This window comes from Procambarus clarkii, chromosome 81, assembly GCF_040958095.1.
Source record: "Procambarus clarkii isolate CNS0578487 chromosome 81, FALCON_Pclarkii_2.0, whole genome shotgun sequence".
Classification (NCBI taxonomy): Eukaryota; Metazoa; Arthropoda; class Malacostraca; order Decapoda; family Cambaridae; genus Procambarus; species Procambarus clarkii.
This window is the reverse complement of record NC_091230.1, coordinates 5,641,555-5,713,643: the sequence shown is the minus strand read 5'-3', so window position 1 is coordinate 5,713,643 and position 72,089 is coordinate 5,641,555.

Here is a 72,089-nt window from a genome sequence, read left to right as displayed (position 1 = left end):
TGAACTCGAGGAGGGATACCGAAACCAAAAGGTTAGCATACCGAAAGGGAAACTATGAGGGGATAAGAGCATTCCTAACAGATATAGCATGGGAAACAGAGCTCAGGGGAAAGACGGCTCAAGATATGATGGATTGTAACGGGGGGTGGGGAAAATAGCTCTATCTTGTCCATTATTCCACCCCCCAGTTAACTAACGAGGCCGGGGGAAACAGCTCTCTCTAGTCCGTTATCCCGTCCCCAGTTAGCTAACTATTCTAGAGCACCTCCAGAGTTCCTAAGGCAACCTCTCTCGTTCAACACCTTGTAACCTAGGTATTCGACTACCAAGGTGCTAAGACCACAAGGCGCCGTAACTGGATCAGTTACCCGAAACTCTAGAGAGAACTCTAGAATACAGAATCATTGCCACAAACGTATAAGAGAAAACGAAAGGAAAGAAATGAATAGTAAAGTAATTAGTGAGGGTTCGGGGTGAGAGGTAGGGAGGTGGGAGGAGCGAGGAGGGTCATTAGTTGGAAGTGAGAGTTTAGAGAGGGGTGGAGGGAGAGGTGTAGATAGGTAGAAGGAGAAGAGTAGATAGTAGAAGTAGAAGAGTAGATAGTAGAAGACGAAATGCTGCCACCATCCATTCTAAACCATTACATACAAGACAAGGAATGGAACTTGTCTGTATCACAAAATTCTCAAAGGATGTTATCATGAGTTCATTATTAGTATGTTCCCTCTGTACCAAGTATCAACTCCAAACAAGTACTCATTAATATCTTGAATCTAGTAACCACCGAGGCTTTTTCACCTCAACTCAAAGCTCTAGGGAACAAAGACGATTTAAATAATAAGTTCATGTATTTCACATACTAAGTATCATAATATAAGCAATCCAATTAAAATGTTAAAGAGAGTCATCATCCAAGAATTCGAGAACCCTACAACTTGACTGCCCCTGATCATCACACAACATATGTAAACACGACCAAGTCACCTTAATGTTCACTCACCGAGGACTGAGTCTAAGTTGAATAGAGAGGGGGGGGGGTCTGTAGCTTGACAGAGACTGTCTCGCCCCCTGCCGGCCGACAGCCTCCCTGCTAGGGACGTCTTCTCTGCTCTGCTGGCTCGTCTGCTCTGTTGTCTTAATGCCTCAATGCTCTATGCTCCCTCAGTATATATTGGGGACCCTAGTACTTACTCCGCCCACAAGTAGATAGCCTCCGGCACTACCAAGCCACTCCTTAAACGTTGGCAAGTTTGAAGGCTACCAGGCTCCAACTAAGAGATTATCAGAAGCAAGGTGAAATTCGCATGATCTGACCTCAGGTCACTTGGGGTCATTAACGCTTTGAGGTGTGAGATCTCAAGCAGACAACTGGCGCCTCTCAGATCCTTGTCTGTGACTCATGTACTCTATGTATGTATTAAACTAAACCAAACACTTTTACAGTGTTACATCTCCCCTTCTCCCCGAAATAAAGTTTTTGCAACACTGCTAAAGCAAGCTAGCTGTGTGCAACAACTTTATTAACGAAAAAAAAAAATACATCCTAGCTAAACAAATATACATCATCCTACTCTAAAAAATGAAATATATAGACAGACGTCCATTGTCTCTGGCTGGGCGACGTCACTGCTTGGTCTTGTAGATAATCCTGTACCACATTTCTTCAACGCAACTGCCTCCGTCGCTTCTCCGTCGTTAACGCACAACAACCCTTGGTCAACCCGAAAGCCGTTACTACTTGAACTGCGCACAGGACCGTGGAATTCGGTTGTCCCAGCTGATCTGTAATTGGCCCTACGTCAGTCACCATGAGAGACGTATATTGGGGTTCTTCACAGCTATAGGGACTACAAGTTTCGAGACCTTCATATAGTTGCCAACAGTAGAAATCCCATCCTACTCTTCTTCCTCCCTGTTGCTCCAGCACGCCTCCTTCAGAGAGCTACTTCTGACAGCCACATCAAGTCCGCATGACACAGGAAGAATCACTCAACAGAGCTACCTGCTTGCAGGAGGGGCGGCCAGTTAAGGCAAACGATCCTGTCTTGCAATTACGCTCCCTGCAATGATGCTGACACCAGCAAGGGACACGAGGCATCGTGTCTCACTCAGCTTGTCTTATCTTCTTCTTCTTTCTTCTTTCTTCTTTCTTCTCTCTTCCTTCTTCTCTCTTCTTTCTTCTCTCTTCTTTCTTCTCTCTTCTTTCTTCTCTCTTCCTCCTCTCAAGGGTCTTTGACAAGCGACCTGGGGTCCATTGGGGTCCGTCCGTCCTGGGGTCCATCCTGGATAGACCGATGTTGGTGGGACAGACTGGAGTCGTTGTTGCTCCTCTTCCATCTTTACTGGGTCGTCTGCAGAACGACCTGGGGTCCACTGGGGGTCCGTCCGTCTTGGGGTCCGCTGGGGTCCGTCCGTCCTGGGGTCCACTGGGTAGACCAATGTTGACTGACCGAGAGGGCTGCATCTTGGGGTCCCCTGGGGTGGTGATGGTGGTGGAGCCATGACCTCCAGGTAGTGGGCTGGTCGTGGTGGTGGTGATAAACGCCCGTGAGTATGGTACACAGCAGCCGTCTCCCTCTTTTGTATGTGCGTCTCTCCTCTCTTCTGGCTCCCACCTGTGGGTGAACAGAAAGGCGACAATACCCGTGTTCCATCTTGTTGTGTGACCCTGTAGTTTGTATAGGGTTCACACAGTCCAATTATAAGCTCTCCTCCTGGCAACAACTACACTTAAATTTTAATAATCCAATTAACTCTGAACGATATTGACTTGGTGGAACATAAAACAGTAACAGAGTAAAGTTAGAGAAGAGAGAATAAGGTCATCACTACTTTTAACTTGACACACAAAAAAAAAAAATCAACACTAATAGACAAAAAGCTAGCCTAACTTAACTGTACCATTCCTAATCTCAAGTACTTAATTAACCGTTACTCCCACCCTTAACCTACAGCCACCTACGTGACCCAGAGTGTTTCCCTAGCGTCTCCGCCGGTCAACAACTCCAAACTGTTGTCACCCCTGTGACCAGACTATCTAACGTCGAGCGTCCCCAACGTGAAGTCTACTGACATACTAAGCCTCCCCCTAGTATGCTGTACAATACCAGTACACCTCGGGTTATTGCGTTCAAATGGAGTAAAACAGTCGATCGCAATAATCTGAGCAGAACCACACTTAAACTACTTAAGAACTACACCTGCCACTCCCCACTGACCTGGAGACCAGCGGTGGCTGGGTGTCCCCCTGGGACTTTTGAGGTCACCTGTCACACTCAGGTGAGCTCCACTACCAACACCGCTAAGTTCCCAAATCACCAAATCTTATCACTAACATTAATCACTACCCACGCAAGTTCTGGTGAACATTCCCTGAACACCACAAAACTCACAAAATCACTAAACCACAACACTAGAGAATCACTATCTCCTAGCCTGAAAAAAACTCGCTAAATCGCGAAAGTAAAACACCTGTCAAGATCTCCCTGATAGCGCCTGAGCGGCAAAAAGACACGTGGGACTGAACAATGTTAAAAGAACACCAACTACCTACAACATTGTTCAACACCGCTGCCAACATTGTAACGGGGGGTGGGGGAAATAGCTCTATCTTGTCCATTATTCCACCCCCAGTTAACTAACGAGGCCGGGGGAAACAGCTCTCTCTAGTCCGTTATCCCGTCCCCAGTTAGCTAACTATTCTAGAGTACTCCCAGAGTTCCTACGGCAACCTCTCTCGTTCAACACCTTGTAACCTAGGTATTTGACTACCTAGGTGCTAAGACTACAAGGCGCCGTCACTTGATCAGTTACCCGAAACTCCAGAGAGAACTCTAGCATACAGAATCATTGCCACAAACGTATAAGAGAAAACGAAAGGAAAGAAATGAATAGTGAAGTAATTAGTGAGGGTTCGGGGTGAGAGGTAGGGAGGTGGGAGGAGCGAGGAGGGTCATTAGTTGGAAGTGAGAGTTTAGAGAGGGGTGGAGGGAGAGGTGTAGATAGGTAGAAGGAGAAGAGTAGATAGTAGAAGTAGAAGAGTAGATAGTAGAAGACGAAATGCTGCCACCATCCATTCTAAACCATTACATACAAGACAAGGAATGGAACTTGTCTGTATCACAAAATTCTCAAAGGATGTTATCATGAGTTCATTATTAGTATGTTCCCTCTGTACCATGTATCAACTCCAAACAAGTACTCATTAATATCTTGAATCTAGTAACCACCGAGGCTTTCTCACCTCAACTCAAAGCTCTAGGGAACAAAGACGATTTAAATAATAAGTTCATGTATTTCACATACTAAGTATCATAATATAAGCAATCCAATTAAAATGTTAAAGAGAGTCATCATCCAAGAATTCGAGAACCCTACAACTTGACTGCCCCTGATCATCACACAACATATGTAAACACGACCAAGTCACCTTAATGTTCACTCACCGAGGACTGAGTCTAAGTTGAATAGAGAGGGGGGGGGGGTCTGTAGCTTGACAGAGACTGTCTCGCCCCCTGCCGGCCGACAGCCTCCCTGCTAGGGACGTCTTCTCTGCTCTGCTGGCTCGTCTGCTCTGTTGTCTTAATGCCTCAATGCTCTATGCTCCCTCAGTATATATTGGGGACCCTAGCACTAACTCCGCCCACAAGTAGATAGCCTCCGGCACTACCAAGCCACTCCTTAAACGTCGGCAAGTTTGAAGGCTACCAGGCTCCAACTAAGAGATTATCAGAAGCAAGGTGAAATTTGCATGATCTGACCTCAGGTCACTTGGGGTCATTAACGCTTTGAGGTGTGAGATCTCAAGCAGACAACTGGCGCCTCTCAGATCCTTGTCTGTGACTCATGTACTCTATGTATGTATTAAACTAAACCAAACACTTAAGCCCTCCCTTCCCCCCCTCCCTCCTAAGCCCCCCACTCTCCCCCACCCCACCTAAGTCTTCCCCTCTCCCCTAAACCCTCCCCTCTTCCTCACCCACCTCAGCCCTCCCTTTTCCCCCATTCCCCCCAAGCCCTCCACCCTTTTCTTCCCCCACATCTCCCCTATCCCCCAAAGCCCCTCCTCCCTCCATGCTTCCCCAACCCTCCCTCTCTCACCCCCACCAACCCACCCGTCTCACTCTCCCCCCCCCCCCAACCCTCTCCCTCTCCCCCCTTACCGTCCCCCTCTTACCCACCCCCTGTACCCTCCTCCTCTTACCCACCCCCTGTACCCTCCCCTCTCCCCCACCACCCCAAGCCCTCCCTCCTCAACCAATCTCCCCGTGCCAGGTCCCCCCAGCTCCCACTCACACCAGATCCCAAAGGTCCCCCCCAGAGAAGAAGCAGAAGAGAGTCAGTTTCATGGTGATGTACTCGAACATAGATGGGATCACAAGCAAGACAAGTGAACTAAGGGAAAGAGCACAAGAAGTTAACCCAGTTATAATCGGACTCACTGAAACAAAACTCTCTGGAATCATAACGAATGCCGTGTTTCCCCAGGAGTACACAGTAATAAGGAAAGAGAGGGAAGGTAGGGGAAGAGGTGGAGTGGCCCTACTCATGAGAAAGGAATGGAGTTTTAAGGAGATGGCCATCCCGGGCTGTGAGGAGTTCAGAGACTACATAGCAGGCACCATAACAATGGGAAGACCAAGAATAGTAGTAGCAGTAATATACAACCCTCCACCAAATGACAGAAGACCCAGTCAAGAGTATGAAAACAACAACATGGCAGTTAACACTATAATTGAGAGGGCAGCCTCTGCTGACTGTAGGAATAGATCCCACCTGCTCATCATGGCGACTTCAATCACGAAAAGATTGACTGGGAGAACAAGGAACCGCATGGAGGCAAGGATACGTGGAGATCCAAACTATTGGAGGTGGTGACAAGCAACTTTTTTAACCCAGCATGTCGGAGAACCCACAAGGATGAGAGGCAATGACGAACCAGCGAGATTCGACCTAGTCTTTACTCTGAACGACTCCGACATAAGAGAAATCGGTTTTGAGGACCCAGTAGGAATGACCGACCACAGTGTACTGGTGTTTGAGTACTTGATTGAAGAGGGGTTATTGAACTCGAGGAGGGATACCGAAACCAAAAGGTTAGCATACCGAAAGGGAAACTATGAGGGGATAAGAACATTCCTAACAGATATAGCATGGGAAACAGAGCTCAGGGGAAAGACGGCTCAAGATATGATGGATTACATCACGCAGAAGTGCAAGGACGCAGCAAACAAGTTTGTCCCAGTCCAAAAGGAAAATATAGAAATGAAAATGAGAAACCCATGGTTTAATCAGAGATGTAGGCTAGCTAAGCAGCAAAGTAAAAGGGCATGGAGAAACTATAGGAATAACAGGACTCTGGAGAGCAGAGAAAGATACCAGAATGCCAGGAGTGAATATGTCAGGATGAGAAGAGAGGCAGAAAGACAATACGAAAATGACATCGCAAGCAAGGCAAAGACTCAGCCTAAATTGTTGCATAGCCACATTAGGAGAAAAACAACAGTAAAGGAACAGGTTATGAAATTAAGGATAGGGGCAGAAGGATTCACTACAAATGACAAGGAAGTGTGTGAGGAATTGAATAAGAAATTCCAGGAGGTCTTCACTATAGAGCAAGGAGAAATTCCAGAGGTAAGTGAGGGAATAGCTAACCAGGAACCACTGGAAGAGTTTGATATTACCAGTGGGGAAGTAAGGAAGTGTTTACTAGAGTTGGATGTGACGAAGGCTATAGGCCCAGATGGAATCTTCCCTTGGGTTCTAAAGGAAGGAGCAAGAGAACTGTGCCTACCACTCTCCATAGTGTATAACAAATCACTGGCAACAGGGGAACTGCCAGATATTTGGAAAGCAGCTAACGTAGTCCCGATATACAAGAAAGGGGATAGACAGGAGGCACTGAACTACAGGCCAGTGTCCCTAACCTGCATACCATGCAAGCTGATGGAGAATATTGTGTGAAAAAAACTAGTGGAGCATCTGGAGCGTAGGAACTTTGTAACACAGCATCAACATGGGTTCAGGGATGGCAGGTCCTGCCTCACAGGGTTACTTGAATTCTACGACCAGGCAACAAAAATAAGGCAAGAAAGAGAAGGGTGGGCAGACTGCATATTTTTGGATTGTCAGAAAGCCTTTGATACAGTACCACACATGAGGCTAATGCGAAAGTTGGAGATGCAGGCTGGAGTGAAAGGGAAGGTACTCCGGTGGATAGGGGAGTACCTAAGCAACAGGAGACAACGAGTCTGTGTGAGGGGTGAGGTCTCAGATTGGCGAGACGTCACAAGTGGAGTCCCGCAGGGGTCAGTCCTTGGACCTATACTGTTTCTGGTATATGTAAATGATCTCCCAGAGGGTATAGATTCGTTCCTCTCAATGTTTGACGACGATGCAAAAATTATGAAGAGGATTGAAACAGAGGATGATAGTAGCAGGCTACAAGATGACCTGGATAGACTGAGTGAATGGTCCAACAAATGGCTGTTGAAGTTCAACCCGAGTAAATGCAAAGTAATGAAACTAGGCAGTGGAAACAGGAGGCCAGGCACAGGATACAGAATAGGAGATGAAGTACTTAATGAAACAGACAGAGAGAAAGATCTAGGAGTTGATATCACACCAAACCTGTCTCCTGAAGCCCACATAAAGAGAATAACGTCTGCGGCATGTGCGAGGCTGGCTAACATCAGAACGGCGTTCAGGAACCTGTGTAAGGAATCATTCAGAATCTTGAACACTACATATGTAAGACCAATCCTGGAGTATGCGGCCCCAGCATGGAGCCCGTACCTGGTCAAGCACAAGACGAAGCTGGAAAAAGTCCAAAGGTATGCTACTAGACTAGTCCCAGAACTAAGAGGCATGAGTTATGAGGAAAGGCTGCGGGAAATGCACCTTACGACACTGGAAGACAGAAGAGTAAGGGGAGACATGATCACAACCTACAAAATCCTCAGGGAAATCGACCGGGTAAACAAGGATGAACTATTCAACACTGGTGGGGCGCGAACAAGGGGACACAGGTGGAAGCTGAGTACCCATATGAGCTACTGAGACGTTAGAAAGAACTTTTTCAGTGTCAGAGTAGTTAGTAAATGGAATGCATTAGGCAGTGATGTGGTGGAGGCTGACTCCATACACAGTTTCAAATGTAGATATGATAGAGCCCAGTAGGCTCAGGAATCTGTACACCAGTTGATTGACGGTTGAGATGCGGGACCAAAGAGCCAAAGCTAAACCCCCGCAAGCACATTTAGGTGAGTACAATTAGGTGAGTATACACACACACACACACACACACACATATAAGGGAAGTTAAGATGGAAGCGCCCTTGGGAATGAGTGACCACAGTGTATTGAACTTTGAGTACCTGGTAGAGCTAGGACTTATCTCCCCCCAAAAAGAACTAGGAATCAAAAGGCTGGCATACCGAAAGGGGAATTATGAACAGATGAGAAGTTTCCTAAGTGAAATACCTTGGGACACAGACCTCAGAGACAAGTCTGTACAGGGTATGATGGACTATGTTACCCAAAAGTGTCAGGAGGCAGTAAACAGGTTCATCCCGGCCCAAAGGGAAAAATCCGAGAAGCAACAAAAGAATCCATGGTATAATAGGGCTTGTATGGAAGCGAAGAAACTGAACAAGAAGGCGTGGAGGAACTTCCGGAATAACAGAACACCAGAAAGCAGGGAGAGATACCAGAGAACCAGGAATGAGTACGTCAGGGTGAGAAGAGAAGCAGAGAAAATTTTTGAAAATGATATAGCAAACAAAGCCAAGACCGAACCAAAGCTACTCCACAGTCACATCAGAAGGAAAACAACAGTGAAAGAACAGGTATTGAAACTTAGAACAGGCGAGGACAGGTATACAGAGAATGACAGAGAGGTGTGTGAGGAACTCAACAAGAGGTTCCAGGAGGTCTTCACAATAGAACAGGGTGAGGTCACTGTGCTAGGAGAAAGGGAGGTAAACCAGGCGGCCTTGGAGGAGTTCGAAATTACGAGAGAGGAGGTCAAGAGACACCTGCTGGATCTGGATGTTAGAAAGGCGGTTGGTCCAGATGGGATCTCACCATGGGTACTGAAAGAGTGTGCAGAGGCACTTTGCTTGCCACTCTCCATAGTGTATAGTAAATCACTAGAGACGGGAGACCTACCAGAAATATGGAAGACGGCGAATGTGGTCCCAATATACAAAAAGGGCGACAGACAAGAGGCACTGAACTACAGGCCAGGGTCCTTGACTTGTATACCATGCAAGGTGATGGAGAAGATCGTGAGAAAAAACCTGGTAACACATCTGGAGAGAAGGGACTTCGTGACAAATCGCCAACATGGATTCAGGGAGGGTAAATCTTGCCTTACAGGCTTGATAGAATTCTACGATCAGGTGACACAGATTAAGCAAGAAAGAGAGGGCTGGGCGGACTGCATTTTCTTGGATTGTCGGAAAGCCTTTGACACAGTACCGCATAAGAGGCTGGTACATAAGCTGGAGAGACAGGCAGGTGTAGCTGGTAAGGTGCTCCAGTGGATAAGGGAGTATCTAAGCAATAGGAAGCAGAGAGTTACGGTGAGGGGTGAGACCTCCGATTGGCGTGAAGTCACCAGTGGAGTCCCACAGGGCTCTGTACTCGGTCCTATCTTGTTTCTGATATATGTAAATGATCTCCCGGAGGGTATCGATTCATTTCTCTCAATGTTTGCGGACGATGCTAAAATTATGAGAAGGATTAAAACAGAAGAGGACTGTTTGAGGCTTCAAGAAGACCTAGACAAGCTGAAGGAATGGTCGAACAAATGGTTGTTAGAGTTTAACCCAACCAAATGTAATGTAATGAAGATAGGTGTAGGGAGCAGGAGGCCAGATACAAGGTATCATCTGGGAGAGGAAATTCTTCAGGAGTCAGAGAAGGAAAAAGACTTGGGGGTTGATATCACGCCAGACCTGTCTCCTGCAGCACATATCAAGCGGATAACATCAGCGGCATATGCCAGGCTGGCCAACATACGAACGGCATTCAGAAACTTGTGTAAAGAATCATTCAGAACTTTGTATACCACATATGTCAGGCCAATCCTGGAGTATGCAGCCCCAGCATGGAGTCCATATCTAGTCAAGGATAAGACTAAACTGGAAAAGGTTCAAAGGTTTGCCACCAGACTAGTACCCGAGCTGAGAGGTATGAGCTACGAGGAGAGACTACGGGAATTAAACCTCACTTCGCTGGAAGACAGAAGAGTTAGGGGGGACATGATCACCACATTCAAGATTCTGAAGGGGATTGATAGGGTAGATAAAGACAGTCTATTTAACACAAGGGGAACACGCACAAGGGGACACAGGTGGAAACTGAGTGCCCAAATGAGCCACAGAGATATTAGAAAGAACTTTTTTAGTGTCAGAGTGGTTGACAAATGGAATGCATTAGGAAGTGATGTGGTGGAGGCTGACTCCATACACAGTTTCAAGTGTAGATATGACAGAGCCCGATAGGCTCATGAATCTGTACACCTGTTGATTGACGGTTGAGAGGCGGGACCAAAGAGCCAGAGCTCAACCCCCGCAAACACAACTAGGTGACAACTAGGTGAGTACACAGGAGTCTTCAGAGATTCTGATTCAGAAATTCTTCAGGAGTCAGAGAAAGAAAAAGACTTGGGAGTTGATATCACGCCAGACCTGTCTCCTGCAGCGCATATCAAGAGGATAACATCAGCGGCATATGCCAGGCTGGCTAACATACGAACGGCATGCAGAAATTTGTGTAAAGAATCATTCAGAACTTTGTATACCACATATGTCAGGCCAATCCTGGAGTATGCAGCCCCCAGCATGGAGTCCGTATTTAGTCAAGGATAAGACTAAACTGGAAAAGGTTCAAAGATTTGCCACCAGACTAGTACCCGAGCTGAGAGGTATGAGCTACGAGGAGAGACTACGGGAAATAAACCTCACTTCGCTGGAAGACAGAAGAGTTAGGGGGGACATGATCTCCACATTCAAGATTCTCAAGGGAATTGATAGGGTAGATAAAGACAGGTTATTTAACACAAGGGGCACACGCACAAGGGGACACAGGTGGAAACTGAGCGCCCAAATGAGTCACAGAGATATTAGAAAGAACTTTTTTAGTGTCAGAGTGGTTGACAAATGGAATGCATTAGGAAGTGATGTGGTGGAGGCTGACTCCATACACAGTTTCAAGTGTAGATATGATAGAGCCCAATAGGCTCAGGAATCTGTACACCTGTTGATTGACGGTTGAGAGGCAGGACCAAAGAGCCAGAGCTCAACCCCCGCAAGCACAACTAGGTAAGTACTAGTTTGTCTCACTTCGCTGGAAGACAAAAGAGTTAAGGGGGAACATGATCACCACATTGAAGATTCTCAAGGGAATTGATAGGGTAGATAAAGACAGGCTATTTAACACACGGGGCACACGTACCAGGTGACACAGGTAGAAACTGAGTGCCCAAATGAGCTACAGAGATATAAGAAAGAACTTTTTTAGTGTCAGAGTGGTTGACAAATGGAATGCATTAGGCAGTGATGTGGTGGAGGTTGACTCCATACACCGTTTCAAGTGTAGAGCCCAATAGGCTCAGAAACCTGTACACCTGTTGATTGATGGTTGAGAGGCAGGACCAAAGAGCTAGAGCTCAACCTCTGCAAGCACAATTAAGTGAGTACAAATAGGTCAAATACACATTGTTTGTTTGAATATCTGGTCGAAGAAGGGTTAATGTTCTCATGGATTGAACCAGAAAGCAAGAGGTCGGCATTCTGGAAGGGAAACTATGAGGAGATGAGAAAATTCCTAACTGAAATAGCTTGGGAAACAGAGCTCAGAGGAAAGACGGTTCAAGGTATGATGGACTACATCACACAGAAGTGTAAGGAGGCAGCAGACATGTTCGTCCCAATCCAAAAAGAAAAAAATTAAATGGAGATGAGAAACCTTCGGTTTAATCAGAGTTGCAAGCTAGCAAAGCAGCTAAGTAAAAGGGCGTGGAGAAACTATAGAAACAACAGAACACTAGAGAGCAGAGAAAATTGGAAAATTCTCCTTGGATAGGAGAAAAACAACAGTGAAGGAATTGGAATGAAACTGAGGATAGGGGCAAAAAGATTCACTACAATCGACAAGGAAATGTGTGAGGAACTCAATAAGAAATTCCAGGAAGTCTTCACACCATAGCAAGGAGAAGTTCCAGAGATAAGGGAGGGAACATCAACCCAGAGACCACTAGAGGAGTTTGTGATTACCAGTGGGGAGGTGAGGAAGCATCTGCTAGATTTGGATGTGACAAAGGCTATATAGGTTCGGATGGAATCTCGCCATGGATTCTAAACGAAGGAGTAGAAGCTCTGTGCCTACCACTCTCCATGGTGTGCAACAAGTCACTGGTAACAGGTGAACTGCCAAAAATTTGAAAGACGGCCAATGTAGTCCCAATATACAGGAAGGGAAATAGGCAGGAGGCACTGAACTACAGGCCAGTGTCCCTAACCTGCATTCCATGCAAGATGATGGAAAAGATTGTGCGAAAAAAGCTAGTGGAACATCTGGAGCGGAAAAACTTTGTAACACAACATCAGCATGGGATCAGGGATGGCAAATCATGCCTAATAGTATTGAGTTCTATGACCAGGCAACAAAAGTCAGGCAAGAGAGAGAGGGCTGGGCAGACTGTATATTTCTGGACTGCTAGAAAGCTTTTGACACAGTACCACATAAGAGATTAGTGCACAAACTGGAGATGCAGGCAGGAGTGAAAGGGAAGGTACTCAACTAGATAAGAGAGTCCATAAGCAAGAGGACACAGCGAGTCACCGTGAGGGTTGAGGTCTCGGAGTGGCGGGAGTCACCAGTGGAGTCCCACAGGGATCAGTCCTTGGACCTATACTGTTTCTGATATACGTAAATGATCTCCCAGAAGAAATTGACTCGTTCCTCTCGATGTTTGCTTATGATGCAAAAATAATGAGGAGGATCAGGACAGAGCGGGACAGTATGAGGCTACAAGATGACATAGACAAACTGAAGGAATGGTCCGACAAATGCTACTAAAGTTCAACCCAAGTAAATGTAAGATAATGAAACTAGGAGGAGGAACTAGGAGGCCAGTCACTGGATACCGAATGGGAGATGAAGTCCTTGGAGACACGGACAAAGAGAAAGATCTGGGAGTTGATATCACGCCAAAACTGTCTCACGAAGCCCACATCAAATGAATAACATCAGCGACCTATGTGAGGCTGGGTAACATCAGAATTGCTTTCAGAAACCTGTGAAAGGAATCCTTCAGAACCTTGTATACTATATATAGTATTCAGGCCAATCCTGGAGTATGCAGCCCCAGAATGGAGCCCGTATCTAGTCAAGCACAAGACGAAGCTGGAAAAAGTTCAGAGGTATGCCACTAGGCTAGTCCCAGAACTTAGAGGCATTAGTTATGACGAGAGACTACGAGAACTGCACCTCACGTCACTGGAAGACAGAAGGGCTATGGGAGACATGATCACCACATGCAAAATTCTCATGGGAATTGACAGGGTGGACAAGGATGGAGTATTTAACACGGGTGGCACACGCACATGGGGACACTGGTGGAAGCTGAGTACCCAAATGAACCATAGAGACATTAGAAAGAACTTTTTCAGTGTCTGAGTAGTTAGTAAATGGAATGCACTTGGAAGTGATGTGGTGGAGGCTGACTCCATACACAGTTTCAAATGTAGATATGACAGAGCCCAGTAGGCTCAGGAATCTGTACATCAGTTGATTGACGGTTGAGAGGCGGGACCAAAAAGCCAGAGCTCAACCCCCGCAAGCACAATTAGGTGAGTACGCACACACACACACACACACACAGTTCTAGGCTGGGAGACGGTAGGAGACACACACGATTAGTGAGGTCCCCACACTCAGTAGGCAGGGAGACGGTAGGAGACACACACGATTAGTGAGGTCCGCGGAAATTCGTCAATTTCTCGGGACATTGAAGGAGTATAGAGGCTAGATCATAGTATTTGGCCTCTCGCAGTGTGTAGCTAGCAGGGTGTAACATAGCATAGTCATATCGCTAGGGATAGTGCGAAGATTTGGCGAAGAAACCAAAGTGGAGCTAGTGGCATCACCGGTGCATGTAAGTGTGCGACCTGACTGGGTGGGACGCCCCGCCGTGGAACTACCTGATTGTGTTGTTGAGTGGTGACTGTGATCAGTGGTACAGTGAATTAGTGAACTGTCACACAACGATACAGTGACTGACTCCAGAGCTTTGTGTAGACAGAGAAGAACCGACCTCATCAATCTACTAGCACTTAGTGAATCACCTAGTGGGAGACAACGACGGATAACCATCGTCATCATACATCGTCCTTACTCATCTGGTTGTGTGAGCGGGAGGAGACTGGTATGTACCCCCTCTCTGGTCAATTAATCAGGTGTACAGATTGAGGTAAAATATTTCAAATTCTTCTTCAGGATATCATATATATTTAAAAATCTCAGGGTAACTCATTTAGGCAGAAGTAATGCATAAGGGATATCTTGACACATACAAGCACGCCCGCCCACGTACGTATACACGCACACAAGTGTCCACGTGCTAAAACAGACAAACACACACGCATACACACACAGACACATACAATCGTTCAGTCAGGGGAAAAGGCATTAATACCTGGGATCAGGACCTTACTATCCCCCCCCCTCTTGACCCCCCCATCTGACCTGACCTGGTTGCCATCTCCACCCCCCCCCACCCCCAGTCCCCCGCATCGCCCATACACACACTCTTCCCCTCCCCACTCTCTCCCTCTCCCACTCCCTCTCTCCCACTCTCTCTCTCTCCCACTCTCTCCTGCTCTCTCTCTCTCTCTCTCTCTCTCTCTCTCTCTCTCTCTCTCTCTCTCTCTCTCTCTCTCTCTCTCTCTCTCCCTCTCTCTCTCCCTCTCCCTCCCTCTCTTTCCTTCCCCCTCCCTCTCTGCCCACACACACACACACACATACACACACACACACACACACACACACACACACGTACACACACACACCTCCTCCCCCCTCTCTCTCCCTCACCCGCTGTCTCCCTCACCCGCTCTCTCCCTCTCTCTCTCCCTCTCCTCTGTCTCCCTCTCTCCCTCCCGCCTCTCTCTCCATCTCCTCCCCCCCTCCCCTTCTACTTTCTTCTCACTTCAGTGGAAGGGTCGGATCCCCCCCACCCAGCCATTTATCTCTCCCTTTAACACTCCCTTTCTCTCTCTCTCTTTCTCTCTCTCTTCCTCTCTCTCTCTCTCTCCCTCCCCCATCCCGCTCTGCCCTCCTGACAAATCCTATCACGGCACAACTATAGGAACAGGGGCAAGCATGGCAGCCAGAGGTACCAGGGGAACAGGGAAGAGCCAAGGTGACGAAATGAAGGAAATGTTCGCCCAGTTTCTGTAGGACATCAAGAGTGAGATGCAAGAAATGATGCAGGAAATGAAGAACGAAATAAGCAACCTGAAAAGAGAGCTGACAGCAGCAAAGGAGGAGATTAGAGCCCTCAAAGAGAATGGTATCGAGGCTGAGAATCAGAAAACCATCCAGGGAGAAGGTGGTAATAGTTTTTTGGATGAGAATGCCACAATAAAAGCAACATTTGCGTAAATACTAAAAAAAAATTAACTCTGAAGTGATGGAGGTGGCCATGAAAGCAGCCACCTCACAGGAGGCGGCCGACTCCACTAGCCAACTGCTGGAAAGGAACAGATCAGTGGTTGCTGTGGGTATTAAAGAGCAGGAAGGATCTAATAGGACAGAATGGAATGACAAGGACAAAGCAGCAGTGAATGAAGTACTAAAGGCACTAGACATGGAAGGGGCTGAGCATAGCATTCAGAAGATTTTCAGGCTAGGTTGGTACAACAAAGACCGAGACCGAATGATAAAGGTTGTGTTTGCAAACTAGAGCACAAAGGAGAAGATCCTATCAAGGAAGAGCTCCCTGAAAAACGTGGGAAAATTAAAAAATGTATTCCTCCAGAGAGACATGACAAGGGACGAGAGAGCCGTGGCGGCAGAAGCAAGGAAGAGGCGCATGGCGAGAGGGGAAAACCAGGAAGTCACAGCTCCCAACACAACACCCCCAGAGGCGAGGGGGGAACCCACAACCAGCTACCCAGTAACACCAGAAGGGAGAACAACCCCGCCTCCCTCCTCTGCATAGAAAACCCCCTACCCCAAACCCTCCCTGCCCCCACTCAAATGTTCAGCCAAATCTCCCTCGCCCCACACCCAATCCCCACCCTTCTACCCCTCCCCTCCTCCCGAGTCCTCCCTCCCCTCCCTTTCCTTCCCGTCCTCCCTCCCCTTTCACCCCATACCCTCCCGAGTCCTCCCTCCCCCCCTTTCCTTCCCGTCCTCCCTCCCTGTCCCTCCCTCTTCACTGGATCCCCCGCCCCTCATCCCAGTATCCTCTGAGACCCTGTTATCCACCTCACAGGTCCTCACACCCATGGAACAGCCTCCCCCACCAGCAGAACACTCACCAAGGAGGCGATTTGAGAAGGGATAGAAGAAAGTGAGCCTCAAAGCGATGTACACTAACATAGAAGGAATTACAAGTAAAGCAAATGAGCTTGGAGAACTGGTACTAGAGGAAAACCCAGACATAATAGCCCTCACAGAAACAAAGATCACGAAAACGATTACAAACGCAGTGTTCCCACAGGACTATTATGTTATGAGGAAAGAGAGGGAAGGAAGAGGTGGGGGTGGTGTAGCTCTGCTGGTAAGAAAAGGCTGGGATTTTGAGGAGATGGATATTCAGGGCTGTGAAGGTTTCAGTGACTACATAGCAGGTACTGTAACAAATGGAGGGAAAAAAATTATAGTCGTAGTCATATATAATCCACCACCAAATGACAGAAGACCTAGACAGGAATATGATAGAAACAACATGGCCACCATTAACATAATAGAAAGAGCACCTTCTGTTGCTAGCAGGAATGGATCTGGACTACTAATTATGGGAGACTTCAACCATGGGAAGATAGATTGGAAGAACAGAGACCCGCATGGAGGACCAGAAACATGGAGAGCTAAGCTGCTGGACGTGGCAACAAGAAACTTTCTAAGCCAGCACATCAAAGAACCAACAAGAATGAGAGGAGAAGATGAACCAGCAATGCTTGATTTGATATTTACCTTAAATGAGTGGGATATAAGGGAAGTTAAGATGGAAGCGCCCTAGGGAATGAGTGACCACAGTGTATTGAACTTTGAGTACCTGGTAGAGCTAGGACTTATCTCCCCCAAAAAAGAACTAGGAATCAAAAGGCTGGCATACCGAAAGGGGAATTATGAACAGATGAGAAGTTTCCTAAGTGAAATACCTTGGGACACAGACCTCAGAGATAAGTCTGTACAGGGTATGATGGACTATGTTACCCAAAAGTGTCAGGAGGCAGTAAAAAGGTTAATCCCGGCCCAAAGGGAATAATCCGAGAAGCAACAGAAGAATCCATGGTATAATAGGGCATGTATGGAAGCGAAGAAACTGAACAAAAGGGCGTGGAGGAACTTCCGGAATAACAGAACACCAGAAAGCAGAGAGAGAGATACCAAAGAACCAGGAATGAGTATGACAGGGTGAGAAGAGAAGCAGAGAAAAGTTTTGAAAATGATATAGCAAACAAAGCCAAGACCGAACCAAAGCTACTCCACAGTCACATCAGAAGGAAAACAACAGTGAAAGAACAGGTATTGAAACTTCGAACAGGCGAGGGCGAAAGAGTGTGCAGAGGCACTTTGCTGGCCACTCTCCATAGTGTATAGTAAGTCACTAGAGACGGGAGACCTACCAGAAATATGGAAGATGGCGAATGTGGTCCCAATATACAAAAAGAGCGACAGGCAAGAGGCACTGAACTACAGGCCAGTGTCCTTGACTTGTATACCATGCAAGGTGATGGAGAAGATCGTGAGAAAAAACCTAGTAACACATCTGGAGAGAAGGGACTTCGTGACAAATCGCCAACATGGGTTAAGGGAAGGTAAATCTTGAATTACAGGCTTGATAGAATTCTACGATCAGGTGACAAAGATTAAGCAAGAAAGAGAGGGCTGGGTGGACTGCATTTTCTTGGATTGTCGGAAAGCCTTTGACACAGTACCGCATAAGAGGCTGGTACATAAGCTGGAGAGACAGGCAGGTGTAGCTGGTAAGGTGCTCCAGTGGAAAAGGGAGTATCTAAGCAATAGGAAGCAGAGAGTTACAGTGAGAAGTGAGATCTCCGATTGGCGTGAAGTCACCAGTGGAGTCCCACAGGGCTCTGTACTTGGTCCTATCTTGTTTCTGATATATGTAAATGATCTCCCGGAGGGTATCGATTCATTTCTCTCAATGTTTGCGGACGATGCTAAAATTATGAGAAGGATTAAAACAGAAGTGGATTGTTTCAGGCTTCAAGAAGACCTAGACAAGCTGAAGGAATGGTCGAACAAATGGTTGTTAGAGTTTAACCCAACCAAATGTAATGTAATGAAGATAGGTGTAGGGAGCAGGAGGCCAGATACAAGGTATCATCTGGGAGAGGAAATTCTTCAGGAGTCAGGGAAGGAAAAAGACTTGGGGGTTGATATCACGCCAGACCTGTCTCCTGCAGCACATATCTATCACATATCATATGGGCTCTATCATATCTACATTTAAAACTGTGTATGGGGTCAGCCTCCACCACATCACTGCCTAATGCATTCCATCCGTTAACTACTCTGACACTGAAAAAGTTCCTTCTAACGTCACTGTGGCTCATGTGGGTACTCAGTTTCCACCTGTGTCCTTTTGTTCACGTCCTACCAGTGTTGAATAGTTTATCCCTGTTTACCCGGTCGATTCCCCTTGAGGATTTTGTAGGTTGTGATCATGTCTTCCCCTAACTCTTCTCTCTTTCAGTGTCGTAAGGTGCATTTCCTGCAGCCTTTCCTCGTAACTCATGCCTCTTAGTTCTGGGACTAGTCTAGTGGCATACTTTGGACTTTTTCCAGCTTTGTCCTGTGCTTGTCAAGGTACGGGCTCCATGCTGGGGCTGCATACTCCAGGATTGGTCTTACATATGTGGTGTACAAGATTCTGAATGATTCCTTACACAGGTTCCTGAACGCTGTTCTGATGTTAGCCAACCTCGCATATGCCGCAGACGTTATTCTTTTTATGTGGGCTTCAGGAGGCAGGTTTAGTGTGATATCAACTCCTAGATCTTTCTCTCTGTCCGTTTCATTAAGTACTTCATATCCTATTCTGTATCCTGTGTCTGGCCTCCTGTTTCCACTGCCTAGTTTCATTACTTTACATTTACTAGGGTTGAACTTCAACAGCCATTTGTTGAACCATTCACTCAGTCTGTCTAGATCATCTTGTAGCCTCCTTCTATCATCCTCTTTTTCAATCCGCCTCATAATTTTTGCATCGTCGGCAAACATTGAGAGGAACGAATCTGTACCCTCTTGGAGATCATTTACATATATCAGAAACAGTATAGGACCAAGGACTGACTCCTGCGGGACTCCACTTGTAACGTCTCGCCAATCTGAGATCTCACCCTTCACACTGACTCGTTGTCTCCTCTTGCTTAGGTACTCTTTTTATCTAATTGAGTTCTTTCCCTTTCACTCCAGCCTGCATCTCCAGCTTTTTCACTAGCCTTTTGTGTGGTACTGTATCAAAAGCTTTCTGACAATCCAAAAATATGGATTGTACTCACCTAGTTGTGTTTGCGGGGGTTGAGCTCTGGCTCTTTGGTCCCGCCTCTCAACCGTCAATCAACAGGTGTACAGATTCCTGAGCCTATTGTATTCATTTGCCTTGTTCGGGTTGAATGTAGACACAGTAGTCGCTTCTGTATATATTTATTGAGTGAGGCAAACAGGTGTATAACTGGCCAGCCGAGGTCCACCTACTCTGAGTCTGTGAGGATAACTGAGGCTGCTGGGAGCATGGCTGATGCTCCTCTGTCTGGCATGACGTCAGAGGCCTACTTGCCTGTGATTGGTTATATTGCAACTGACATAGAATTTGAGTATAACACCGCTCGGACACGCTTGTCGACAAGCTCTGGCTACCTATATAGTTACAATGATACTGAAAGGATCTCGGTGGCATTCAATAATGGCTTACATGTGAAATTTGCATAATAAATCATTGAAAGAAGATCAAGTGTGTGTAACACTAACAACTCGGCATATGCACCCAAAAAAAAAAATCATCATAATAGGTGAAAATCATGGTAACAATGCTTTGATTAAACCAGAGTATTAAGAACATGTGTATGTCTACTGATCAGATATGAACAATACAACTCAAGGTATTGCCTAAACAAAATTATTAACATGTGTCAATGGCATGTGCTTGAAAACCATACAAAATTAAACAATTATTACATTAATGGAACAAAGTTCTGACCTAACAACCACAAATGAATTTTAAGATTAGATAATGTGGATTTTTTTTCTCTTTTTTTTTTCCGAAATATAAAATATATTTACAAGACCAATGTTCAATATATTTACAAGCTATATACAAGACCTGGATCAAGAAGACTAACATCTGCATGAAAGCAGTCAGGATTCACTGGCCTCAATGTGATTGCTAGAACATTAATGAACTCTTATGACAAGCACCGTAAAAATACAAATGGTAGTAGACTTAACAATGGCATCTAATTTATAACAAAATAAAGTGGAGAAAACATCATACTATATATATATATATATATATATATATATATATATATATATATATATATATATATATATATATATATATATATATATATATATATATATATATATTATTAAATATGACCGAAAAAGTAAGATTAATAATTCTAACACGAATTTTCTCAATCTTTCGTACATTTCTTTTCACTGTTGGAGGTAAATCAAAAATCAATTCTCCAAAATTCATTTTTATTTCTAGTCTGACGCGACACGAGCGCGTTTCGTAAAACTTATTACATTTTCAAAGACTTTAGTTCACAAATACACAACTGAATAGAACTTACGCATCTCCGATTTTATATCTACATTTGAGTGAGGTGGAAGGGGTGATGTGGCATTAACACAAGACAGAACAAGAGGTGGCATTAATAGGGTATTAATTTCATCAACACAAGACAGAACAAGAGGTGGCATTAATAGGGTATTAATTTCATCAACACAAGACAGAACACGAAACAATGGGTATTGAATAGAAGTGTTTGTAGAAAGCCTATTGGTCCATATTTCTTGATGCTTCTATATTGGAGCGGAGTCTTGAGGTGGGTAGAATATAGTTGTGCAATAATTGGCTGTTGATTGCTGGTGTTGACTTCTTGATGTGTAGTGCCTCGCAAACGTCAAGCCGCCTGCTATCGCTGTATCTATCGATGATTTCTGTGTTGTTTACTAGGATTTCTCTGGCGATGGTTTGGTTGTGGGAAGAGATTATATATATATATATATATATATATATATATATATATATATATATATATATATATATATATATATATATATATATAATATATATAATGGTAATAATAAAACACATGTGGTAGAAATACTGCAAATGAGTTTTTTTTTTTTCAAAACCAACAGAATAACTGCAGAGTGCACTCAATTATAAATTCTGCGAATGTCTACACCTAGCTCATCCAGAGCACTATACAACTCTGGCTCTGACTGAAGGTCCGGAACAGATGAAACTTCATGTGACAAACTATCATCTAGAGAGATATCCTCGTTAACATCTAGCCAATGGACATGTGGTGAGTGCACGGTTGAAACGAGAGGTCTAGATCTAAGATTATAATTGCTAGTATGGGGTTGCTGAACATCCAGTGGTCTGTCAACCACAGAAGGTGGTGTCCCAATAGGAGTATCTGTCTGGGTAAGTTCATTGTCATCTTCCACATCAGTCTCGTCAACAGTCATTTTAGCTAACTTCATGTGGTCTAAATGTTCATTTATATACTCTCCTGTTAACAAGTTCTTAAGTCTGTATTTGTTACCTTTGATAAGCTCGGTTACCTTATATAGACCCAAAAATTTCTTAGTTAACTTATACATAGGACCAGACCTGTGTTGGTTAAGTATCATTACTACAGATCCAATAGTTATTTTACTGGGTTTAGCTCGTGCATTCCTTGCTAGAGTGAACTCGGCTGTAGCTTTGGACAGTTGTTCACGTATTTTCTTGAATACTAATTGCATTTGTCTACGCTTCACTTGAACAAAATCATCTACGTTATATAAGGGAGTAGGAGGTACGTTAATCAATTCATTAGGGAGGAGCTTATCTGTACCATAAAGAATAGCGTGAGGTGTGTCACCTGTAGAAACATTAATTGAAGAATTTATAGCACACTGAATTAAGGGTATAAAATCATCCCAATTGTTGTTATCAAAATTCAACGTGACTCTCAAGGCATCTAACACTTTCCTGTTAGTACGTTTGGGTAGTCCATTACTTGCTGGATTATAAGGAATGATACTACATTTTTTTTTATGTTATATAAATGACACAAGCTAGTTAAAATACTTTTACTGAATTCTGGACCATTATCTGAAAGGATTACTTTAGGTATACTATATCTACAAATTATTTGGTCATGGAATGCACTGGCTATAGTTTTCCCTTGTTTTGTTCGGGATAGGAACTAGTTCGCAAAACCGTGAAAAATTATCAACCATTACAAGAAAATGTTTGTTCCCTCTCTCTGTTTCCGCAAAATTTGTCAATAAATCCATCGATACTCGTTCCCAAGGAGCTTTAGTTGCTGGGTACACCTGAATTGGATTAGGTCCTGAAACATGTCCCTTGTGCTGTAAACAAGTTAAACATCTGTCAACATAATGAGCAATCTCCTTAGCCATTTTTGGCCAAAAATACTTCAATCCACCTTGTTGGAGTGTACGATCCTTTCCTGAATGTGCACTTGCAGGAGCATCATGGATAATTTTTAACACAGTTCGTACCAAGACAGCTGGAACAACTAACTGACAACATTTCCTTGGGGCTGTCCCTAGCTTTACTACTCTACACAGTAAATTGTCCAACATAACTAATTCTTTCAATAGTACTGGCAGTTTATGAATCGGGCGAGTGTCTTGCTTAGTCAAAAATTTAATGACGGGTGCCCATATGGGGTCTTGTCTTTGTTCCGTTTCTACTACTGTAGCATCTAATGCTGGGTAATTTAACTGAATCACAGCTACGTGTCGAGAAAACGCATCGGCTACAACATTTTGCTTCCCTGGAATATATCCAAATGTGGGATTGAATTCTTGAATTGTGAGAAAATATCTAGCAAACTTTCCAACTGGATTCTTATTTTTGAACAAGGGAATTAATGGTTGGTGATCTGTAAGAACATGAACTGGGTAATTATAAATTGTATCCCTGAAATGTTTAAGTGCCCAAACAACTGCCAAGGCTTCTCGTTCTGTTGCACTATAATTTTTCTCTTCTTTAGATAAAGTACGGCTAGCATAAGCTATTGCGTGATCTCTGTGACCTTCTGTTTGAAGTAATGCAGCACCTAGACCTATGTCACTAGCATCTGTAACCAACGTAAAAGGTTTAGAAAAATCGGGGTACCTAAGGACAGGTGACGAAATCAAGGCTGCTTTGAGTTTTTTGAATGACTGATCCTGGGCCTCTCCCCAAACAAAGGGTTCATCTTTTCTTTGCAACTTGTAAAGCGGAGCGGCTATAATAGAGAATCCAGCAATAAATGAACGATAAAATCCTACAAGACCTGTGAACTGTCTTACGGCTTCTGCGGTACGAGGTGTTGGAAAATCACGGGCAGCAATAATTTTTGATTCATTCAATGTAATACCTGAAGGTGTAACTGTATGACCTAGGAAATTAATCTTCTGCTTTAAAAATGAACATTTTGCAAGTTTTATTTTTAAATTGGCTTCAGCGAGCTTTGCAAGTACTTTCTCAAGGTTCTGGAAATGAGTCTGAACATCTTGCGACATGATTATGAGATCATCAAGGTAAACTAGAAGAGTACTTCCTATCAATCTACGAAATAGATTTGTCATGAGCTGTGAAAAGGTTATTGGACTACTACGCAAACCAAATGGCATTCTTTTGAAATGAAAATGACCATTGGGAGTACTAAAGGCTGTCAATTGTTTACTTTCCTCATCAAGGGGGATTTGCCAGAATCCCTGCAACAAATCTAACGTTGAGAATACTTTGTTTCGACCAATACTTTGCAACAAATCATTTAGAACTGGAAGTGGGAAACGATCAGGTATTGTTACTCTGTTAAGCTTGCGATAATCGATTACAGGTCTCCAAGTCCCATCTTGCTTTGGTACAAGAATCAATGGAGCGTTCCATGGCGAATTACTCGATTAAATTACATCACTCTGTAACGTTTCCTCCACAAGTCTATCGGCTTCTGCTCTCTGAGAATGGGGAAGACGGTAAGCTGGTACATAAATAGGCGTAGTTCCTTGTTCAAGGGGAATTTTATGTGTAATAAGAGGAGTGAGACCTAACTTTTCTCCTGGTAGAGCAACAACGGCTCTATTCCTGTTCAAAATTTTCAAAATTTTCCACAAAGTCAGGAAAATCAGTAGGACTGAGGTGTTGCGCTTGCACTTCTGGCTGAGATCCCTGTTCTCCTGGTGTGAGTGTACAAACAGTATGATCCATGGAGACAACATCCACAACTCGCACCGGTAACGAGTAATGGGCAAAATCTACAACATGGGTACCAGACTGGAGATGGATGTCGGCATTACTAGTGTTTGCAATAAATAATGTAACAGTACCATCCTGCACTGTGTGCCAGGAGGGTTCAACAAATGTACCATTCACTTTACATGTTTCACTTTCCGCAATCACATCCGACAACTCAGGCACTCCCTGAACCTTAACTCTTATTCTGGTGAGAGAATGAGGATGTAGCACAGTGTCAGTAGCCGTGGAACCACTGACTTCAGAGATGGAAGCTGCCAGGCGAGCGAGACAACGAGAATCCGTTAGGGCGTCCCCTTCCAGAAAGTCCCGATACTCACTCTCCTTAACAACTGCACAACTACTATGCTTCAATCGAGTGCCTGTTTTCTCGGGTATGCTACCACGACAATGATCTGACAAACCTATGCTTGCAAGGCGGGTGTCAACAAAATTAACGTAATCTGATTGAAGGTTGAACTCATGGCCCTGTCGATACATGCAACACAAGGGTATGACGTGGTCTTTGATACTAATGTTCCAACGATGGGGAAACAATGCAATATTTTCATCAATCATGGTGTACAGACCTAAGAGAATGTCTCCAGGAAAAGGAATATTGTCAACAACTAAACATGTTATAGACAATGTGACATCATTGAACTTGAGTGGGAGGTCAATTTCACCCTGAACTTTTACTTTATTTCCTGAAATACCACTTAGAAAAGGTATGTGTGACTGTTTTAAAGTAGTAGAGTGCTTACTTTCAATGTCTCTAAGAGCTGAGGGCTTGACAATATTAATTTTTGCCCCTGAGTCAAGAAAAACTTTTAAAACTCTACCATGTACAATGGCTGAGACAAGGGGACCATCACTTGAGACTGGACAAGTTACTACTTTTGACTTATGTTGTCTGGAATATCTGCGTCTTGTTTGTGTCAAATTTACTGTGGATCCGTCAACATCTACAACTGGTCTAGAGTCAGTGTCCTCCTCTGTCAAGTGTCCAAATCTATTTTGGGTAGCTACTGAATACACAGGGAGGGCACTAGGATTGGCTAGCTTGAATTGGTTAGCGGATGGCCTTGGGGGTTTCCCGACGACACGGATTGAACATTCTGAGCTCCAGCATTCTGTGACCGAGCATTATAATTTGAAGTTGCATTATAGCTGGGCTGGGAGTTGTAATTACGAGAGTTCTGATAATGTCTTGGACGCTGTGTGCCTCGCCAAGACTGACCGTGGGAGTTACGAGGTGGAGATGTCCTTTGCCTAGCTCTACAATCCGCAGTGTGGTGACCAACTTGTTTATGGTACGTGCAATATGGAAGCCTAGAGTGATTAGATTGATGAGGGAACCGAGAGAATTGTCTTGGAGGTGATGATCTAGGGGCGGACCAACAGTCCCTTGCGAGGTGGTTACTCTTACCACAATGCCAACATGAAGGAATGGATGGTTGTGGACTATGGCGTTTCGGCAATTTATGAGGCGGCGAATTTGACTGGGGGCTACGAGCATGGGTACGCTTCTGCGACCAAGAGTTTTGAGAGTTTGTGGGAGGATGCTGAGAGCTTGTTACTACATTTACAGCATCAGAGGGTGGCAACAGTTGAGCAATTCGGGGAGCTAGTTTATCGGCAGCATTGTTAATAGCCTCAAACGCTTCACCAATTTCATGTTTAACACCAAAATTTTGTTGCTCAATGATTGGTTTAGTATGCTCCGGGGCAAAATGCATTAAAGTCCCAAATGCTATCATCTTGGCCATAGCCTCAGGGGACAGATTATTGTCTTTATCTAACCAAGTCGAATTATTCATAGCAGAAACTAAGGCATACAGATACTGATCGAGACGGCTAGTAAACGCATTGAACGATTCACCAGGCTGCATGGTGGCATTGGCAATTTTCTTAGCAAACCTATACGGGTCAAGGTCTCCTTTATTAACAAAGCGACGGCGAAAGAAATCCTTAAATTCGGGCCAAGACTGGAGGCTAACAATGGCTTTCTCATCAACAACAAAACGTGAATCACCTTTGGTTGTGTCCACAGCTGACCGTGCAATTGCTAAGTATTCGGCATCAGTAGGCTTAGAAAAACGTGCAACTGTTTTCGCTTCAACCTTACTAAACCATGACTCTAATAAGCGGGATTCACCAGCAAAAAGAGGAATAGCCATTTCCTGAGCTGTTCTCTGGCCATTGGGACGAGCAACTGTTCCCGTTGAGTCTGAAGGGGTTTCAACAGTGGTAGGCATTGTCACAGCCGTGGAAGGAATATTTGAACGCAGATTATAATTAAGTGCACCTGGCATCAGAAATAGTATACACAAAAATAAACACACAAAAAAATATCAACTTGGCTAAAGTAAGAAAAAAAATGGCACAAATAAAATTATTAAATTGGGCTAGGTAACAAATAATTAAGAACAAGCAAAATTGTGAATTAAATTTGCACAAATAAGTAAGAACTAGCAAAATTGTGAATTAAATTAGCATTCTGGTATGAATATGGCTGGGATTAGAAGCATGCAAATTAATTAAACCCAGTCTAAGCACAGCAATTTAGAATATTAAAACTGGAAAATGTAATTGCAAAATTTCATGAAAAAGATTCAACACAACAAGTGGCAATGCAAGAAATATGGATGTAGCACATAAACTGGACACAGGAATGTATATAACTGCTATGGTAAAAGTTTAAAATAAAATGCTTAAAGGATAAATTTCAAAGTTAGGTCTGGAGAAATATAAAAAAAAAATCTATGTTCTATTGTCTATGGAAATCTCAAAAACAAATTTCTATTATGCAAAATAAACTGCTAGAAACAATTATTTCTTACTTCTCTCACCTTTGAATTCACTAATGACACAAGTAACAATTAATGAATAATGGAATCAATGCAGGAAATATTGAAAGGACTCAGAGAAACTGTGGGCCTGGAGTACTGAACCAGCTCCAATATTTAACAAGTCACTGAAAGGATAATTCATAAGATATTTTGGATATATTTACGGTAAACCTCATTAAATCATAGCACACGATGTCTTAGCTCATAATTACTTAACTCAGGGCTGCAGGATTTGCAATATAACAGTGGCCAAACGAAAAACGGTGACGAGACGTGTGAAGAGGCCCATGTGAGGGCTTGTTTACAAACTGGTGCAATGGCAGCGCTCCTGGCGGCAGTGGCGCGAAACTCAGGGACCCCACACTGTTGATGTTGGGAGTGCGAAGATAAATTCGGACGACGACGATATTGCGACGATGGCGGTGGGGAAAGCACGATATGGAGACAGGAGTTCACAGCAAAGTGGTGTAGCCGGAGGCTGTGGCGATGGTGAGGGGTGGCGAGGTGTGTGAACTTGGGAGGGAGGCAAGGTGGCGACACTTAGTCAAACAATTGTAGTCTTTTTTTTCCACCAATTCCTCTTGAATAACTGTACAACACCCACAATAATAAGTTGATACTTGCGACGATGGCGGACCACGATTTCAGTAGCTTGAACACTCACCAAGCTTAGATACTGTCAGCTTGGGCGGCGGTGGTGGTGGTGGGTGCAGGTTCCCACGTGGTGGCACGAGATTAAAAAATGGCTGGCGCGGAAGCTTCCTTCCTCCTCACTGATGAATTAACGTTTAAACAGGAAATTATTGACCCTTACTGCTGAGACGTTGGCCTGGAGTAGTGGTTGATGGCAGGACCACGGTCTGGCACAATATTTGATGCGTGGGTGTCAGGATGGCGGCTTATGGAGGCGGCTGATGACGGTGGCGTCGGTGGCGGCTGTACTGTGAAACACAAGGCGATGCTGGGTACTTGAAGTTTTCGTTTCCAGAAAAAAAAAATTCTGGGTCCCACTGCTGCTACCAGTATTCGTTTGCCTTGTTCGGGTTGAATGTAGACACAGTAGTCGCTTCTGTATATATTAATTGAGTGAGGCAAACAGGTGTATAACTGGCCAGCCGAGGTACACCTACTCTGAGACTGTGAGGAAAACTGAGGCTGCTGGGAGCATGGCTGATGCTCCTCTGTCTGGCATGACGTCAGAGGCCTACTTGCCTGTGATTGGTTATATTCCAACTGACATAGAATTTGAGTATAATAATTGGGCTCTATCATATTTACACTTGAAACTGTGTATGGAGTCAGCCTCCACCACATCACTCCCTAATGCATTCCATTTGTCAACCACTCTGACACTAAAAAAGTTCTTTCTAATATCTCTGTGGCTCATTTGGGAACTCAGTTTCCACCTGTGTCCCCTTGTGCATGTTCCCCTTGTGTTAAATAGACTGTCTTTATCTACTCTATCAATTCCCTTCAGAATCTTTAATGTGGTTATCATGTCCCCCCTTACTCTTCTGTCTTCCAGCGAAGTGAGGTTTAATTCCCGTAGTCTCTACTCGTAGCTCATACCTCTCAGCTCGGGTACTAGTCTGGTGGCAAACCTTTGAACCTTTTCCAGGTTAGTCTTATCCTTGACTAGATATGGACTCCATGCTGGGGCTGCATAATCCAGGATTGGCCTGACATATGTGGTATACAAGGTTCTGAATGATTCTGTACACAAGTTTCTGAATGCCTTTCGTATGTTGGCCAGCCTGGCATATGCCGCTGATGTTATTCGCTTGATATGTGCTGCAGGAGACAGGTCTGGCGTGATAACAACCCCCAAGTCTTTTTCCTTCTCTGACTCCTGAAGAATTTCGTCTCCCAGATGATACCATGTATCTGACCTCCTGCACCCTACACCTATCTTCATTACATTACATTTGGTTGGGTTAAACTCTAACAACCATTTGTTCGACCATTCCTTCAGCTTGTCTAGGTCTTCTTGAAGCCTTAAACAGTCCTCTTCTGTTTTAATCCTTCTCATAATTTTAGCATCGTCCGCAAACATTGAGAGAAATGAATCGATACCTTCCTGGAGATCATTTACATATATCAGGAACAAGATAGGACCGAGTACAGAGCCCTGTGGGACTCCACTGGTGACTTCACGATAATCGGAGGTCTCACCCCTCACCGTAATTCTCTGCTTCCTATTGCTTAGATACTCCCTTATCCACTGGAGAAACTTACCAGCTACACCTGCCTGTCTCTCCAGCTTATGTGCCAGCCTCCTGTGCTGACACAAGTACCTTTGTGGTACTGTGTCAAAGGCTTTCCGACAATCCAAGAAAATGCAGTCCGCCCAGCCCTCTCTTTCTTGATTAATCTTTGTCACCTGATCGTAGAATTCTATCAAGCCTGTAAGGCCAGATTTACCCTCCCTGAACCCATGTTGGTGACTTGTCACGAAGTCCCTTCTCTTCAGATGTGTTACCAGGTTTTTTCTCACGATCTTCTCCATCACTTTGCATGGTATACATGTCAAGAACACTGGCCTGTAGTTCAGTGCCTCTTGCCTGTCGCCCTTGTTGTATATTGGGACCACATTCGCCGTCTTCCATATTTCTGGTAGGTCTCCCGTCTTCAGTGACATACTATACACTATGGAGAGTGGCAAGCAAAGTGCCTTTTCACACTCTTTCAGTACCCATTACGAGATCCCTTCTGGACCAACAGCCTTTCGAACATCCAGATCCAGCAGGTGTCTCTTGAACTCCTCTCTCGTAATTTCGAACTCTTCCAAGGCCGTCTGGTTTACCTCCCTTTCTCCTAGCACAGTGACCTCACCTTATTCTATTGTGAAGACCTCCTGGAACCTCTTGTTGAGTTCTTCACACACCTCTCTGTCATTCTCTGTATACCTGTCCTCGCCTGTTCGAAGTTTCAATACCTGTTCTTTCACTGTTGTTTTCCTTCTGATATGACTGTGGAGAAGCTTTGGTTCGGTCTTGGCTTTGTTTGCTATATCATTTTCAAAACGTTTTTCTGTTTCTCTTCTCACCCTGACATACTCATTCCTGGTTCTCTGGTATTTCTCTCTGCTTTCTGGTGTTCTGTTATTCCGGAAGTTCCTCCACGCCCTTTTGTTCAGTTTCTTCGCTTCCATACATGCCCTATTATACCATGAATTCTTCTGTTTCTTCTCGGATTTTTCCCTTTGGGTCGGGATGAACCTGTTTACTGCCTCCTGACACTTTTGGATAACATAGTCCATCATACCCTGTACAGACTTTTCTCTGAGGTCTGTGTCCCAAGGTATTTCACTTAGAAACTTCTCATCTGTTCATAATTCCCCTTTCGGTATGCCAGCCTTTTGATTCCTAGTTCTTTTTTGGGGGAGATAAGTCCTAGGTCTACCAGACACTCAAAGTTCAATACACTGTGGGCACTCATTCCCAAGGGTGCTTCCATCTTGACTTCCCTTATATCCCACTCATTTAGGGTAAATATCAAATCAAGCATTGCTGGTTCATCTTCTCCTCTCATTCTTGTTAGTTCTTTGATGTGCTGGTTTAGAAAGTTTCTTGTTGCCACGTCCAGCAGCTTAGCTCTCCATGTTTCTGGTCCTCCACCTCTGTTCTTCCATTCTATCTTCCCATGGTTGAAGTCTCGCATAATTAGTAGTCCAGATCCATTCCTGCTAGCAACAGAAGCTGCTCTTTCTATTATGTTAATGGTGGCCATGTTGTTTCTATCATATTACTGTCTAGGTCTTCTGTCATTTGGTGGTGGATTATATATGACTACGACTATAATTTTTTTCCCTCCATTTGTTACAGTCCCTGCTATGTAGTCACTGAAACCTTCACAGCCCTGAATATCCATCTCCTCAAAATCCCAGCCTTTTCTTACCAGCAGAGATACACCACCCCCACCTTTTCCTTCTCTCTCTTTCCTCAAAACATAATAGTGTTGTGGGAACACTGCGTTAGTTATCGTTTTCGTGAGCTTTGTTTCTGTGAGGGCTATTATGTCTGGGTTTTCCTCTAGTACCCATTCTCCAAGCTCATTTCCTTTATTTGTAATTTCATCTACGTTAGTGTACATCGCTTTGAGGCTCACTTTCTTCTGTCCCTTCTCAAATCGCCTCCTTGGTGAGTGTTCTGCTGGTGGGGGAGGCTGTTCCATGGGTGTGAGGACCTGTGAGGTGGATAACAGGGTCTCAGAGGATACTGGGATGAGGGGTGGGGGATCTAGTAAAGGGGGAGGGACAAGGAGGGTATGGGGTGAAAGGGGAGGGAGGACGGGAAGGAAAGGGGGGGAGGGAGGAATCGGGAGGAGGGGAGGGGTAGAAGGGTGGGGATTGGGTGTGGGGTGGAGGGAGATTTGGGTGAACATTTGAGTGGGGGCAGGGAGGGTTTGGGGTAGGGGGGTTTTCTATGCAGAGGAGGGTGGCGGGGTTGTCCTCCCTTCTGGTGTTACTACAGGTTGTGGGTTCACCCTCGCCTCTGGGGGTGTTGTGTTGGGAGCTGTGACTTCCTGGTTTTCCCCTCTCGCCCTGCACCTCTTCCTTGCTTCTGCCGCCACGGCTCTCTCCTCCCTTGTCATATCTCTCTGGAGGAATACATTTTTGAATTTTCCCACGTTTTTCAGGGAGCTCTTCCTTGATAGGATCTTCTCCTTTGTGCTCTCGTTTGCAAACACTATCTTTATCATTCGGTCTCGGTCTTGTTGTACCAACCTAGCCTGAAAACCTTCTCAATGCTATGCTCAACCCCTCCCATGTCTAGTGCCTTTAGTACTTCATTCACTGCTGCTTTGTCCTTGTCATTCCACTCTGTCCAATTAGAGCCTTCCTGCTCTTTCATACCCACAGCAACCACTGATCTGTTCCTTTCCAGCAGTTGGCTAGTGGATCGTGCCGCCTCCTGTGAGGTGGCTGCTTTCATGGCCACCTCCATCACTGCAGTCATTACTTCAGAGTTATTTTTTTTTTAGTATTTCTGCAAATGTTGCTTTTATTGTGGCATTCTCATCCAAAAAACTATTACCACCTCCCTGGATGGTTTTCTGAGTCTCAGCCTCGATACCATTCTCTTTGAGGGCTCTAATCTCCTCCTTTGCTGCTGTCAGCTCTCTTTTCAGGTTGCTTATTTAGTTCTTCATTTCCTGCATCATTTCTTGCATCTCACTCTTGATGTCCTACAGAAACTGGGCGAACATTTCCTTCATCTCGTCACCTTGGTTCTTCCCTGTTCCCCTGGTACCTCTGGCTGCCATGCTTGCCTCTGTTCCTATAGTTGTTCCGTGATAGGATTTGTCAGAAAGGCAGAGCGGGATGGGGGAGGGAGAGGGAGAGGGAGAGAGAGAGAGAGGAAGAGAGAGAGAAAGAGAGAGAGAGAAAGGGAGTGATTAAGGGAGAGATAAATGGGTGGGTGGGGGCGATCCGACCCTTCCACTGAAGTGAGAAGAAAGTAGAAGGGGAGGGGGGGAGGAGATGGAGAAAGAGGCGGGAGGGAGAGAGAGAGGGGGAGAGAGGAGAGATAGAGAGATGGAGAGGGAGAGATGGAGAGGGAGAGAGTGGGTGAGGGAGAGAGCGGGTGAGGGAGAGAGCGGGTGAGGGAGAGAGGGAGGGAGGTGTGTGTGTGTGTGTGTGTGTGTGTGTGTGTGTGTGTGTGTGTGTGTGTGTGTGTGTGTGTGTGTGGGCAGAGAGGGAAGGGGAAGGAAAGAGAGGGAGGGAGGGAGGGAGAGGGAGAGAGAGAGAGAGAGAGAGAGAGAGAGAGAGAGAGAGAGAGAGAGAGAGAGAGAGAGAGAGAGAGAGAGAGAGAGAGAGAGAGAGAGAGAGAGAGAGAGAGAGAGAGAGAGAGAGAGAGAGAGAGAGAGAGAGAGAGGGAGAGAGAGTGGGAGAGTGAGAGTGGGAGAGAGATAGAGAGTGGGAGAGAGAGAGAGTGGGAGAGAGGGAGTGGGTGAGGGCATATATAAAAATATGTGCATATTTGAATGGAATGCTGTATCAAAATTTCAAAGCAATCGGTAAAGAACTTTTAGTGATTACAGCGTGTATTGCTCTTACATCCAACAAATGGCACTGCTTTTTAAAAAAAGAAAACATGTTTTTACCTGTCACAGGTGTGGCAGGTATATAGTAGGTATATAAAAAGCATGCGCATTATCGAATACAATGTTGTGTCAAAATTTCAAAGCAATCAGTAAAGAGGTTGCAAAGGTTTCCCCTCACATGAAAACTCACATGAAAAACAGTTAAAAAAACATTGTTTACCTATCACAGACATGACATCTATATTGTATGTATATACAAACATTCCCGTATGTGAATATAATGTTGTGTCAAAATTTCAAAGCAATCGGTGAAGAACTTTAGGAGATTATCGATTTTGAACAAACGAAAATAAACATTTTTATTTATATAGATATATATGGAAGGATAATTATACTAAGCAAAACAAAACAAGGAAACACAATACGCGCATTAGTATCCTCCCTATCGACTGTTCTCTATTTCCACCTTTGGTCAGTCACTCTGGGACACCTCGTATCACAGCAGAAGGGGCCACGTTAAACATGTGAGAATCAAGCTCAGCACACACCAGTTGTCTTGTGTTCACGTCCTCTGCTGAACCTGTGGATGGTCCTCTCTCCTTTACACTCTCGACTGACCTTCCTCTTAACTATTCATTATTACTCCCACGCAACTCCCCTGATATTATACTAGTAGCCAGGGTTATTTATTTCCTCATGCATGAATGAACTCATAGAAGCAACAAGGAAAACACCTAACTAAACAGATTAACATTTATCAAACAAAAGAATACAGTGATGACAAATGAAGTAAAGACCTCTAATCAGTCCTTCAATACCCCAACAAAGTCTTACCTCCACAACGTGGGTTGAACATCCCAATGCACACGTATACTGATAAGCATTCTCTCCAGTATCAGAATAGGCTTCTGCTCAAGAAATATATGTGTATCACAAGCTGCTATACAAATACAGTGATGTATATAGTTATTTTCACATCTCAATGCAAGGTACTTCTTGGTTTCTCAACAGACTGGTAACAGCATGGCACAATCAAGCTCGGTAAAGTCAATCACAGTAATAGTTCCTCCAATCCTTGGAACCTGTTTTACCAAAAACAGGCCGAAGCCGACGGAGGACCCTGTACAGCAGTCAAGCGTTGTAAACATGTACACTTGCCCCCACGAAGGATGTAACCTTCAATCTAAGTACATAGGTATGATGTCGACCAAGATGGCGAGGCGTTTAACATGCCATCTTCAATCCGGTGCCCCTAGGAATCACATGAGATAAGCCCATGACATCACCCTAACAAGAGAAATGTTCAACAAAAATACCTGTATAATAGACAAAACCCAAGATGCAAGAAGATTACAAATTCTTGAAGCAATTCACATAAGAATAGAACAACCTACAATGAACACCCAAATCACGGAACTATTTACTCTACCCACCATGAGAGTAAGGACAAAACCAGAACATAACGATGCCAACACATAAGACACTGTTCAACATAACAGGCCAGTTATACCTGATTAATCTTTGTTTGTAGATAGGAGCTGCCTCGTAAGGGCCAATAGGCCTTCCTCAGTTACCTTTATTCTTATGTTCTTATGTGCTTCATCCCCCCATTTATCCCTTATGTATCCCCCATGTTTTTACCTTTATTGTCTTATCACCTGACCCAGTGCGGGTATAAATCAACCAGTTCTGAAAACTCTTTTCACTTGAGAATGAACCATGGAGGTTCGAAACGTTGTGCAAATTGTATAAATAAGTGTAATACATTCTATAGTAATTCACTTTTTTCTTCACCTTGAAATTACGAAAAGGAGTTTTGGAGAACTCCTTTTTCAGCTAAGCCCTGATGCTAAGAAAATAGTTAGAGGGATAGAAGCCCTAAATCAGAAGATAGTAAATACAGAATAAGCGGTCATATTCAATGAGACATATATAAAAGAAACCCTGCTGCCAGTATACACCAATATACATATATATGTCGTACCTAGTAGCCAGAACGCACTTCTCAGCCTACTATGCAAGGCCCGATTTGCCTAATAAGCCAAGTTTTCCTGAATTAATATATTTTCTCTAATTTTTTTCTTATGAAATGATAAAGCTACCCATTTCATTATGTATGAGGTCAATTTTTTTTATTGGTGTTAAAATTAACGTAGATATATGACCAAACCTAACCAATCCTACCTAACCTAACCTAACCTATCTCTATCGGTTAGGTTAGGTTAGGTAACAGAAAAAGTTAGGTTAGGTTAGGTTAGGTAGGTTAGGTAGTCGAAAAAACATTAATTCATGAAAACTTGGCTTATTAGGCAAATTGGGCCATGAATAGTTGGCTGAGAAGTGCGTTCTGGCTATTAGGTACGACATGTGTATATATATATATATATATATATATATATATATATATATATATATATATATATATATGTCGTACCTAATAGCCAGAACGCACTTCTCAGCCTACTATTCAAGGCCCGATTTGCCTAATAAGCCAAGTTTTCATGAATTAATGTTTTTTGGTCTACCTAACCTACCTAACCTAACCTAACCTAGCTTTTTTTGGCTACCTAACCTAACCTTACCTATAAATATAGGTTAGGTTAGGTTAGGTAGGGTTGGTTAGGTTCGGTCATATATCTACGTTAATTTTAACTCCAATAAAAAAAAATTGACCTCATACATAGAGAAAAGGGTTGCTTTATCATTTCATAAGAAAAAAATTATAGTAAATATATTAATTCAGGAAAACTTGGCTTATTAGGCAAATCGGGCCTTGAATAGTAGGCTGAGAAGTGAGTTCTGGCTACTAGGTACGACATATATATATATATATATATTATTTAATATGACCGAAAAAGTAAGATTAATAATTCTAACACGAATTTTCTCAATCTTTCGTACATTACGCTTCACTGTTGGAGGTAAATCAAAAATCAATTCTCCAAAATTCATTTTTTATTTTTGAATTTTGTAGAATTTTGAATCTTGAAGAATGAATTTTGGAGAATTGATTTTTGATTTACCTCCAACAGTGAAGCGTAATGTACGAAAGATTGAGAAAATTCGTGTTAGAATTATTAATCTTACTTTTTCGGTCATATTTAATAATATATGTCTACAGGAAAGACTGCTACCAAAATATACTAATATATATATATATATATATATATATATATATATATATATATATATATATATATATATATATATATATATATATATATATATATATATATATATGTCGTACCTAGTAGCCAGAACTCACTTCTCAGCCTACTATGCAAGGCCTGATTTGCCTAATAAGCCTAGTTTTCATGAATTAATGTTTTTTCGACAACCTAACCTACCTAACCTAACCTAACCTAAAGTTTTCGGCTACCTAACCTAACCTAATCTATAAAGATAGGTTAGGTTAGGTTAGGTAGGGTTGGTTAGGTTCGGTCATATATCTACGTTAATTTTAACTCCAATAACAAAAAATTGACCTCATACATAATGAAATGGGTAGCTTTATCATTTCATAAGAAAAAAATTAGAGAAAATATATTAATTCAGTAAAACTTGGCTTATTAGGCAAATCGGGCCTCGCATAGTAGGCTGAGAAGTGAGTTCTGGCTACTAGGTACGACATATATATATATATATATATGTCGTACCTAATAGCCAGAACGTACTTATCAGCCTACAATGCAAGGCCCGATTTGCCTAATAAGCCAAGTTTTCATGAATTAATATGTTTTCTCTAGTTTTTTTCTTACGAAATGATAAAGCGACCCATTTCATTATGTATGAGGTCAATTTTTTTTTAATGGAGTTAAAATTAACGTAGATATATGACCGAACCTAACCAACCCTACCTAACCTAACCTAACCTATCTTCATAGGTTAGGTTCGGTTAGGTAGCAGAAAAAGTTAGGTTAGGTTAGGTTAGGTAGGTTAGGTAGTCGAAAAAACAATAATTCATGAAAACTTGGCTTATTAGGCAAATCGGGCCTTGAATAGTAGGCTGATAAGTACGTTCTGGCTATTAGGTACGACATATATGTATATATATATATATATATATATATATATATATATATATATATATATATATATGTATGTCGTACCTAGTAGCCAGAACGCACTTTTCAGCCAACTATGCAAGGCCCGATTTGCCTAATAAGCCAAGTTTTCCTGAATTAATATATTTTCTCTAAATTTTTTCTTATGAAATGATAAAGCTACCCATTTCATTATGTATGAGGTCAATTTTTTTTTATTGGAGGTAAAATTAACGTAGATATAAGACCGAACCTAACCAACCCTACCTAACCTAACCTAACCTATCTTTATAGGTTAGGTTAGGTTAGGTAGCGGAAAAAGTTAGGTTAGGTTAGGTTAGGTAGACGAAAAACAATTAATTCATGAAAACTTGTCTTATTAGGCAAATCGCGCCTTGCATAGTAGGCTGAGTAGTGAGTTCTGGCTACTAGGTACGACATATATATATATATATATATATATATATATATATATATATATGTCGTACCTAGTAGCCAGAACTCACTTCTCAGCCTACTATGCAAGGCCCGATTTGCCTAATAAGCCAAGTTTTCATGAATTAATGTTTTTTCGTCTACCTAACCTACCTAACCTAACCTAACCTAGCTTTTTTTGGCTACCTAACCTAACCTTACCTATATATATAGGTTAGGTTAGGTTAGGTAGGGTTGGTTAGGTTCGGTCATATATCTACGTTAATTTTAACTCCAATAAAAAAAAATTGACCTCATACATAATGAAATGGGTAGCTTTATCATTTCATAAGAAAAAAATTAGAAAAAATATATTAATTCAGGAAAACTTGGCTTATTAGGCAAATCGGGCCTTGAATAGTAGGCCAAAAAGTGAGTTCTGGCTACTAGGTACGACATATATATATATATATATATATATATATATATATATATGTATATACTCCCTTCCCTTAAAAAATTTTTTTTAAGGGAAGGGAGTACCACCTCTGACTTGAAGAAGGGGGACCCATAGCCTCGGAGGAAACCACACATAACGCATTGGAGGAAATGTAGGTCCCCTCCAATACAGTTTCTGTGTGCCTTTCTCCTACCACCCCCTTCCTTTTTTTTTTTTTTTTTTTTTGCTTTATTGTGTATTTAAAGGTTACAAAACATACAAGACAAATGCCTAAAGGTTATGGAAGGTTACAAATTCTTGAAGCAATTCACATAAGAATAGAACAACCTACAATGTATATATATATATATATATATATATATATATATATATATATATATATATATATATATATATATATATATATATATATATATATATACATAAATATTGGCCACTTGGACCGAATAGTCTCCATACACAATTATAAACCATATGATTTTTATTTTGTAGTTTTTTCCGTTATGTGAACAAGATTCGAAAAAGCAACTTTTAGTTCAATATCTGTTTGCATTAAGACACGCTTTCCGACACTAAACTCATGCTTGGAGGACCACAGCAGCAATAAGCCTTAAAAGTAACGCTACGGAGCCGGTCGGCCGAGCGGACAGCACGCGGGACTTGTGATCCTGTGGTCCTGGGTTCGATCCCAGGCGCCGGCGAGAAACAATGGGCAGAGTTTCTTTTACCCTATGCCCCTGTTACCTAGCAGTAAAATAGGTACCTGGGTGTTAGTCAGCTGTCACGGGCTGCTTCCTGGGGGTGGAGGCCTGGTCGAGGACCGGGCCGCGGGGACACTAAAAGCCCCGAAATCATCTCAAGATAACCTCAAGATAACGGCTTCTCTCGACAAGGCGTGTTAGGTAATTAACTATTCTACCACAGGTGCCACAGACTACATGCTTGAAGCCCTAGTGACGCTCGCCTGCTTGAACCACCTCCTCCAACACCCACTTGGAGATTATTTACAATATTATTATATCATGAATTAAGTAAAAGTTAATTAACGGCAGAATGGTGGGATATAATTTAGATTGTTGTGTGGTCGTTGTCTCGTGTGGAAGGATGTCGTCGTTGGCCCGTGTGGAATGAAGTTAAATATGTCATAGTGGTCATCAACCATTAAGTCTAGTAGTACCTTTATCCTCATCTTAACCCTTTATCCCCCGTCTGTATCGTAACATAAATGGCAGAACCCGTGACACAGTTAAACGTGCAGTATATGATTTGGAACATAATCTTCGTCCTTATTATTATTATTGGGAAATTAAAATAGATAGAGAATATTATGGTTTATTAGTATAATTCCTCCCACAATATGGCAGATCATGTGAGAAGAGGGGGAAGAGAGACGAGGGGAGACAAGAATGTAAGAAAGTAGAGTAGAAACGAGAGTGGAGAAGGGATATACGCTCATGAAAATATTTATATAGTGGGGATGTATTGCAAGGTAAATCTTGTTAAGTCTGCAACAACATCAGAGGACGGTGGGAGTCAGGCGAGGGGAAGCCAGGCGAGTGAAGGGGGAAGAGAGGCCACGCCTCACTAGTTACAAGGGGAGAAGATACCCGACAAAGGTAAACACATTATATATTATAAGCATTATTCCCATTACTCTCTTCGTTACTGGTCATTACTCTCTTCCTTACTGGTCATTACTCTCTTCGTTACTGGTCACTACTTTCTTCGATACTGGTCATTACTCTCTTCCTTACTGGTCATTACTCTCTTCGTTACTGGTCACTACTTTCTTCGATACTGGTCATTACTCTCTTCCTTACTGGTCATTACTCTCTTCGTTACTGGTCACTACTTTCTTCGATACTGGTCATTACTCTCTTCGTTACTGGTCACTACTTTCTTCGATACTGGTCATTACTCTCTTCCTTACTGGTCATTACTCTCTTCGTTACTGGTCACTACTTTCTTCGATACTGGTCATTACTCTCATCGTTACTGGTCATTACTCTCTTCGTTACTGGTCATTACTCTCATCGTTACTGGTCATTACTCTCTTCGTTACTGGTCATTACTCTCATCGTTACAATATAATTACTTTGTGGGATTTCCGGCGGTACCCGGGTCGACTGGGCTACCACAGATCTTTTTCCATGCATGTGTCTTTCTTGCTATCTTTCTTCCTGTTTCTGCCCCCCCCCCCCTCTTTATCTCTCTCTTTCCCCCTCCCTTCCTTTCTGCCTCCCTCTCTTTCTCACTCACCACCTCTCCTGCTCTCTTTTCCTCTCACTTTCCTTCTCTCTCACTTTTTCTCTCCTCTATTTCTCTTTCCATCTGGAGGCGCGAGGCCTCCAGTGAGCGTCCGCCATCTTGATAAAAAATTCCCAGCATGCCTCACGGCCGCGGGTAGGCTCAGTTTCAAGGTTGCAACAATGTCTAACACTTCCACATAAAGCTCCTGGTCGCCAGGCGCCCAGGAGCCTGGCGACCGGGAGGAAGCACTCTCCGATGATGAAATACAGGACATGTTGTTTGGAGATGACCACATCAGGGTCATGCTGAAAAAAATCTGACACAAGTGTCGGATACGAGTGATATAGATATTGAAGTTGAGACTGTGGAGAGCATGCGACCCTTGCCAGCCCTGCGACACTGGCCCAGGTCAACACCTGTGCAGCTCCCATAACCACCTCTGCTGTCATGACCCAGCATAATGACACTGAGGTCATTACCTAGTGTCGGTGTGCATTTATTTTAATTTTTTACCATGTGACATTTGAGTCCTTTATAGTGTCACGGTAAAATCTCTACTAAGAGATTCGGCCTGCTCCCTTATCACCCATTCTAATCATTCACATCTATTTTATCAAGAACTGCAGCCAAGAAGAAGGACAACAACAACAACTTCCAGACGTCTAGACAATACCACTAGTCTACCTCACTGCCCGTCACCCCACCTCGCACCTGGGTCGCTGGGAGACCACGCCCTCTGAAACAAGCAGTTTAACAACCAGTTAATAGTTAAAGAAGTTACCAGCACCATCTGCCCGGCTGATATTCTGTATAAATAGGGCGTCCTCTCTCAACATTAGTTAGATTACTCCTGTGTGCTGAACTGAGTAGACCTGTTAACACATCGCGGTGTGGTAACGGATTTAGTCAGACAATCTTGAGATGATTTCGGGGCTTTTTAGTGTTCCCGCGGCCCGGTCCTCGACCAGGCCTCCACCCCCAGGAAGCAGCCCGTGACAGCTGACTAACACCCAGGTACCTATTTTACTGCTAGGTAACAGAGGCATAGGGTGAAAGAAACTCTGCCCATTGTTTCTCGCCGGCACCTGGGATCGAACCCAGGACCACAGGATCACAAGTCCAGCGTGCTGTCCGCTCGGCCGACCGGCTCCCGACTACCTCATAGTATTCCGCACCATATTTTATTTTGCACCTTAACGTAACGTAAATTTGATTATTCATCTTGTTTGTTTTGCACTTTTTGTATAAAAGCCAAGCCTGGATATTTTTGTAATGTGTTTAATTTATTTTTAAAGTAAAGTATTTTTAAATGTTTTTTTCCCTCTGCTTTATCCTACAGTTTACCTCACTGTGAAGACACCTTTGCTGTTTAACTTTTTTTCCCTTTTTTTAATATTTTGTGACTGGCATTACAGAGACTGCATGACCACCAACGTTTCCCGTCACAAATTGGGGACCTGCCCTAGGGGCCTAGCTCAGGTAATGCTTCTAGACCCTTCATTTAAAGCTGTGGTAACTGTACTTGGCTTTATTACAAAATTTTTCAGAACTCTTATTCTTTGACTAATTTTAATGATGCCTCATACTGTTTGCTTTATGATTGTTGGATGACTTTGGATTACGTGGTGTCTTATGGCCAGTCATACTCGTGATTAGTTGTTCCATAATCTTTGCTATATCCTGTGTTTCCACCTTATTCTCGTCCGTACAGGAGAGTTCTCATTCAGACAGATCACCCTCTTTGGTACTTTGGTCTGTATCCGGGTCAAGTACACCCACATCTTTGCAACCCAAATGTAGGAGGATATAGAGAGCCAAAGTTCCTCTTGCACGGGCTATGCTGTAAGGTTGGGACCCCTATAAGCAGTTCTCGTCATTAATTGACACTTTGCACCCCTATGCATCGGTCAGAGATATGGTACTTACACAGGTAGGGAGTTAACATTCTTTTCCAGAGTACGATGATTGTTAATTCTGTAAGTACTATCTAGTTTTAGTAGGAAACCTCTTACCTTTGCTCTCGTCATTAGAGACAAGGTAAGAAATCCCTACATCTTTTGGACTACCTTGTCTTGAGATTATCTTGAGATGATTTTGGGGCTTTAGTGTCCCCGCGGCCCGGTCCTCGACCAGGCCTCCACCCCCAGGAAGCAGCCTGTGACAGCTGACTAACACCCAGCTACCTATTTTACTGCTAAGTAACAGGGGCATAGGGTGAAAGAAACTCTGCCCATTGTTTCTCGCCGGCGCCTGGAATCGAACCCAGGACCACAGGATCACAAGTCCAGTGTGCTGTCCGCTCGGCCGACCGACTCCCTTCGAGACAATTGTCTCAACATTTAAGTAGGATTCCTCTTGCCCTTATCCTCGTCATATAGAGTACCGGGTACAAGATTCCCTACTTTCTAGAAATGCTTACTTTCATTTTTGATCTTGATTGTAACCTTGACTATTAAGTTTAACAGGATAGTTTACCGATGCCACGTCATCCTGACACTCTGAAATTTCATATTTTGGTACATCCACCTGAGTATTCTTTTGTATATATATTTTCTGTCATTCACCATGTTTCGTCTTTCCACATTTAGACAGAATCCAAACGATGAAGTGGGCACACTAGTTCGTGCCACCAAGGCGGAGATGCTGACTCTAGTAAATGAGTGCCACCTTACAGCCCGCCATGGAGCCACTAAAACTGATCTGCGCAACCTCATCTTGGACCACTTATTGGACAATGATCTTATTACAACAGATTCTCATGAACAATACTTAATTGCAGATAAGAGCGCCTTGGCAGCCACGAAATTGAAGCTAGAACTCGCAAAAGCCGAATGCGTACGTCTGAAGGAACAAGTGGCCTTTGAGAAGGAAACCCTCCATAGGAAGGAACAGGTAGCCACCCTTCAGAGGGAAACTCTTCAGCTCCAGAAAGAACAAGCTGCCCTACAACGTAAGCGTGAGAGGGAACAGTTTGAATTAAAAGAACGCGAGCTGGAGATACAACGTGAACACGATAAGAAGCAAACCGCCAGTGCTCTAGACCACCGCAAGAAAGAACTTGACTTAGAAACCACACACCACACTCAGGGCCAAAAAGCTGAAGCTAAACTTCCGGTACGTTTTAACCTTTCACATGCAATTAAGTTAATGTCATATTTTGTTGAGGCAGAAGTAGATGTCTTTTTTATTTAATTTGAGGCTCTGGCTACCCAATTTAGCTGGCCTCAGGATCAATGGTCTGTGCTTCTCAGGTCTCATTTAACAGGTAGAGTTGCAGTGACTCTTAGTACTAAAGCGTCTGAAACTGACTAAAAGGTATTGAAGCAAGCGGTGCTCGATGCCTACCTCCTCTCCACCGAGACCTACAGACGTAAGTTCAGGGATTACCTTAAAGCAAGTGCTACCAATTATCTAGAGTTTGCAAATAACAAAAACAGATATATTATAAAGTGACTTGAAGTCGCAAAAGTCTCCACCTTTACAGATCTCGTCAATCTCATCTTAGTGGAAGAATTTCTCAGGCGTGTACCTAATTTAATACGTCTCTACCTCGCCGACAAGGAAGAAAACTATTTTACCCGATGTGCTCAATTGGCTGACTCCTACAGTCTTATTCATAGAGTACCAGCCGACACGCCATCTAGTAAGACCTCCTGGTTTAGTCTTGAAAAAGTGAGTACCAGTAATATGAACTCCTCGTTGTATTGCAATTATTGCAAGACTATGGGCATACCATAGAAAAGTGTACCAATCCTCACTGTAAGGTCAGCAGTGAAAATAAGCCCAAATCACCTCCTAAAATTCATAAGAGTCCTAAGCCTGTAATGAATATTTTTGTTTCTTCCACTGATATCTCTCTCTTCAACAGACACTTGTACTCCGGAACAGTCTCTGCCAGCCGTGGAAATTCGGAGGAAAGGTGAAGATCTTGAGGGACACAGCTGCTCTGCAGTCCATTCTTCTGAAATCAGCTGTACCCAACGTCACCTACACTGGAGAAACTGTTCTCATCACGGACCTAACTGCTACTACACCCTATCCACTTGCCAGAGTGGATAGGGTGTAGTAGCAGTCCGTAGTAGCAGTCCTGGATTGTCCGTTTAAGCAAGGTGAAGTCCAAGTCGCCATCCTGGAAAATCCTTTTCCCATGTCAGGAGTTCAACTTCTCCTGGGAAACGACTTGGCAGAAGATCTACAACCTGCGAATGTAATCATCAAGGAAGATCCCCAGGTATGTGACTCGGCAGTGGAAAATCCTGCTTTGCAGTTGGCTGAAGAGGTCCCATCAAAAGATTCTGACAACGTCTTCCCTCCTGTTATGGTGACGAAGCGGGCCACCGCTGCACGCCCGAAACCAGCTGCTGCAGCTGTTCCTCAAGATTTTCAGAGCCTCCCACCGAATCTCAGTGCTGGAGTTCCGTAAGTTGCAGAGAGAGGATCCCTCCTTAACATGATGACCAGACCACACACTAGAAATTGAAGAGACGACGACGTTTCGGTCCGTCCTGGACCATTCTCAAGTCGATTGTGACGACAATCGACTTGAGAATGGTCCAGGACGGACCGAAACGTCGTCGTCTCTTCAATTTCTAGTGTGTGGTCTGGTCATCATACTTCAGCCACGTTATTGTGACTCATCGCCTGCTTAACATCTTTAATCTTACAGGCTGAAATACAACCTAACTCTATCCCTGGTTTCTTTGTAGAAAATAAAGTGTTGTACCGGCATTATAGAACCAGGAAACTGAAGGTGAACGACGATCGGGCCAACATCAAACAACTGGTAGTTCCCTATAGCCTGCGATTAGATATCTTGCGTCTAGTCCGGGGATCTCGCTCACACTACGGCTTCTACAAGACCTACAAGGCCCTGAAACAAGACTACTACTTGCCAGTTATGATTCGAGATATCAAAAGTTTTGTCAAAATTGGCACACGTCTCAGATGACAGGTAAGCCGAACGCTCTTCTATTAAAGGCATCCCCAATGATGCAGGTACCAGTGTCTTCTGAGCGGTTCAGCTGTACCATCAACTATGACAAGCCTCTGTCCCAGACAAGCTCAGGTAATGTTCCTATTTATACTATCCCGTGTTCAACCATCAGGTATTCTACAGCAGTTTCCGTCCAGAACAGTACGACTGCTAACGTTATGAAACACCTCGGGAAGCAGTGCCCGAAGTACGGACACCGCCAGGAAAGTCAGAACAAGTGTGATACCATCTCCAACGACCCGAGTAAGACAAACAACACCAAGGTATTGTCTAATCCTTCTCGTTGTACTTGGACTGATTACAATGGTTCTAAATTCTCGATCTATTCCAACACCAGGAAAGATCCCTCTCTCTACGAACCAAATCCAAATAAATGTGCTCCTCCAGACAACTTTTTCATCCCTAAGCTAAAATATTGTAAGACAAACTTGCCTTCCATTCCATTTGAAAGGCGTAAATCCTTGTCTAGTACTAACTCCATTCTCGCCCTGCCAGGTATTAGAAAACCTTCGGTCTTCCACCCTGGCGATAGGAATACCATCACACCACCACGAGATGAGATCATGAACTAAAGCTACAGTCATCAGAGAGGAGCCACTCAACATCCTGCCCGACGTGTAACACAACGAATCATCCAATCTACTAGGTTACAACTTCAACCTCACCTCGGACTTCAACATTCTTCGGTCCCTACATCAGGATCAGTTCTCCAAACTTTGCTGAATCCTGCATCATCATGTGAACATCATGTATCACAATCTCCTTCAGTTCCTACTGCTATCCCAGTTCTCCAATCAGCGCTTGCTACGCTGGGCCTTGCATCAGATGAGCAATCTCACCCTCTCCTTGGATCACCATTCTCGTCGATCCATTCAGCAGGCTCGATTCTACAGCAGATTCATAATTCAGAGTCCTGCAGTGCTACCTCAACATCTTCAAGCACAATCCTCTCCAGCTTCTGCAGCAGACCCAGTTGACCAACCAACATCTGCTTCACTGGGCCCTGTACCTGCCAAACTTCAACATCACCATCAACTTCATCAAAGACTCCAACAACGTCGTCGCCGACGCACTATCAAGAGTACACGAGGTGGACTCATCCACTCCTACTATTCTACACTCCACTGCAGTCGAGTAGGCAATAATAGCAAGCTTCAGGGGAGAGCTGTCACAGTAAAATCTCTAGTAAGAGATTCGGCCTGCTCCCTTATCACCTATTCTACTCATTCTCTTCTATTTTATCAAGAACTGCAGCCAAGAACAACAACTACTTTCAGACGTCTAGGCAATACCATGAGTCTACCTACCAGTCGGCCAAGTGGACAGCATGCTGGACTTGTGATCCTGTGGTCGTGGGTTCGATCCCAGGCGCCAGGGAGAAACAATGGGCAGAGTTTCTTTCATCCTATGCCCCTGTTACCTAGCAGTAAAATAGGTATCTGGGTGTTAGTCAGCTGTCACGGACTGCTTCCTGGGGGTGGAGGCTAGGTCGAGGACCGGGCCTCAGGGACACTAAAACCCCGAAATCCTCTCAAGATAACCCCACTGCCTGTCACCCCACCTCGCACCTGGGTTGCTGGGAGACCACGCTCTCCGAAACAAACAGTTTAAAAGCCGGTTAATAGTTAAAGAAGTCACCAGCGCCATCTGCCCGGCCAATATTCTGTATAAATAGGGCGTCCTCGCCCAAAATGAGTTAGATTACTCCTGTGTGCTCAACTGAGAAGACCTGTTAACACATCTCGGTGTGGTAACAGATTTAGTCAGACTAGCTCATAGCATTCCGCACCATATTTTATTTTGCACTGTAATGTAAATTTGATTATTCATCTTGTTTGTTTTGCACACTTTGTATTTAAGCCAAGCCTAGATATTTTTGTAATTTTTTTAATTTATTTTTAAAGTAAAGTATTTCTTAAATGTATTTTTCTCTGCTTTATCCTACAGTTTACCTCACTGTCAAGACACCTTTGCAGGTTAACTTTTTGTTCTTTTTTTTTAATATTTTGTGACACATTACAGACTGCACTACCACCAACGTTTCCCATCACAATATTAAAATGTAATTATATATTCATGTGTATGTTACTGTTATTCATTGGAGCTTAGTAATGTGTATATTGATGGGTTGTTGAGTGAGCATAACTGCTCGTGTAGGCCGGCCGGCCCCCCATCCCCCAATCCCGTGCCTGGGAGAGTTTTAAGTATAGCCAACCTGGTGAGGATGGTATTCTTCATGTTGTGAATATATGTATGTATTATATTATACTGTGTGTACTATGTTCTTGTGTAGTGAACATCGTTGTACGTTCCAGAGTCTTATGACGTACTTTTAGTTACAAATGTTTGTTTTTGTACTAGATATTGGTGGTTATATAATTTTGGCGGAATTGATACCGATGTTGCTGCCCCAGGTGCTCCGAGGCACCTGATACAACCCGTCCTCTTAAAAATAACGTCGCTTTTGGCTTGTATGCATGCTCTGGCCATAATTGGACGTAATTTGAAATGGAAATTGGCTCATGAAAGTGACGTATTGTCCCGTTTTCTGTTTGAGTCGTCCGGCTTACTCGAAAAGGTTAGGAGAGGAAACTTTCAATTAACGTTTTTCATAACGTTTTGAAACTTTCAAAAAATTTCCTGCCCACCTAACCTATCAGAGGACCCTTAACTAACTGTTGTTGAAAAGAGAAATCTCAAATTTATTTTCATTTTTATTCATTTTCAAATTATTTTCAAAATTTTTTTCAGTATCAAATTACCGACTTCTTATCGGTATTTATGTAAGAAGTATTATTGCTAAAGTAGTGGCTCAGTTTTTCTCAGTGTGTTTCACAATTTGATATATTTGCCTTTGTGGTAGGTGACTTATATTTGTTATTGAGCCGGGTGGGTACTGTCTTTTTATTGCTGGCTGAACATAGCCTCTGATGAGAAGTTTTGGTGGCTGCCAAAATTTTATGGTTTGTGGACTAAGACAAATTCCATGACTTTATGGCCTTGGTCAAATTTTCCTGGTTTATGGACATAGCCGAATTTCCTCATGCTGTGAGAACCGACCTGTGAGATTTATATTTAATTTATATGAATTTATATAGAATTTATATTTATGCTAATTTATATATTTCGATAGCAATTGGTATGATGTTAAGTAGACTGTATTTCTGCAATATTTCTCACAAATCGATCCTCACACATTAGAGGGGGTTTATATTAAATTTATATATATGCACCCAATCAAACTACAGTATTAATCTACATATATTAGTATATAAAATTGGGGGTGCCTTATATTGTACAGCAGGCTTAGTCCACCAGGTATAACTAGGATGTAGACACCAAATTATCCTCGTGAGAGGCTAGCTTCCATCACCCAAGTAACTGATGTACCAAGATTAATTCTTACTTCCTCTTCTTGTTTCTGTCAAAGGGCACTAGTTGTAAATCCGGAATAATAATATGACAGTTATATCAGAGAAAACACTGTATACTATTAGATAAGGACCAGGACTTAATTACCTGTGTTGAGTTGATCGTTCGTGTTCTAACCGGAAATAATCCTATCTAACATAACATTACTGGCCAAAAATGACTTAGATAAGATTTCGGAAAGACACTTCCCTTGTTGTTGACAGCGTGTTGATGATGGTAGAGCACTAATAGATTTGATCTCCATAACACTTCGTCCAAGAGAAATTATAGGAGTTGAATTTGTTCCAACGACTCTGGTCTTAACAATGGCTGACCTTCTCTCACTACTGACGCTCATGGCTCACTTTGTCCAGATGTCAATAAGCAATAGAAGGGTCCCATTTACTTTATTTAGTCTCAAGTCCTGGTCGAAGAAGAGAGTATCAAGCCGGCCAGAGACATTATTGTGGGCCGTGGAAGCGCCCTGACCAAGCTTGTCAGAGGGAGAAGCGCCCTCGACTAGACGATCTGTGGTAAGCACGATATAAACCAGTTCATAGTGATTGCTTGTAGTTGGTCGTGTGCCCAGCGACAGTAGCAACGTTTATTGATAAGTTAGACATGCTTTAATAAGGCAGAAAGCCTGAAATAAGAGAGTGGAGAGGGAGGAACACGGAGCGACATCCGTCCCCTCTGAGCGCTGGCAGGTGACTGAGAGCTCCCGACGGCGGAGGCCCCTCCCTGAGTGAGTGAGGCGGAGTGAGTGAGGACCACCGCCGGGCGAGGTGGAGTATGGACCCGCCCAAAACGGGGGAGTCCACTCTCACTGTATGTAGAGGACAGATAGAGGTTTGAGGCAAGCATATTGTGTGGTTATTTTTGTTTATGTGTTAAAGGGGAAACATTTTATTGGAGTGTCGATGGGTTGCAGGTTTGTCTTTGGGGAAGAGGTTGCTGAGAACTTCGAAGCCAGCACAGATGAAGTAATTGATGAGACTCCAAGGTAGTGGAGGCGAGGACCTCGAGCTGTGAGAAGCAGTGTAGAGGAGTGTCACGTGCTTCTGTAGAGGTGGAGAAGCACCATAGTTGCTCGAGGAAACTTCATGGTGTAGAAGCCAAGAGAGCTGTGGAGGAACCTAGCAGAAGGGTGAAGCACCTTAGTTGCTCGAGAAAACTTCATGATAGCAGCCTGGAGCAGCTGCAGAGGATCCTGGTAGTGAAGCCCGGAAGAACCTAAAGATATTAGGGTAGTGAACTTCCAGAGGTGGAAGGGAAGTTCTGGTGGATCACTTATAGGGAGTTGATAGTGTTTGGTTGTCATTAGCGTGCAAGACGCAGTGAGAGGTGAGTGACTGTTTGCATTCTTATGTCGAGGAGTGTTTTATACTGAAGTTTAGAGTTACAGTCGTAGGCTGGATTACCTACAGACGTATGTGTTCTAGGACTGATAGAGTCATCGATTGATCATTGTTGTGTATCAATGAACATTTATACTGATATATGTTATTGCATTCACATTCTGATTTTCTTTGTACACATTTATAGATACATATATATATTCTCTTGCTGATGGTGCAACAGTGTATGTAGACTTGATCTACTTGAGGAGGTTGATAGTATCAGGTGGTGAATCAGATGATAGGATACCACTTGATAAGCTGATGATAGAGTTCTGATGGTGTTGGAGTGCAACCTGATTGTAATGTTATAGAGTATAGGATTCATTATTATTATATGTGTGTATGTATCGTGTATGTGCTTTGTCCAGTAAATGTATCCCAATTTGCTGGTGTTTGCCCTTGTCCTAGTGAGGCTTCCCAGGAGGTAGTAAAGAAGGAGAGAGAGAGAGAAAGAACCAAGAACCACTGCTGTGGACATGGTAGAAGGTAGTACTAATAAGACAAAAGGGGATCGAGGAGATCATATTACCTAAGGAGAGAGTGGGGAGTCACAGCGGCTCGAGTGGGTGTGTGCACGTGACAACGAGGCTAGGTGTGGGAGCCGCATTCCCTAAATGTGTGACGTTGAGCCCCTCTCCAAGAGCCAGAAGCGCCAAGGGTGATCTCCTAGTGAAGTATAAGCACTCTACCGAGTTGTGGGTTGGGTTGTCCATAGAGAAGGATCAACGACGACAACACCAACCAACCCACAGTCTATAATAAATTGGGGGCCTTTGTCCGGGAGAGTGAACTGACACACCCACACCCTGTCCAAGAGTGGATTTGTACACCCTTGCTGAAATAGATAAACTGTGTGACCGCAGGTGTATACTCTCTCTCTTGGGAAGACTCACAGGACAAGGATGGATAAGGTGCAAGCGTTTGTGGAGTCAGGCAAGCCTGAGGACTTGGAAGGTTGCACGAGGGATCAATTGAAACAAATTGCAGAAAAATGTGGCATTAGGTTGAAAGCATCTAAAGTAGCTGGGATGAAGGATGAGATCCTGAGGCAGTTAAGAGCCAAAAATGAAGCGGCAGAACAAGGAGCCCAGAAAGGAGCTGAAAGTGGAAAGGAGGATGAGGTGAGATCCCAGGGATCGAGTAGGAGCAGCAAGAGTAGCCGCAGTAGCAGGAGTAGCCGAAATAGGAGCTTGGAAAGGTTCCAGTTAGAGCTCCAGATGCAGCGTGTGGAGACAGTTCCAGCTGGAAAAGATGAAGTTAGAACTCCAGATGAAAAATGAAGCCGAGAAGGAAAAAGAGAGAACCAGACTGGAGGTAGAAAAAGAGAAAGCAAGACTAGAGGTCGAGAAAGAAAAAGAGAAAGCAAGACTAGAGGTCGAGAAAGAAAAAGAGAAAACCAGAATAAGGGAACTGGAGTTGGAACAGGAGAAAGAAAAAGAAAAAGCCCAGGTCGAAAAAGAAAAAGCCCAGGTCGAAAAAGAAAAAGCCCAGGTCGAAAAAGAAAAAGAGAGAACAAAACAAATGCAGATAGAAGCGAATAGAACCTTGGCTGAGCAAAGGATCGAACATGGGTTGCCAGAGAGCACCACCCAGGTATCACACTCACAAGATGTTGGGGTTAGGGAGAAGTACATTCCCTTGTTTGTTCCTGAAGAGGCAGAGAGCTTCTTCGAGTACTTTGAAAAGGTAGCCAGTATCAAGGAGTGGCCACAGGAGGAATGGGCCCAGCTGGTTCAGTTAAGATTGACCGGTGCAGCCAGGGAGGCATACACCCAATTGTCACTGGAAGAGTGCCAGGATTATGCCACAGTAAAGAGCAGCATATTGCGCTCGTTTCAGTTAACCCCAGAAGCTTATAGGAAGCGCTTCAGAGAGATGATCAAAGTTGGAGCGTGTACGTTTGCTGAGACAGCAAGAGATCTGGAAAGACGATTCCAGAAGTGGATTGAGGCTGCTGGAGTTGGATCTTACGCTGACCTAAAGCAACTGATGGTCATGGAGAAGTTCTTGGAGATGATGCATCCCGAAACAAAGTTCAAGATCCAAGAAGCTGGATAATGGAGGTGAAAGATGCCGCAGATAGGGCGGATATGATAACTGAAGCATACAAGAGCTTGAGGGAGAACAGAGTGAGAAGCGAGGTGAGACGCAGCAATGGCAGATCCAATGGAGTCTGGGGAGGAAGAAATTATGAGAGACCCAGAAGAGTCTGGGATGAGAAGAATTTTGATAAATGGGCAGATAAAAGTAAGTACCCTAAAACTCAGAAGAGTAGGTCGCGTACTTCATCTGAAAGTGAGGATGGAGGAGCCAAACGAGAAACTAATCGTTATCCAGGGAATCAAGAGTCCAGTAAAGCTCCACAGAGTACGAGTAGTACGTCTGGCCCGAGGAACTCCAATACGAGTGGGCAGAGTCAGAGCTACTCTGGTACGTATAGGAGAGATTTTTCCCAGATGAGATGTTACAATTGTAACGGATTGGGTCACGTGATGCGAGATTGTCGGCAGGGCAAGAGAGTTGTGACCCTGGCCATGTGTGACCCCCGAGGTAAATATACTAATGTGTTCCGAGACAAACCACAGAAGGTGAACTTAGTGAACGAGAGGTATAGGCCGTTCATGAGCAAAGGTTGGATCAGTATAGGAAGCCAACCTGAGGTAGAAGTTGGTATCTTAAGAGATACCGGAGCTAATCAGAGCTTGATTACGAGAAGCCTGATTGGGAATGATCGACGATTAGCTGGCAGGAGTAAGATGAAGGTATATGGGTTATTGTCTGAGAGTGACATGCCCGTATGCACTGTCCAGCTAAGGTCGGAATATGTGTCGGCAGAGGTGATGTTGGGAGTGTGCCCCGACATACCTATTCCAGGAGTCCAAGTGATCCTGGGGAATGACTTGTGCGGGACAAAGGTGTTGACAAGAGTCATAGCGGAGACTGTGCCAGAGGAGTGCCCAGAAGGCCTCGGCACGGGTGGGACACCTGAGAGTGTGAACCTGACTGACATCCGAGGAGATGAGTCAGGAGACCGCCAAGCGATTGAGTACCCTGTCTCGGTAGTGACGAAGGCAGAGGTGGCCGACAAGGAAGACGCTGGAGAAGATGAGACAGTGTCGATTAAACCGGTAGAAGATATCGATGTAGATATAGCATGGCTGTTTGATGAAGGTCCAGCCCAGGAAAATGAAGTCTCGGTGAGGTCAAAAGTGAAAATGGCCCAGCCGAAGAAGAATCATGTGAAGAGAGCGGACCTGAGTAGAGCCCAGACTGCTGAAATTAAGAGTTGGAAGGCGAATGCAACTGTGCTGAGTAGGAATGAGGAAAGATGTGGACATACTGAGGACGGGAGTAGAGCGTCAAGTTGTCCACGAGCACAGAGGCATATGGATAGTGGAGTTAAGTTGTTTGAGGTGTCAGGAGTTGACATGTTTCACAGAAAACGTGGAGGAGAGATAGTGAAGAAGAGTGATAGCCGAGAAAATGAAAGGAGAAGAGACAGTATGTGTGGAGAGATGCTTACGAGCACACTAGGAGAGGTAAAGAGGGAACGAAGAAGAGTTGAAGGAGAAGAAATGGAGTTGTATAGAGGTGAAAAGTGTGGGAAGAGGATGATGATACAAGCATGGAGGAGTAGAAGTAAGCCGAGGGCTCGTTGGGAGTCGAACAGGATGAGGTCTCAGATAAATGAAGAGACGAAAGGGAGGATCGTCGGTGAAGACGAGGAAGTGAAGTATGATGGCAGGAGACGAAAGTATAATGGCAGTAGATGGAAGTGTGAAGACGACAGAGGAAGTACAGACAGCAGATGTCTGACTCTGGACGTGAAGACGAGGAAACGGTGGGTGGAGACAGTAAGTAGAGTGGACCGATGGAGTGCAGGCGTCCACGGAGGACAGCCTAGCCAAGAGGTGCCAGAGAAGTCAGATCGTTTATGAAAAGATCATGTATCTGGAGAGTTGTGAGCCGGATGTTGCAAGGTGCAACGAACTAATTGTAGACTCTTAAGGGAGTACATAAGCAGATCAACCGGTCGAACCAGTCGGTTGAAGAACGAGACAGTGTGGTGGCAGATGTATTATCCAGAGCTTTGCCACTGGAATAACTCTCAAAAATAAGGGGAGGGGAGTGTTATGATCTCAGCCTACAGGAGAAACGAGTCTCCCTCCTTGAGAGTTATTCAGCAAGCCTGACCTGATTAGAAGGTCTAGCAAATATTGAGGTGATAACCCATATGTAAAAGAGTTGCTTGGATATACATAACAATTTAAGATTATGGGCAGTGAAGAAGGAAACATATAGATGACTGGCTAGGAGATGTGGACATTTTGCTGGAGGCGTGAGGCTCGCTTCTGGAAGGGCTTTGACCTCACTTGAGTGCCAGACATCGCAGGGGAAAGCCGCGCTCCGTTCGAGCTCCCGTCAGAAGGGAACCCCTAGTGATATATCTCGAAGAGAAGAGAAGTGTGTAGACGTGCCAGATGTGGAACTGAGCTGGGAACGTTGTGGTCTCAAGTCCTGGTCGAAGAAGAGAGTATCAAGCCGGCCAGAGACATTATTGTGGGCCGTGGAAGCGCCCTGACCAAGCTTGTCAGAGGGAGAAGCGCCCTCGACTAGACGATCTGTGGTAAGCACGATATAAACCAGTTCATAGTGATTGCTTGTAGTTGGTCGTGTGCCCAGCGACAGTAGCAACGTTTATTGATAAGTTAGACATGCTTTAATAAGGCAGAAAGCCTGAAATAAGAGAATGGAGAGGGAGGAACACGGAGCGACGTCCATCCCCTCTGAGCGCTGGCAGGTGACTGAGAGCTCCCGACGGCGGAGGCCCCTCCCTGAGTGAGTGAGGCGGAGTGAGTGAGGACCACCGCCGGGCGAGGTGGAGTATGGACCCGCCCAAAACGGGGGAGTCCACTCTCACTGTATGTAGAGGACAGATAGAGGTTTGAGGCAAGCATATTGTGTGGTTATTTTTGTTTATGTGTTAAAGGGGAAACATTTTATTGGAGTGTCGATGGGTTGCAGGTTTGTCTTTGGGGAAGAGGTTGCTGAGAACTTCGAAGCCAGCACAGATGAAGTAATTGATGAGACTCCAAGGTAGTGGAGGCGAGGACCTCGAGCTGTGAGAAGCAGTGTAGAGGAGTGTCACGTGCTTCTGTAGAGGTGGAGAAGCACCATAGTTGCTCGAGGAAACTTCATGGTGTAGCAGCCAAGAGAGCTGTGGAGGAACCTAGCAGAAGGGTGAAGCACCTTAGTTGCTCGAGAAAACTTCATGATAGCAGCCTGGAGGAGCTGCAGAGGATCCTGGTAGTGAAGCCCGGAAGAACCTAAAGATATTAGGGTAGTGAACTTCCAGAGGTGGAAGGGAAGTTCTGGTGGATCACTTATAGAGAGTTGATAGTGTTTGGTTGTCATTAGCGTGCAAGACGCAGTGAAAGGTGAGTGACTGTTTGCATTCTTATGTCGAGGAGTGTTTTATACTGAAGTTTAGAGTTACAGTCGTAGGCTGGATTACCTACAGACGTATGTGTTCTAGGACTGATAGAGTGATCGATTGATCATTGTTGTGTATCAAGGAACATTTATACTGATATATGTTATTGCATTCACATGCAGATTTTCTTTGTACACATTTATAGATACATATATATATTCTCTTGCTGATGGTGCAACAGTGTATGTAGACTTGATCTACTTGAGGAGGTTGATAGTATCAGGTGGTGAATCAGATGATAGAATACCACTTGATAAGCTGATGATGGAGTTCTGATGGTGTTGGAGTGCAACCTGATTGTAATGTTATAGAGTATAGGATTCATTATTATTATATGTGTGTATGTGCTTTGTCCAGTAAATGTATCCCAATTTGCTGGTGTTTGCCCTTGTCCTAGTGAGGCTTCCCAGGAGGTAGTAAAGAAGGAGAGAGAGAGAGAAAGAACCAAGAACCACTGCTGTGGACAGGGTAGAAGGTAGTACTAATAAGCCAAAAGGGGATCGAGGAGATCATATTACCTAAGGAGAGAGTGGGGAGTCACAGCGGCTCGAGTGGGTGTGTGCACGTGACAACGAGGCTAGGTGTGGGAGCCGCATCCCCTAAATGTGTGACGTTGAGCCACTCTCCAAGAGCCAGAAGCGCCAAGGGTGATCTCCTAGTGAAGTATAAGCACTCTACCGAGTTGTGGGTTGGGTTGTCCGTAGAGAAGGATCAACGACGACAACACCAACCACCCACAGTCTATAATACTCCACAGTCACATCAGAAGGAAAACAACAGTGAAAGAACAGGTATTGAAACTTCGAACAGGCGAGGACAGGTATACAAAGAATGACAGAGAGGTGTGTGAAGAACTCAACAAGAGGTTCCAGGAGGTCTTCACAATAGAACAAGGTGAGGTCACTGTGCTAGGAGAAAGGGAGGTAAACCAGGCGGCCTTGGAAGAGTTCGAAATTACGAGAGAGGAGGTCAAGAGACACCTGCTGGATCTGGATGTTAGAAAGGCTGTTGGTCCAGATGGGATCTCACCATGGGTACAGAAAGAGTGTGCAGAGGCACTTTGCTTGCCACTCTCCATAGTGTATAGTAAGTCACTGGAGACGGGAGACCTACCAGATATATGGAAGACTTCGAATGTGGTCCCAATAAACAAAAAGGGCGACAGGCAAGAGGCACTGAACTACAGGCCAGTGTCCTTGACTTGTATACCATGCAAGGTGATGGAGAAGATCGTGAGAAAAAACCTGGTAAAACATCTGGAGAGATGGGACTTCGTGACAAATCGCCAACATGGGTTCAGGGAGGGTAAATCTTGCCTTACAGGCTTGATAGAATTCTATGATCAGGTGACAAAGATTAAGCAAGAAAGAGAGGGCTGGGCGGACTGCATTTTCTTGGATTGTCGGAAAGCCTTTGACACAGTACCGCATAAGAGGCTGGTACATAGCTGGAGAGACAGGCAGGTGTAGCTGGTAAGGTGCTCCAGTGGATAAGGGAGTATCTAAGCAACAGGAAGCAGAGAGTTACGGTGAGGGGTGAGACCTCCAATTGGCGTGAAGTTACCAGTGGAGTCCCACAGGGCTCTGTACTCGATCCTATCTTGTTTCTGATATATGTAAATGATCTCCCGGAGGGTATCGATTCATTTCTCTCAATGTTTGCGGACGATGCTAAAATTATGAGAAGGATTAAAACAGAAGAGGACTGTTTGAGGCTTCAAGAAGACCTAGACAAGCTGAAGAAATGGTCGAACAAATGGTTGTTAGAGTTTAACCCAACCAAATGTAATATAATGAAGATAGGTGTAGGGAGCAGGAGGCCAGATACAAGGTATCATCTGGGAGAGGAAATTCTTCAGGAGTCAGAGAAGGAAAAAGACTTGGGGGTTGATATCACGCCAGACCTGTCTCCTGCAGCACATATCAAGCGGATAACATCAGCGGCATATGCCAGGCTGGCCAACATACGAACGGCATTCAGAAACTTGTGTAAAGAATCATTCAGAACTTTGTATACCACATATGTCAGGCCAATCCTGGAGTATGCATCCCCAGCATGGAGTCCATATCTAGTCAAGGATAAGACTAAACTGGAAAAGGTTCAAAGGTTTGCCACCAGACTAGTACCCGAGCTGAGAGGTATGAGCTACGAGTAGAGACTACGGGAATTAAACTTCACTTCGCTGGAAGACAGAAGAGTTAGGGGGGACATGATCACCACATTCAAGATTCTGAAGGGAATTGATAGGGTAGATAAAGACAGTCTATTTAACACAAGGGGAACACGCACAAGGGGACACAGGTGGAAACTGAGTGCCCAAATGAGCCACAGAGATATTAGAAAAAACTTTTTTTGTGTCAGAGTGGTTGACAAATGGAATGCATTAGGGGGTGATGTGGTGGAGGCTGACTCCATACACAGTTTCAAGTGTAGATATGATAGAGCCCGATAGGCTCAGGAATCTGTACACCTGTTGATTGACGGTTGAGAGGCGGGACCAAAGAGCCAGAGCTCAACCCCCGCAAACACAACTAGGTGAGTACAACTAGGTGAGTACACACACACACACAGTAGTAGGCCAGCGACGGTAGGAGACACACGCGATTAGCGAGGTCTGCGGAAATTCGTCAATTTCTCTGGACATTGAAGGATTATTGAGGCTAGATCATAGTATTTGGCCTCTCGCAGTGTGTATTTAGCAGGGTGCTACATAGCATAGTCATATCGCTTGCGATAGTGTGAAGAAACCAAAGCGTAGCTAGTGGAATCACCGGTGCATACAGTGTGGAGGACCGCGTAGAGCGACCTGACCTGACGCCCAGGTGGGACGACCCGCCGTGGAACTGCTGACTGTGTTTGTTGGGTGGTGACTGTGACTCCAGAGATTTGTGTAGAGAAGAACCGACATCGTCAATCTACTAGCACTTAGAGAATCACCAAGTGGAAGGCGACGACGGAGCACCATCGTCAACCATACAACATCATTACTCATCTAGTTGTGTGAGCGGAAAACAGACTGGTATGTACCCCCTCTCTGGTCAATTAATCAGGTGTACAGTGTGAGGTAAAATATTATCAAATTCTTGTTCAAGGATAGTATATATATATAAAATCTCAGCGTGGCTCATTCTGGGTAGAAGTTACCGCTTACGGGAACTAGTGACACACGCACGCACACGCACGCACTCAAGCCCAAGTACGTATGCACACACACACACATGCACACACAGGCTAGAAGGGATTAACACCTTTCGTTTAAAGGAGATAAAACCTAACTGTCCTAATGGGAGATTCAAGCAGAAGGAAAACTTGAGGATCATAGGTGATGTCCTACCTGACGTGACTTCATACAACCTCACTGAGATAGCAATCAGGGGCATAATCATCTCACGTGTCTCGAGTAAGGATCGGCACAGGCGTGATCTGGGGTGAATCGACACCTCCCTGTGTCGTGGCACCGTTGGTGGCTGGTCGCAGACGGCATTTCTTATACCGGTCCGGTAGTCCTTCAGGGAGATGGGAACCTGGAATACAGGGGACAGATGATTTGGAGTGACAGCGATAGTTGTTAATTCGGTACTTACAGCATAACCGTTTACTAGGCCCACACCTAGTTCCAACAGAGCTGCTTGTACATTGAAGATGGTGTCTGCTCTGCCACCGTCATGTCGACCAACGTTCCGTATAATGCTGAATCCAGGCTCAGCAATCACGCGGGGGGTGTCAACCTGTTGGAAACAGTCACTCTTAATATCATTTCTCATACCTCCTGTATCCACCATCACCTTCCAGGTCCCTTCTTCGACTGTAATACTCACAGTGCAAGTCTCTAATCCCTGGGGTTTCTTCATGATGTTCATAGAAGCCATCATCTGTCGGGTCGTCCACTGGTCTTTACTTAGAACACACGTACGAATTATACAAAATACCGCCAAGAAACATTTAGGAATAAGCTTCATGAGCCTATTACGTCCATAGCTGGCGATCTCCATTAGCCTGGCTTGGATCAAAGAGCGCACTAGAGCCTGCGCACTTACCTCACATACCTCTGACGTCTGGGGAATCTCTGGCCGGTTCAGTGACCATTGTACCTTGCCATACCGCAAGTACTCATGTGCCTTCACTCCAGACTCTTGGGTATCCGTGGGTACTTGTACACGAGGCCTCTCCTCTTGCTCAGTCGCTTCTGTCACCAAAACCTCATGTTTCTTGTCGGGAGAAGAATCAGGAGAACCTATTAGAATACTGTCAATCTGTTGGGTAGAGGAAGGATTAAACAAGTTATATAATTGTACGTCTGCCTGTATCTGGATACCACTGTTTCCTGTTGTTACTTCAGGCCTTTTTGCTGTTCTGGCTGACTCGTCCGCAATCTTGAGATGATCGTCGTTCCAACCTGTCACCAAGTCGTTGGCTAGTATTACGTCAATCCCAGCTATAGGCAGGGTATCAACTACTGCCAACGCACATGTGCCGCTGAAGTAAGGCGAGTCTAGATGTACCGGCACTAAGGCGGCGTCATAGGAAACCCAACCAGGACAACCTTTTGTCTCCCATCTACACTCACTCCCTCGGGTAACGAGTCTCTCACGATCAAGGACTGGGCTGCTCCACTATCTCTGAGCACTACAACTGATCTACCAGTATGATCACTCGTTACATACCCGCCTGAAGTGTGAGGGGCAAACAATCCTAGTCCTTCCTGACTAGGCAGAGACTGGGTTCCTACTGGTGGTGTCACACAGCCCATCAGCATCACCTCCCTACGTGGACCGCTACCTCTTCTGCCTCGGCACATAGCAGCAACGTGTCCTTTCTGCCCACAAGTCCAACACACTACATTCCTCCTTGGACTACGGTGTTTCGGACTGCTAGGACTAATCCTTCGGGGGCTACTTGGGGGCGTCTTCATAGCACTTTGTGGGACGGGTCTCTCTTCTTCTTGATAAGGTTTGCCAAACAGACGTGGGTAACTCCTAGGGACATACCTAGTGGAAGACCTATGCGTCGAGATGTATTCTTCTGCCATAGTGGCTGCTGCACGTAAGGTCTCTACCTGCTGCTCTTCTAGGTATGTTTTCAGATCTCCAGACAGACATTCCTTAAAATCCTCCAACAAAACGAGCTGTTCGAGTTCTTCTTTTGTCTTCACCTTCCGAGAGGCACACCACTCCTGGAAAAGCCGTTCCTTGATGGTCGCAAACTCGGTGAACGTGTGCTCCGAGGTCTTTTTCAGGTTCCTGAACTTCTGTCTGTAAGCCTCAGGCACCAACTGGTAAGCCATGAGAACTACCTTCTTCACCTTGTCATAATCACAGGAGTCATCAAGGGACAACGTGGAGTAGGCGATTTGGGCCTTCCCAGTCAAGACGGACTGTATCATGATGGCCCAATTCTCCTTTAGCCAATCCAAAGAGGCTGCAACTTTCTCGAAGGCTGCGAAGAACTTTGACACTTCTCTTTCGTTGAATTTCGGGACCATTTTGATATTCCTTACCGGATCGAAACTACTTGTTTCCGTTGTTTTCCTCTGACCTCCTAATCGCAATACTTCTAACTCGTGTTGTCTTTCCTTCGCCTTTTCTTCTCTTTCTCGCTCTTCTCTCTCTCTTTCTCGCTCTTCTCTCTCTCTTTCTCTTCTTTCTTCTCTTTCTCGCTCTTCTTTCCTTTCTTGTCTTTCTTTTTCCTTTTCTTCTAATTCTAAACGCTTCATTTCCATTTCTTTATCTCTCAATTCTCGTTCTATTTCTAATTTCTTCCATTCTATCTCACGATTTATTTCTAAGGCACGCATTTTGACAGTTAGAAAGCTTATATTCAGTTCACCTGCATCACTTTCAATGTCATTACCTTTATCTTCCTTTTCAGTGGAAGCAACCACCTCACCTTCCTTTGTACTCTGTGCCTTGCTTTCTCGCTTCTCCCCGGCCTTCAAATGTTTGTGAACCTTTGACAAGATCTCAACACGGTAGTCACTTTCACGTATTTTTATCTCCAGATATGCGCTCACTAGCACCAGTTCTTGCTTTCCCAGATATTTCAATCTGGCAAGACAGTCCTCCTTGTTCAGAAAGTCCTGAACATCGTCCAGATCTTCAAGGGTCACTTTTTCCGCCATTGTCACTTAAGTGGTACACGAACACTTAATACACTGCTTCACTTGAGCACTTAACCCACCGAGCACCGTACTTCGCCAATACTGCACTCTATCGCACCTAGCACCTCACTTGCCAATATTGCACGTAATCACACCGAGCACCGCACTCTACAATATTGCACTAAATCACAGCGGGCACCGCACAGGACGTACAACGTCCAAATAATTATAAACAGGGGAAATTATTTACAGGGGATTGCACTACGTCACCACCCCTGTCAAACATACTTGTCAAGGGGTCGGATCCCGCTGGGGATGCCAATTATGTTACGGTCCTACTGGGACGCAACCAGGTTCTTCTCTGATGGTAGTAGAGTTTGGGGATCCGGCCCCAAGTTAGTAGAAGCTTTCAAGGGGTGTGTTCCGTAATGCAAGTAAAAGCTATCAAGGAAGGTACATTGAAGACAAGTATTCTAATTTATATATATATATATTCCCACCACCATAATTTAAAGTCATAAAAGGGGAATTATTACTACTCAATTTACAATGAGGTCTCCCTCTCTGGAGACGCTCAACACTCGGCGATGCTTCTTCTAGGTAGCCCTGGTCTCGGCTTCCGTGGCTCACGATGAATCCACGATAACTCTACGATGAATCTACCCTGGCCACAGGCCAGCCAAATCACGGTCCCACTGGGTGCCCCGTCGTGATGGACTTCAACCACAATCCAGCCTGTAGCTGGCAGGCACCGGTCAGCCTCGCTGTCAGGCCACTCCACAACTAATACTAGGGTTGCGAGCCCTAGGCAGGAGCCTCGTGTGACCCGCTGATCACTCTCCTCATTAAGGACCACAGTGGCTAGTCTCTTCCACCAGCCAGCCCCGGATAAGGCGATTCCCGACACTGCCACGCCTCAGGTAGGCTATTACACTCTCAACAGAGTTTGTCCAGGGGTGGCTCACAGCTTCTTCAAAGCAGACTCGTGAAGAGACATTGGCTGCCTTGGGTAGACTCATCCGCTGTCCAACACTGCAGTCCCAGGTCGACTCTGAAACCAGACACATCATCAGTACAGGGGATACTACCTGAGGCCACTAGGAAACATCACTTACTAGCTTAAAGACAAACGTCCACCTCTTCACTCCATAGATGGCGTTGCTGTCTAAGCGCCACCTCACCAGAGGTCAGCAGCAGCTACTTCACGAGTCGACTAGGACAGGTATCCAGCACCTGTTACCGGCATATCCTGTCACCACTAGATGGCGTTGTCCATGTTGTGGGGTTTTCGGGAGCAGACTCATAGATGGCGTCGTAGTCACAGCTCCGTGCTCCGACACTGGACTCGGGTCAGTAACACCTCTTAACCCCATCCCACGCGCACACACGTTCTCTCTCTCTCTCTCTCTCTCTCTCTCTCTCTCTCTCTCTCTCTCTCTCTCTCTCTCTCTCTCTCTCTCTCTCTCTCTCTCTCTCTCTCTCTCTCTCTCTCTCTCTCTCTCTCTCTCTCTCTCTCTCTCTCTCTCTCTCTCTCTCTCTTGCTCTCTCTCTCTCTTGCTCTCTCTTGTTCTCTCTCTCTCTTGTTCACTCTCTCTTGCTCTCTTTTGCTCTCTCTCTCTCTCTCTCTCTCTCTCTTGCTCTCTTGCTCTCTCTCTCTCTTGCTCTCTCTCTCTCCCTTGCTCTCTCTCTCTCTTGCTCTCTCTCTTGACAAGGGGCAAAATGGCAGGAAGCCGCAACAGGGACACGGGAAGCAGCCAGGGTGATCAAACGAAGGAATTGCTAACCCAAGTTCTGGAGGAATTCAGGAGGGAGATGAATGAAATGAGGATTACAATTAACAATCTGCAAAGTGAGCTGGCATCAGCAAGGGAGGAGATCAAATCCCTCACAGAGAAAAATAAAGAGACCGAGCATCAGATTATCATCCAAAGGGAAGGTGGGAATGTTACATTGGAAGGAAATGTCTCTGTACCTAAAACATTTGCGGACATACTGAAAAAGAGCTCAGAAGCAATGGACAGAGTGAGGGAGGTAGCGATGCAAGCAGCTACGTCACAGGAAGTAGCAAGGTGCACCACTCAACTGCTGGAGAGAAAAAGATCAGTGGTAGTTGTAGGCATCAAAGAACAGGAAGGATCCAACAGGCAAGAATGGAATGGCCAGGATAGAGAGACAGTACATGGGCTACTGAAGGGGTTACAGATGGAAGGGGCTGTACATAACATTGAGAAGGTTTTCAGGTTGGGCTGGTACAACATGGACAGAAACCGACTTGTAAAGGTGGTGTTTACAAACGAAACCACGAAGGAGGATATTCTCGAAAGGAAGAGTCGTCTGCAGCATGAGGAGGGATACAAAAAAGTATTCCTGCAGAGGGACAGGACGAAGGAGGAGAGAGCCAGGGCAGCAGAGGCAAGGAGGAAGTGCAGGGAGAGAGGAGCAAACCAGGAAATCACAGCCCCCAACATAACAGTCCCAGAGACAAGAGGGGAACCCAAAACCAGCATCCCAGCAACACCAGAGAGGAGGGCTATACCACCACCCCCCTCTGCATAGAAACCCTCCCTTCCCCTCACCCTACCTGCCCCCATCCAACCCTCCCTCCCCCCCCCCCCACCTCATTCTGACCCTGACACCCCATCCCCATTTCCATCATGTCCCCCCTCCCACCTTTCCTCCCCTGTCCCCCCTCCCCCTTCATCCCATACTCTCCCTATCCCTCCTCCCCCCTCACCCCGTATCCTCCACGTCCTTCCTATCTCCTTAACCCACACTCTACCTGTCCCCTCTTCCCTTAAACCCCCACCCCCCACCCCAAAATCCTCTGAGACCCTGCAAACCACCTCACAGATCCTCTCACCCACGGAACAGCATCCCACACCAGCAGAATGCTCGCCAAGAAAGGGACATGAAAATGAACAAAAGAAAGTGAGCTTCAAGGCAATGTACACTAACATAGATGGGATTTCAAATAAAACAAGTGAACTTGGAGAATGGGCACTAGAAGAAAACCCAGACATAATAGCACTCACAGAAACAAAGCTAACGAAAATCATAACAAACGCAGTGTTTCCACAGGGCTACTATGTAGTGAGGAAAGAGAGAGAAGGGAGCGGAGAAGGTGGTGTAGCTTTGCTACTAAGAAACGATTGGAGTTTCGAAGAGATGGTAATTCAGAACTGTGAAGGTTTCAGTGACTACATATCAGGCACCATAGCAACTGGAGGACAGAAAATTATAATAGTAGTCATATATAACCCCCCACCGAATGACAGAAGACCCAGAAAGGAATATGATAGAAACAACTTGGCCACCATCAATATAATAGAGAGAACAGCTTCTGTGGCTAGCAGGAACGGATCCAGACTTCTAATCATGGGAGACTTCAACCATGGGAAGATAGATTGGGGGAACAGAGACCCACATGGAGGCCCAGACACATGGAGAGCTAAGCTGCTGGATGTGGCAACAAGAAACTTTCTAAGTCAACACGTCAAGGGACCGACAAGAATGAGAGGAGGGGATGAACCAGCCTTGCTTGATCTGATATTTACCTTAAATGAGTCGGATATAAGGGAAGTTAAGTTGGAAGCCCCATTAGGAATGAGTGATCATAGTGTATTGAGCTTTGAGTACCTGGATGATGGGAATTATCACCCCCAAAAAAGAACTGGGAACTAAAGGGCTGGCGTACCGAAAGGGAAACTATGAGGAAATGAATAAATTCCTATGGGATATACAATGGGACACAGAACTTGGAACCAAGTCCATACAAGACATGATGGACTATGTCACCCAAAAATGTCAGGAGGCTGTAAGCAGGTTTGTCCCACCCCGACAGGAAAAAAACAGAGAAGCAAAAGAAGAATTCGTGGTTTAATAGGGAATGTATGAAAACAAAGGAGCTGAACAAAAGGGCATGGAGGAACTTCCGTAATAACAGAACACCAGAAAGTAGAGAGAGATACCAGAGAACCAGGAACCAGTATGTCAGTGTGAGAAGAGCAGCTGAGAAAAGGTATGAAAATGATATAGCTAATAAAGCCAAGACCGAACCAAAGCTACTACACAGTCACATCAGGAGGAAGACAACAGTGAAGGAACAGGTGATGAAACTTAGGGTGGGCGAGGACAGGTACACAGAGAATGACAAAGAGGTGTGTGAAGAACTCAACAAAAGGTTCCAGGAGGTCTTTACAATAGAACAGGGAGATGCCACGGCGGTAGAAGAGGTGGCAGCAAACCAGGTGACCTTGGATAGGTTCGAAATTACAAGAGATGAGGTCAAGAAGCACCTATTGGAGCTGGATGTGAGAAAAGCTGTTGGGCCAGATCGAATCTCGCCATGGGTATTGAAAGAGTGTGCAGGAGCACTTTGCTTACCACTCTCTATAGTGTATAGTAGGTCACTGGAAACGGGGGACCTACCAGAAATATGGAAGACTGCTAATGTAGTACCAATATACAAAAAGGGTGACAAACAAGAGGCACTGAACTACAGGCCAGTGTCCTTAACTTGTATACCATGCAAGGTGATGGAGAAGATTGTGAGAAAAAACCTAGTAACACATCTGGAGAGAAGAGACTTCGTGACAACCCATCAACATGGGTTCAGGGTGGGTAAATCTTGCCTTACAGGCTTGATAGAATTCTACGATCAGATGATAAAGATTAAACAAGAAAGAGAAGGGTGGGTGGACTGCATTTTTTTGGACTGTCGGAAAGCCTTTGACACAGTACCCCATAAAAGATTGATGCATAAGCTGGAGAAACAGGCAGGAGTAACTGGTAGGGCACTCCAGTGGATAAGGGAGTACCTAAACAATAGGAAGCAGAGAGTTACAGTGAGGGGTGAGACCTCAGACTGGCGTGAAGTCACCAGTGGAGTCCCACAGGGCTCTGTACTTGGACCTTTTCTGTTTCTGATATATGTAAATGATCTCCCAGAGGGTATAGACTCATTCCTCTCAATGTTTGGTGACGACGCCAAAATTATGAGAAGAATTAACACAGAGGTGGACAGCTTGAGGCTTCAAGAAGACCTGGACAAGCTGCAGGAATGGTCGAACAAATGGCTGTTAGAGTTTAACCCAAGCAAATGTAATGTAATGAAGATAGGGGTAGGAAGCAGGAGACCAGATACAAGGTACCATTTAGGAGATTAAATACTTCAAGAGTCAGAGAGAGAGAAAGACCTGGGGGTTGATATCACGCCAGACCTGTCCTCTGAAGCTCATATCAAGAGGATAACAGCAGCAGCATATGCCAGGTTGCCTAACATAAGAACGGCCTTTAGAAACTTGTGTAAAGAATCTTTCAGAACTTAATTATATACCACATATGTCAGACCAATCCTGGAGTATGCGGCTTCACATGGAGGCCTTATCTAGTCAAGCATAAGACTAAAATGGAAAAGGTTCAAAGGTTTGGCACCTGACTAGTACCCGAGCTGAGAGGTATGAGCTACGAGGAGAGACTACAGGAATTAAACCTCACTTCGTTGGAAGACAGAAGAGTTAGGGGGGACATGATCACCACATTCAAGATTCTCAAGGGAATCGACAGGGTTGATAAAGACAGGCTGTTTAACACAAGGGGTACACACACTAGGGGACACAGGTGGAAACTGAGTGCCCAAATGAGCCACAGAGATATTAGAAAGAACTTTTTTAGTGCCAGAGTGGTTGACAAATGAAATGCATTAGGAAGTGATGTGGTGGAGGCTGACTCCATACACAGTTTCAAGTGTAGATATGATAGAGCCCAATAGGCTCAGGAACCTGTACACCTGTTGATTGACAGTTGAGAGGCGGGACCAATGAGCCAGAGCTCAACCCCTGCAAGCACAACTAGGTGAGTACACACACATACACACACACACACACACACACACACACACACACACACACACACACACACACACACACACACACACACACACACACACACACACACACGCACACACACGCACACACACACACACACACACACACACACACACACACACACACACACACACACACACACACACACACACACACACACACACACACACACACACACACACACACACACACACGAACAAAATCATTAGAGAGAGGGGGAGTGAAGAATAAGAAGAGGGGGAACAAGTTCCTGAAGATTGCATACTCCAACATAGATGGAGTAAGATCGAAGATACTGGAGTTAAGTGATGTAATACAGCTGCAGACGCCAGACATTGTTGCACTCACGGAGACAAAACTTGAAGATGTTATTTTAAATGAGGTTATATTCCCAAGGGGCTACTCAATTTGGAGACGGGACAGAAAAATTTGGAAAAACGGTGGCGTTGCTGTGCTAGTGAAAGAACACCTTAAGGTGAACGAAATAATGACTGCCAATCCACAAGAAGTTGAATATAATAGCACTAGAGATCTGCCATGAGGATGATAATCTAGTGATCATAAATGCATATAGTCCACCGCCAAGCAGCACATGGTCAAAGGAGGAGCTAGATAGTAAACGAGAAGGTCTTATAACAATAATGAGAGAGCTCATAGCGAGAGTGGATAACGATGGATCACGACTGTTGATAGTCGGCGACTTCAACTAGAAATCCATAGACTGGGAAGCATATGAATCTAGAACAGAAGATTTTTGGACCTGTAAATTTGTAGACCTCATCCTGGAAACATTCTTGCATCAACTTGTTAAACAAAATACGAGGATGAGGGAAGGCGACGTTCCCTCCATGCTAGATTTGATATTTACCAGGAAGGAGGAAGAAATATTTGACATTCCGTACTTTCCTCCCTTCGGTAAAAGAAACCATGTCTTTTTGGGAATAAAGTATGCAATGCATTATAATCTGGAAGAAAATAAGAAGGTTGATGCAATTGAAAAACCTGACTTTAGGAAAGGACATTATGGCAACCTTAGAAAAATTTTTAGTGAGTATAATTGTACAGACTTGGTGCTAGGCAAGGAAGTGAATGAGATGTATGTCAAGTTTTGTGAGATATATGATAAAGGCACAAAAAAAATTATACCAAAACAGAGATGCAGAACTAGGAAACAGGATTGGTTCATCAGAAATTGTGAGAGGGCCAGAGACCAAAAGACACAAAAATGGAATCAATACAAGAAAGAGGCCAAACCCCCAAACATACCAGCGATACAAAGATGCAAGAAACAACTACACGGCAGTGAGGAGAGAGGCAGAAAGAAATTTTGAAAAAGGGATTGCAGACAAATGTAAAACAGAACCAGGTCTATTCTATAAATTCATAAACAACAAATTGCAGGTAAAGGATAATATTCAGAGGTTGAAAATGGGAAATAGATTCACAGAAAATGAAAAGGAAATGTGTGAAACATTAAACGAAAAGTTCCAAAGTGTGTTTGTACAGAATGAAATCTTCAGGGAACCAGACACAATAAGAATTTCAGAGAACAACATAGAGTACATAGAGGTGTCTAGAGACGAAGTGGAAAAAATGCTCAAGGAGCTAAATAAGAACAAAGCCGTTGGTCCAAATGGAGTTTCACCATGGGTTCTGAGAGAATGTGCACCTGAGCTCAGCATTCCACTTCAACTGATTTTTCTGGCATCCCTGTTTACAGGAGTTGTAGCTGATGTGTGGAAAAAGGCTAACATAGTTCCAATCTACAAAAGTGGAAGCAGGGAAGACCCCCCTTAATTATAGACCGGTATCATTGACAAGTGTAATAGTCAAAATATTGGAAAAAATAATTAAAACTAAGTGGGTAGAACACCTGGAGAGAAATGATATAATATCACACAGACAGTATGGTTTTCGATCTGGAAGATCCTGTGTATCGAATTTACTCAGTTTCTATGATCGAGCAACAGAGATATTACAGGAAAGAGATGGTTGGGTTGACTGCATCTATCTGGACCTAAAAAAGGCTTTCGACAGAGTTCCACATAAGAGGTTGTTCTGGAAACTGGAAAATATTGGAGGGGTGACAGGTAAGCTTCTATCATGGATAAAAAAATTCTGACTGATAGAAAAATGAGGGCAGTGATCAGAGGCAATGTATCGGACTGCAGAAATGTCACAAGTGGAGTACCACAGGGTTCAGTTCCTTCACCAGTGATGTTTGTTGTCTACATAAATGAGAACATAGACCTCACACAACATATATATTATGTGAGAAATCTTAAAAGAGTTCTGATAAAGAAAGAGATCTAGGGGTGGTTCTAGATAGAAAACTATCACCTGAGGACCACATAAAGAATATTGTGCGAGGAGCCTATGCCACGCTTTCTAGCTTCAGAATTGCTTTTAAATACATGGATGGCGATATACTAAAAAATTGTTCACGACTTTTGTTAGGCCAAAGCTAGAATATGCAGTGGTTGTGTGGTGCCCATGTCTTAAGAAGCACATCAACAAACTGGAGAAGGTGCAAAGACATGCTACTAAGTGGCTCCCAGAACTCAAGAGCAAGAGCTACGAGGAGAGGTTAGAGGCATTAAATATGCCAAAACTAGAAGACAGAAGAAAAAGAGGTGATATGATCACTACATACAAAATAGTAACAGAAATTGATAAAATCGATAGGGAAGATTTCCCGAGACCTGGAACTTTAAGAACAAGAGGTCATAGATTTAAACTAGCTAAACACAGATGCCGAAGAAATATAAGAAAATTCACTTTAGCAAACAGAGTGGTAGACAGTTGGAACAAGTTAGGTGAGAAGGTGGTAGAGGTCATGACCGTCAGCAGTTTCAAAGCAATATATGACAAAGTGTGCTGGGAAGACGGGACACCACGAGTGTAGCTCTCATCCTGTAACTACACTTAGGCAATTACACTTAGGTAATTACACTTAAGTAGTTACACACACACACACACACACACACACACACACACACACACACACACACACACACACACACACACACACACACAACATCCTATGTTTGTGTGGGAAACACACAAAAAAGTGAAACATCCTATGTTTCCTATCACAGCATAACAGGAACAGGGGCAAGCATGATGGCCAGAGGAAACAGGGGAACAGGGAAAAGTCAAGGTTATGAAATGAAGGAAATGTTTGCCAAGTTTGTGAAGAATATCAAGAGTGAGATGCAGGAAATGAAGAATGAAATAAGCAGCCTGAAAAGAGACCTGGCAGCAGCAAGAGAGGAGAGTAGAGCCTTAAAAAAAACTGTGCTGATGCTGAGACTCAGATAATCATCCAGAGGGAAGGTAGAAATAGTATACTGGATGAGAAGGCCAATATAAAAGCAACATTTGCAGAAATGCTAAAAAAAAATAACTTTGAAGTAATGTCCACAATGATGGAGGTGGCCATGAAAGCAGCCACCTCACAGGAAGCGGCACGCTCCCCTAGCCAGCTGCTGGAAAGAAAATTATCAGTGGTAGCTGTGGGTATTAAAGAGCAGGAGGGCTCCAATAGGACAGAGTGGAAGGATAAGGACAATGCAGCAGTGAATGAAATACTGAAGACACTAGAGATGGAATGGGCCGAGCATAGAATTGAGAAGGTTTTCAGGCTAGGCTGGTACAACAAAGACCGAGATCGTGTGTTAAGGAGGCGTCTGGTTATAAAAATGCAAAAATGAAAACTCATTTAATTTCAATCAAACTTTTTTGACAAGTTCTATATGAAAAGTGTTTCATCTGGTCCAAGTTTCAGCATCGTAGCATAAATAGGAAGAGAGAAAAAAAATATTGAAGTAGTTGTGAAAATTATGCCAAAATGGTCAAAATCGATTATCAATCAAAATGTCAACTGAAATCGTAGCTATGACTATTTGCTATCACAATAGCATATATTAAACAAATATTATAATTAGTTTAATTGAAAAAATAAATTAAGAAAAAAAAAGTATTTTTTTTCTATTTTTTG